Here is a 58,558-nt window from a genome sequence, read left to right as displayed (position 1 = left end):
CATTTTAATGTTTAAACAACAAATAAGTTTATTATTTGACCCACATAAACAGAGATATTATATTTATATAATTCTCGTGCTTTAATGCTTTATAAGTATAATAATTGAAAAGTGTATTCCATTATTATACTTATAGAGATAAGCATTAAAGATCTTTTATAATTCTAAGATCTTTTATAATTTACAGGTTTTCGGCGCAGTACATAATAATAGTACAAAACATAAAAAGCTTTGTTTCCTTTAACATAATGTAAAAATACAAACTTAATGTAAACTGGAATAGCTCGATAGATGGCGCTAGCTCGCAAGTGTATACAAGCGACATCTTACAGACTTTTCGGGAGTTATCACGCAAAGCATCATTGTCACAATCATCAAGGTAATTTCGAAAGACTCCTTTAGATGACGTTGTTAACTAAGTTCTTCTTTATATTAAACTACTTCACTCGCCTTTTTTTATTTTTTTTTGTTTTTCCTCAATTTTAAATTTACCTAACTGTTAAGCCGCGTTTTTTTAATCCCGCGGTAGTCATATATTTATCGGGTTAAGAATTTTCTATGTTCTTCAGCAGGATAAAGTATATCTCTCCTACATTTTAGCGAAAGTATTTTGGGCGTGAAATGTAACAGACACTTAGCGCGAACCGCGAAATCTAGCACCATAAATTTAATACCTCAACTAATATCATTTAATTTTTTTGTATCTTCTAAGCTACGAGTATATAACCCAATAAAATGTTTTAAGGACTAAGTCATCTACATAAGATTTTCATCAATATTATGACTTTTTTTGTAAGGAGTTATTTCCTTATATAATATACCCCATGCCCAATGGCGATTGAAAAGCAACTTATATTTTTAAACAAGCTCTTGCTATAAATGCGTTTATTATGCCTAATTCATATTCGTGGGAATGGCTCTGCAATTTTTTTTAAAACAACATTACACCAATATACTTGTAATACATATATTTACATACCTATGATGGATTAGTTTTCTTCCAGCTTGGTTTACGGATGCCATTTTTTTAGGCTAACATATTATTATTAATAAAATGTAGTCTATGTGAAGAACAAGCTTTTTTCAAATATATTGCAGTCAGTCAAGTTGCTTTAGAGTGAATCCATTATATACAAGCATACAAAAAGAAACAAATCGTTCTTCTTTAGGTACATTGGAGTTACGTTAACTAAAAGTTAGCCCCTGATCGCTATCTCACCAGGTGGTAAGTAACGATGCCCCCCGTGATGTTGGCCAATTTTGACTGACTTTTACCAGCCTCCCATTTACACCACAAGTCCGATGTAATTTACAGACATATTTACTAATAGTTATAAAACAGCGCAACACTGGAACACCTCATAGTTAAAACACAAAATAATGTGAATCCCATTCATCGGAATCTGGTTATGTATTTTTAAAACAATGTATTTATTAATTAAATATAATGACGAATAAAATACCGGCTCTAGTTTGTTAATATGTATGGATCCGATAACTCAATAGCTTAGTGAGTTATTAGACCCACGATTAACGTGATAATTGTTATTCTAAGTTATGTAATATGTGGCAATAACTTTGAATTATATGTAAATTTAAAAATTATTTATTAGCAAATTTTTTATTATTTATATACTATTTTTACACGAGATATAATCAAAGTATAGTCCAATCTGCAACAAATTTAATTACTTATAGCAGAAACCAAAATTGAAAAATGAAACCTGACTAACACTAATTCAGTTTTTTGTTTCGCCTCACGTTTTTATCCAAAATATTCATTATCATCATATCGACCCATAACCGGCCCACTAAAGAGCACGGGTCTCCCCCCCACAAACGGTTATGGAGAACTCGGCCATGCAGATGTCGAAGATATTTTTCTTCACAGGTTAATGTCTTAAAACGCACTTTAATTTTTTCAAAATGTTGCTAAGTTCTATTAAAGTTGTTAGATAGCGATAAAATTTAATATTATTATTCCTACTTATAATTGTTCACGGCATTATAAAGTGTAGGGGATAGACGGACAGAATGATGGGCGGACATAATATATAACGGTTGGGAAGACATAATGTAAGGATTCCTTGCTTTTTTAATGAAGTTAAAATAATTACGGTGTATAGTCAGTATATATATGTAAATTTAATTTATGTCCATAAAAATATTTAAGAATTTAAAAAGAAAATGCACTGTAACAATATAAATATTAGAAGCAAAAATAAACTCGTTGTGCAGTTTACTAGGCTACACAAAATTGCAAATTCATTCAAGGGCAATTGTATATTATTTTATAACAAATTACCAAATGAAATCTTTGAGTTGTCTCTCAATAAGTTCAAAGTTTATATAAAACGTAAGCTCACAGAAAAATCCTATTATAATATTAAGGATTATTTAAACGATAAAAATGCTTGGGTGTGAATTGCTCTAGCTTCATAGCTTAATATAAATTTACTGGAAGATGGTGATAACAAAAAAATAAATTTACCCGGCTAAGTTTATTGTGGGCTCTTCTTAGACCAGGTCGCGTTTGGAACCCTCGTAGCTTTAGATTTAAGTGGGCGAACGAAGTTATCACCATCCCGTTACAATTATGTAAACAAATAAGTATGAACGCTTCATATGTGCCTGTGATAGGCCTACATGAAAAAGGAATTTTGAATTAGATTTTGAATTTGAATTTGCTTACTACTACAATAACAGCATACCAATTTCTGATTCTGATGATTGTCAAAACTCATTCAGTGAATAATATAAATAAGTCTGCAGTTTTGTAATGAATAATAGAGACACAAACTCCTTCTTACGTAATATATTCATGCATTTATGCCTTAAAATACACGCCGTTAAATCAAAAATCTGAAACTATCAAAATTCTAAAATATATCATCATCGTGATCACTCATCACTTTAAAAATCCACGGTACTGGGTAACTTGTTTCCAGCAGCTCACAGCCACTTGTTTAAAAATATGAAGTCAGTCCAAAATATTGCCCGAATTTTTATCGAAATCAGTAAACTAGATTCCATGAAGATTCAGCTTGACTGAACGACATAACGATTGGGAATAAACGAATCTCGAAAATCAGCTCGTTTTTTGTCAAGTTTATTATTATTTACAAATTCACACTCGAAGTTACGATACAAATATTAATTGAATAAATAATAAATAAAATTCCTTATGCAATTAGAATAAATTGCAAAAGGAATTTTACGAAACCCACTAAATGCTCTATGCAAAAGTTCACATCCCCTGCCCCAATCTACATAAAAAAATTCACAAAGATATATTAACTATAATTTATCTAAAACTATTTTATTTATAAACAGAGTTTTCAATTTAATGTAAATAGCAATCGATAAAGAAATTTTCAGGACTATTCAGACTTCACTGTCGTGATACTTAAAAATTATTTTTCCAAATAAGGCTAATTCATATCCAATTCGGCCATGACATTGCTAGCGAAATGGTAATATGCATTAGTATTAATGATTTTCAAATAGCGCTTCATTTGTAATGTCACAAGATCCCTTTAATTAATTTGAAGCGATGTCAAGTGTTCCACTACTGCGCGAGCGCGTGCCCGACCAGTCCGAACTCGGGTGCTTGCTTACACACACTCTATAGCAATTGTTGTTCATATAATACAGTGATCATGGTTGATTTACTCGAAGTGCTTGTGTAAATCCCGAAAGTGACAAACACAACATCGCCATAGCCTGCGGTTCAAGGCTCGACTGAACTACGCGATCACATCAAGGTGCTAACACAAAGGGCCTCTATCACACGCACGAGGCAGCTGAGTCCTATGTTGTTATTTATCAGCACTATTTTCACTTCACCTTCAGTGAATATCTTATCGATTGCTAGCTGTCAAAAAATTGTTTGATATATACTTCCGATACCAGTGTTGCGAGTTATCGACTTCAACGAGCTGACTCCGTAATTGCGGTTAAACGAACGTAATGACATCCTAATGAATCATTAGTAAGAATGAAAACTAGGAGTGATAGAGACAAATTACATATTAATGGTAAAAGGCAAGATAAAAATGTGCTAAAAATAGAGAAAAATGGGATAAAACATGACAATCGAAGTGCAAAACCGCGTTCTCCAATATTGGGTTCCCGGATGAAACGTTCAGGCGTCGATGCTGTCAAAATGCATTTGGAAGCAACTGGTGGAAACGGCAGAACGTCTAGATCTGCAACTTCGGTAATATTTTTACATTTATATTTTTAATTCTACTTGTCCCTCCCAACCATATCTTGTTTGTTTACAAATTCACTGAAGGTTTCGCCCTAAGGTTTTAAATGTGTGATTACATGTACCCATATACACGTACATATATAACAAACTAATAAAATAAATATAGATGCCATAGCATTATTTTATACCAGAATCGGGTTTTTGTCTGATATGATATCAATATTTAAAATCTTCCAAAGACACATAATCTCACAGAGATATTTCTTTTAATTCAGAAACTCGCCTTTAAAGATTAACATTAAAAGTCCATTTAAAATACAAGTTTGGAATATTTCAACACTACAATTTAAGTACAGTTAATTATACATACAAAACAAAGTTTATCACAGACGCAATGCAACATACATTTACAAAGTACATTATTCAGTAACTACTGAGAAAATTATTTAAGAAAACGTAAACGTTATAATCTATAACACTGATTGCGAATGATTTGCTGCTATCCGTTGAGAAGCATTACCTTATCTCCGAAGGTCTTCGTTAGATCCTAATAAAATTTAAATTTGACCTAAATTAACTCTTAACCCTCAAAAATTAAAAAGAAAACATCCAATCCCGGTTTGATTTTAAGCCTGTAATTGAAGCGATGTGGTGAGGCAGCATATCCAAGAAAATATGTACGCATCGAATTCATTCCTCAAATATACAAATGACGTCTGCAGCACAAATCGACCGCATCATCATTCGCATCTCTGCACGTCCGAATTGCTCGACATGTGCTGACGTCATCATTCGCATTTCCAATACAAAAAAAATTCGTTGACTAGCGTGCGCTTTGCAGGTCCCTCGTCTGCAATTGACTTAATAATACGAATACATCGCAAATGCGACAATACCTACGCCGAGGCCGTGACGCAAAAACCATGTGATTCGTTTATCACATTGCTGCGATCGTGACAAATAAAGATTATCGACCGCTAAAGATGCATACTGCCTTGGGGATAACATTTTAAAATAAGAGAAATATAACCATAGTTAATATCTTATTCAAATCTCAGTGTCCCGCAAAACGTATTACAACAGATGTTTGCCCTGGCTATTGAAGTGATCACAAGACCGATTAGCGCTCTCACTATGAGTACATACATAGTCGTACCTACTTAGGGTTACAATTCAATGTTTGTTTTTTGTTTAGTATATTCTAAAACTATATATCTATATATCTATACTAGAAGTGGTACCCACGATTTCGTCAGTATAGGTTTGATGACCTTTTTGAGACTTAGAAACTTTTTGGCATTAGCCTTTCCCGTCTCTACTCAGTTTGAATAGTTCTTCGTTAATTCAGTTGATTGTGGTTGTGATACTTAAATAATAAATCAATACGTTTGTACATAAAAAGAAACATTTTCGCATTTTTATATTAGGGTGGATTTATGGTCTGTATAACGTGTATTTGCCAAATTACACGATGATTTGAAAATAATATGTTGGAACGTACAAATGGAGTCTGTTCAGATACCCCATTTCATTTTGAATACATATTTTAAAATTTAGATTTGATAGCATTAATCTTGACCTCTATATTTACGTTGGAATAGACGTAAAATGTCGCACTACAAGGATAAGTTTTATTTTTGGGTTTCGACGGATTTTGTACAAAATTTGAAATCTTTATATATACATTTCTTGTGCGTGTGTATGCCACTGAACTTCTCCTAAACGGCTGGGCCGATTTGAATGAATTTTTCGAATGCGTTTGGATGGCATCCAGGTTTTGATTTACGAATCAGCCCGACAGATAGCGCTGGGGTCCGCTAGTATTTTAATAAATATTATAAAGAAAGGAAAATCATAGGGTAGAATCAGTTGGTTACTGGTTGGCTCTAACTAGGTTTCACGCTTCTTTTAAGTTTAGCGTTTTTGTTCATAAAGACTAAAAACAGTGCGTTGTATTAACAGTAACGTACTTATTTGAGGAGGAGGTTCTCAATTTGAGCCGTATTTTTTATGACCCTAATAGGTAACTATTAACACCACTTACTATAAGTAAATACGAGTATGTATCCAACGCATCAAGACAATTAGTTTGTGTAATCTTAACACACAAAACACACTGTACAATTCATTAGAGCAATTAGGAAAAACGGGCAAATATTTAAGAGTAATGAAGAAATCAAATTTAAATTATGAGAAACATCAATAATGGAAAGCATAATAATAATGTGCCTGGCGTTCTATTGGCTTTTTCTTTTTCTCTGGTAGATTAAGTTTTAAGTTAAAGAATCTAGTTTACCATCGCCTCACCAAAACAAAAAAAAATATACGTCAGTATCCACTATACTGATCTTTTGATGTACTGACTTAATTTTATAAAATTAAAACTTTAGGATACGTTTACTATGGTTTTTTTAGTACCTAGTACCTTAGTACCTAGGTGTTAAGCCTCATTTTCCTGTAACTACACCGGCAATCACTGTTCCGACCGGATCACAGCATTGCAAAAATTGCTGATTAGCGGCAGAAATAAGTCTGGCGATCGTACTTCCCCGGACGAGCTGTGTCACAAAAAGCTTTTCTACTAGAACTATGTTTGATTAAATTAATAATTTTATTTATTTAATGTATTACATATGGAGCCGTTTCGGTTTTTATTTATACTCTATTTAAAAACGAGACATAAAAAAGAACAAACACATGAAGAATGAAGCAGGATACAAAAGGCGACCTTATCGCTAAGTAGCGATCTCTGACAGGCAGGTTTTGTTGCAAACCCCTTTTTTAACGCTATCAGAAATAATCTAAATCTATCAGAAATTTAATATTGTAGTAGACATAGCTTACCGAATTTCAGTAAAGTGGCAGTGGGTGTGATTACATAGGTAGGTACTCGTAGACGTTGGGATCCCAAATTGCTGGAATCGCAACCAGATTTGGTAGACTCCCAGCTGGTTGGATATTTACAGATGACATTAAATGAGCTGCAAGAGCCGTTGGAGGCAGGCGGAACAAGACCGTGGAATTTAGACAAAATATATTTTTCCAGCAGTGTATGTTCATCGGATTATATGATGAAGATCATGCCTTTCAAGTTTGCAAGCTTCCAACATAGACTATATCTTCACTTACCTAGATTGCAAACCAGCATTATCATATAATGCCTCAAAAGTGCCTTGAGATAGAAATAACATCATCAAACTCATTAATATTCTACTACCTCTTTTTAGTTTAAATATTTTTTACCTTAGACTGTAGGTGTTTGATAAATAGATAGATAAAGTAGTTGGGCTTAAGGAGCAACAGTTCTTGGGCATGTCTTAAAAATAGTTTAACGGGTACATACCACGATAATATTATGGAATTTGTCGATATTTCGACCCAGTTGCATAGATCGTGTTCACGACGGGACTTCGAAGGTGCGAGATGTCAAGTTGGATGTCCCGGACAGAATCTGAATACCCAAATAAACAGTTACCTATGATGAAATGTTGATCAACCACGAGAATCTTAGTTTAAAATCTTTAGCAACAGACATGTGTCCATTTTTGTGACACCACATTAAATTAAACCTTTGTGTCTAATGACCATGGACCAAGAGTCTTAAACACAAACGCAATATATATTTTAATGCCCATATTTTAGTCGTCTGACCATGTGTCACATTACCCGGGTGCCCTCAAAATTTGATTTTCCTCTACGACACACTGCATCAGGTGACTACAATAAAATAAACAAGATTATGTTTTCATTGGATAAAACTTACCCTTGACAATGTGACAGTGATACAAATCTTCGAAACCATTAAAGGAATACTCATAATATCTGCCTTCACAGCGATTTTCTGATCCTCGCAGGTGAACCTAAAAGTACTTTATAATTCTTTTTTAAATAAACTAATTAAGGATCATTGTGCCCTTAAAAAATAATCTTAGTTTAAAATGTTCTGCCATTTCTAAACTTTGGTCATAGGTGTGGTTACATAATATAAAATTCGTTTCAATCGAATTGTTTCTAATAGTGATGCACCAAGAAACGATAAATCTCGCCTAGTAGTATACTCACCTCTTTACAATATAATGTAGACCCATCTGTAAAAGTATGCTGAAGAAATTGCATTAATACTTACCAATAAAAGATACAGGAGTAAACTATAGCAAGGATTTTTTGTTGTCGTTGATTACTGAAATTCCTACGGACACGCTATCTGGAAGCGGTTCAATAGCAAAGACGGAACCTGTGTAGGCTCTCGAAACTCTCTCTCGAACGTGTGTAACGAACTGATCTCTCATCAGTAAGTACATTAAGAAATGGTACATATTGTATTCGAATTATTATTTGTGAACATTTGCAGGGTATATAATTTTATAAGGGTTTTTCCACACTCAATTTTGATGATGGGATGGTTGCGATATAAGATATTTATCTTTTTGTAATGATATAAAAAATGACAGATGTTATCGATTATTCTGTATCCTAGAAGAAATCAGTGAGTCTAGAATACGGATTTTAGTTTGATAAGATAAAATAAATCTTTTTATATGTCAATTCTATAAAATATGAGGCATCGTAAAAATATTGACACAAAAAGTCACTGCTAATTTAATCAAAAAAAAATAATATTTAATTAAAAAGTATTGGCTTATAATATTTTGGTTCCTATTTAAAATCTTACAAAGTTTAAAAGCTTATTAGTAAAAAATTAAAATAATACGGTAGGGTTATCCAAGCGAAATATTATTGTTATTAGAGATGTACATTAAAAAAATATTAATTAACACATATATACATTAGTTAATTTATCCTATGTATATATATATGTTATGTATGTTTGCCTAGAGATTTAAATAATTGAGTCCTACGTGGTTGTATATTGTAGTAAAGTTTCAGAGAGTAAAATTTTTTGCCATCGCACGGACTGAATTTTTCTTACAAAATGTTAACGATTCATGTACTGAATCATTTATGCGATTAACAGCCTACAAGCCTTTCTTATTCAAACGCTTCCATTTCACTTCTGAAATTCGCTTGACTGCAGCAATTTCTTCGTAATAGGGAACTGTTGTCACCCTGAGAGTATGGAACCCCGAAAATTTATAAAACGCTAAATCAATCACCTACAACAAAATTTAAGTTTTTAACATAAAATAAAAAAAATCCTTGGATTTCTCAGGCTGGTAGGGATTTAGATAATCCTGGAAACAATCCATAGTATAAATAAAGTGATGCCAAATTTGTGTCTTTGATAAGGTTAGTATAATCACAATGAGTTTGAAAATCACACATCACAATCTACGTAATTTAATCCATTTTCTTTAGAAACTATACCATATAAGGGCCACGGACATCGCGCAAGCTTATAACTATGTAAATGGGCAGTGTACTCAGAATATTTTCTATAACTTCCAAGCGCGCCAAGTCTCCATATTTTATGATTTACACGTGACTTGTATAAAAAGCAATGTTAATGTTTAAATTGTAACAGTTGAGATGAAACACTTCGAACTATTCCAGTGTACTCAAACCGTAACGTCTAGAACCGCAAAAACTAAACAAATCAAATTGTTTTCTAAACAAGACAATGACAATAACAATATACCAGTATGTGTCTATCTGAAATGGACTGTAATAAGGTTTAGTTATCATTAAACTTGAATTCAATGAAGGGAACAGACGTTTTCCTGAAAATATAAAGAAAAGTGCATAAAGTAATTATTGTAGAACCAGTATTGATTGAAGTAAACGCGCGAGCCTTTATGGGTTTTATCGACACGTCCTGTGTAGTTGTGACCGATCGTGCGCCGTCAGATTGAAGTGATCAGATATCACAGATTTTGGCATCGCGCACTCATCTCGCCTTTATCCCTGTATTATCTTAGACACCCACTTAAACCTCGTGACTTGACCACACTTAAAATCGTTTTCATACTTACTTTATCATCATATTACAGACGTTATCGATAACTTCGACCGAATAACACATATAGTGTTACACATACACATGCAGTGTACATTTGACTTAAATTATATTACTATAGTGGTGGTTGTTTTGTGAAATCTCGGAGACTTCCGATTCACCCGAATGTGAACATCAAAGGTGCGTATTTATTTTCTGTTTCTTGCTATATTTAATTTTATTAAGATGATGCTACACTATAATTTTTATATAAAAGTCTTTTTAAACGGTTTTTTTATGCATAGCCTTTAAGTATTGTTAAAGCAGAAACTAATAGGTACAATACCTAGGCAATAATTAGAAATAATTATTGCGTAGGTACAGTTTTTATTTGTACTTTTCGGCTAATTAAAGTTATTTTACTTTTAGATATAACATAAATATACAAAACTAACAAAACACCGTGGTATAAATAAACTTTATATGCATATATTTTGAATTTTTCGCCAAATATTTTCGGTACTAAAATCACCACAATCACATTCAACTCTATATAATAGAATAGAATATAATTCAAATTTATTAAACTACTTTCGAATCTACACATGAAAAAAAAATATGAATATGGTGTCCTTTGAATATACTGTCTACTGCCTCGTTCGTCTAGTAGTTACCATGTTCGACTACAGATGTCAATTCCTAAGCGTTCTATTTCCGGGTTGAACCTGTTAGGTATATTTTAATCAACCAATTATTAAGTAGTTCGTCTTCAAGCTATATATATATGATTATAGCGATAGCTAGATAGATAGATGAGAGAATAAAGTATTTAAATGATATGCTATTTTTTTATATTGATTTAGTATGAATTTCGAATTTGAGAGATATTAATCCTCAGCTTATACAATATCCCTCTCTCGTGGGAAAAAAATCTGGAATTCTACAGGGAATAAATACTTTAAGTCGCCTACTTTAATATTATCAATAATTTATGCTTCCGAACATCTTTTTAAAACGTTAACGTATCTTCTGCAAACTTACGCAATTTAGTGTTTATTTTTCTGCTGCACTGCACTTTGAAAAATATATTCTCTCTGGTCTGTTTGTTTCTTTGGCCGTGTCCAGTTACCAGCCTACCGACAAAGATGTGCCGCTAAAGAAGAGAAAATAAAATAAAATTTCAAAAACTTCTAGCAGCATAAAAGCTAAAAACAAGTTTAAAAAGTTTTAGACCCTGATATTATAAGAAAGATCTTTTATTTAAAAAAAGGCATAGTCGTGGTGACTTTAGTGGTGGCTCCTTTTTTTATTTACCTACAATCAACCTCACCTCAAGCAGTCTAAGTTAAGTACATGGCAGTTGCCTCCTGCGGACCTCCCAATTATAAAACATAGCGCTCACCAACAAAGACTTAGGGTTACGATATTTATAATATTAGTAACGATAAGTTATATCCTCTTACTAGGGATAATATTAACGTGGTCACCTGTCAAAGCACGGAAACAGGGAATAGACGCAGTATATAACTACACGTATACTATGCGGATATTATTACCACTAGTGCGCAGATAGTTGTTGCTGAGGAGTGTATCTACTCCTCAGCAACTTTTTATCCTTTCTCCGGGGGAAAAAGTGTCTCCTGCCCATGCTGCCGTGTTAGTGGGACTATGGTTAGTTACCCCACCGACAAAGACGTGTATGATAGCGCGTATAATATTATATATATAGGCTTAATATAAATGTACTTTACCTGCTGCCATCTTAGACTGTATCATCATTCGCCGCCAGGTTATATTGCAGTCGCAGGTAGCGGTGATAGCCCAGTAGGTCGGAAGTCCGACTTCACTTTCGGAGGGGGCAGAGTTCGAATCCCAGCACGCATTTTAAACTTTTCTAAGTTGTGTGCGTTTTAAATAATTAAAACATCACTTTTTTTAACGGTAATGAAAAACATCGTGAGGAAAGCTGCATGGGTGAGAGTTCTCCTTAGTGTTCTCGAAGGCTTTGAAGTCCGCCAATCCGGGGCTGGGTATTCTTGGAAAACTACGGCCTCAACCTCTATCATTATGAGAGGAGAACCGAGCCCTGCAGTGGGCCGGTAATGAGTTGATATGATGATGATGATGATTATATTGGAGTCAACGGCTAACTTGAAATGTAGTGGAATAAAAAAACAGTAAATACAGCGAGCTAGTTTGTTATAAAACCATATTGCATATCTGGATTGGATATGTAGGTAGTAGTGCTACTCGGTAAATATTTCTCAATCATCGCAACCTTCGAGCATTTATCGTCACGCAAAGAATATCATTCAAAACTACTGTAGAATGTCAATTGTCGAGGAAAACTGTCGCAATAATAAAAAAAATGTAACCGTTTTCCTGCGCATTCTTGTACATGAAGTGATGTACCTACCTATAACTTTTATAATCGTTACTTTGTTAAATAGGTCCGAATCATTACTTAATTTATCAAACCTATAGAGAAAATAATTCTTATTATAATTTGCTTTACACGCTTCTTCAAATTTTATCAAGTTGTTTTACTAAGTAAAGTCTCTCTTGAAGTAGGTTCCTAAATTTCAAATAAATATTTTAAATAAAATATGATTTTTTCCACCGGTGATAACATGATCAATAGGCGCCCGGTTGGCACAGTGGGCTGCGAGGGGTAGTCAAGGGTCTGTGAGGGTTCGATTCCCACGACTGGAAAATGTTTGAGTGATGACCATGTTTCTCAGTGTCTGGGTGTTTATTTGTATATTAAAAGTTTTTATGTATATTATTTATAAAAATATTCATCATTCATAGCATAAGCTACGCTTACTATGGGACTAGATAGCGATGTGTGTATTGTCGCAGTACATTATTTTACATACATGTTACTTGACTTTTCGAATGCCTTCAATTTTGGTATTCCATAGCAGTCCTAGTCGAGATATACCTCTTTTGACCATAAATTGTCATCCTCTAGTAAGATGCCGGCGTCCCTATAGGCGGTGTTCTTTCATCCATTTAATTGACCAAAGGATTTTTATTTTTTATTCATATTATTACTAGCGTATCCGGTTCATATATTTTTGTTAATTTAAATCCCCATCCCATTTCTGAAAACAAACCTCTCTCAGAGAAAATTTATAGTTGATAATTATCACAAGTTAGTTATAATAACCAGGAACGATAGAATAACGTGCTCTATGAGGCACACATAATACAAATGATAATAAGGATTACATAGTGTAAATACCATTGTAATACTTAGAAAATAACTTGCAAATCATTAAGTTACTTCATGACAAATAAAAAAATGTTATCATTAGAATTAATAATTTAAGATTTTTTTATCATATTTATTTCAAAAACCACTGTTAAATCGCGTAAATCAACTAAAATAATATTTGAAAAACGAATATTCATAGACATTAGACGTTCAACAGTCATAAATAAATAATTACTCAAGCTTTCTAAATAAAATAAACCTAGCCCCAAATAGGTTTAATTTCTAGAGACCCTAAAACTAGCGTATTTATGTAGGTCTCAATATTAAAGATTTTTTTTTAGGATAGTACGGAACTTTAGCTAAACGATGCGCGCGGTAGCGTTATGGGTAAATAGTTGATGGCGTATAAAGAAGAAAGTGTAGATACTTTATTGTACACGAAATTACAAATCATATCTAGTAATATAGAAACGACAAAGAGTACTATAGATGGGCAATTTAAAAGACGATTATAATTTATCTACCTCTATCCGAGGAAAAATATAAATGTTGTAAACTGTTAAAGGCAAAGATGGTTGGGCCATAAAATAGTTGAAATCCAAAGCACTGACAGTACTACTAACAAATATTTATTACGCCGCTAAGTTTGTCCTTAACAGTTTCAACACTTATATTTTCCTGGAATTAAATTTTCCGTAGCCTTTATCAAAAGTTTTCAGTCGGTGTCGCGTAGAGTAGCGCTAAGTGGGGCAATGGGGTGCAGAAGTGGGGTCTAAATATTAGACTTTCGGGAGATTCCATGATTTAATAATCACGTCACCTATTAAAAATTTGATTTGTCATTCTTTCATACCTTCACCGATTGAAAACGCACCCAAAAGTTAGGAAACCTATGAAGTTGGTCAAAAGATCCTTGAGTGTCTGACACACTTAGACCGAAATATTTCATATTTTTTCTACTTATTATTATATCTGAAGTGTGGATTTATTTTGTTATCATAACTTTATCTCTGAAACTCGTTTATATTCAAAGAAGTGTCAATTGGGATACAATTGGCAGCGACAAGGCGATCATAATAACATTGAGCATTTGTACATCGCGTTGTCACACAGTGAACTCGTCGTAGTACGGGATCGCTTGTATCCCGCTTTAGAATATTAAAAAAATATTCAAACAATTTGTTCGATCACAAAACTTGTGAAGTGCTACTCGGTGCTGATTCAATCAATATGGTACGTAGTGATTTTTTAGTGTTAATGCTGTGTTCTTTAGTACTGCAACATTGGTTAAGAGTTTGAATAAAGAATATAATTATATCGTTAATTGTAACGTGTAGAAAGTCATATCACGTAAAACAGCGCTGTCAGGGTTTATACACTCAGAGGCAGATGCGTCCTTTCTGTTTGTTTATATGTATATTATACTTAATTTAATTAATGCATATAATTGCGTGCTCATTCGTATGTCCTAGTAGAATTTACGCACAGCGTGGGTGGACTATCAGCGATATTTTACCTCAAACTACTATTATTATAACCTTATATCAAATGTTTACACGTAAAATATAATAAATAAGAAAGCTTTTGAAATTGACAAATCGTCAACATATATCGTTTGACATAGTCTATGAAACGTACTTATCAGTGTTTATCTAATTTATTAAGATCACTGCGTACACCCTAGGATGTAGATTATTACATAAAAGAGTACATAGAAGACGCTTTTAGAATACTATAGCTTTTGACCTTGTTCACGATAAGTTCGTTCAATTTTGATTTATAAAGTGAAATTTCATACAAAAATTTTGGTATGAATCTTCAACATCCTATCTTAAGAGGACGTTACCTATCTATATGCCAAATTTGACCAGATCAGACTAGACCAGGTACCAATTTTTAAAGTATGCATTGATAGATCAGTCAGTCGGTCAGTCACCTTTTCCTTTTATGTATAGCAATATATTAATACAGGCATATCCTAAAAAAGGTATAAGTGCGCTTGGTCCAGTTTAGTCGAATCACACCTAATATTAATATTTATAATCGAAGCGCATAACATACTAGGTCTGTAAAAGATAAACTAGCTGATGTCAAGAAATTATCGAAGAAATCAATTTAGTTTTCTTCAATATCGGAAATATTGAAGAAAAATTACATTTATGACGCATTTCTAGCTATATCAATTTTAATTTTTTTCTACCTCAATTAAAAAACTAAGTGGATGAAATAAAAAAGACTTGTAAGTTCATTAAATAAAGCCTGTATCCCGTGGGTCAATGCTCTATTCGTAGAAAGAAGGGTACAATAATATAAGTAATAAACAAGTAAGAAATAATGGTTTATTATTAATAGGCAAAATTAAATTAATATGATATTTATTTAAAGACCGATAAATCTTTTTTAGAAATGTGTGTTTTTATACAAATTACTGCACATGTGTGTTAGGTTAGGTTAGGGTTAGTATACCTAACGAAAAACACTTGGCAATATATTTACTTGTTAGCCACTTATATTGAATACTTGAATTACGATATATATTATATTTCCGTTAAACTCTGAAATACAAATAAACTAAAGAAAATGTATTTCATATCAGGCCTTGGTTTTCTTCTATGGGCCGTGAGCCTTTTATGTTCATTTTGGCCACAGGACAAATCCCGTCGCACGACTTCTCACGCGATGTCAATAGATGTATGGGTAGCCGAGTCGCCCGGTCGCCGCTGCCCCATGGCATGCATGTTTTCATACATTTGTTCCAGTCACTTGACGCTTCCCAGGTCGCGTAGCGTTCTCTCTGCCACCTTTGCTAGAACAATATTTTACTATTGTTTATCAATGACAATTGACCTTATAATGTCGCACTTCCGTAACATATTGCGGGCGCATCTCTTAAATTTACCCTCGCAAAGTAAGACCTACACAAACTTCGAAATGTCATAATTCTGCCCTTTGTTTACGAAACCCTAAAACATTTAATCAACCTTTCGTTTTACAATCAGTCGTCAGATGACAGGTAGCGATGATAACGACATAAAGAATCAAACACTACGTTTAAATTTATAATATTATAAATATTTTCTATAACATGTTTAAGTCGGTGCCAAGTTAAATGTAGAAAGTTACTATGTATAAAGAAAATAGCAAGGAAATGAATTATTAATCGCTATTGGTTTCCTTATAATATTTGAAGAGTTCCGTTTCTCAGTTTCTCCAGGATCCCATTTTCATCAGGTCAAGAGACCTGATAAAAATCCCGAAGTATACCGTCTCAAACAAAAAATATATTTACCAAATTGGTTTATAAATTACATGAGTTCTGAGCTAGGAAACAAAAAAAATGCAACAAATTGAGAACCTGCTCCTTTTTTGTAAGACGAATAACAGAGTTCTCAGTTTCCGAATCGAAAGATTCGCACAAATAAACCGATTGATAATTTTATTATTGTTACACAATTTAGACCCCAATTAGGAACTCTTAGATGGAACATTTTGTTAATAACGTGAAAATAAGATAACAATATACTTAGTACCTGTGTTAACCGTCCGGTCGTGATCACACGATAAACCTCAGTCCTACTAGTTACATTGCTAAACGGAGTATAAACATGGCGGTCATAAACTTCATTTACGATTTTTGTAGCGTCTGAAACAGATCAACCTCATGTACAATTTTCCTAAGCCATTGTCGTATCACGTGAACGTATGTATATAACATGCCTGAACTACTGTCTAGAGCGTGACATCGTCGGATACGATTTCAGTTTGCAAACTGAAACTCAACCTAATAAAATGCATCGTAGCTGCTCCGTACACTACTTATATTGCAATTTCTAGTTGCCGTAATGCAATTTCCAAAAAAATTACGAAAACATAAATAGTATTTTTGTATTAAATTCCAAAATCATGTAAAAGTTAGTTAGTAGGTACACAGGTAAAAAAAACCTCTTTCTGCACATTTGCGTGCACAGTGAATATCCATTTAGCCAAAAATAAGGTCAAGAAGAAGATATATTTCGTTCCTGTGAAAAACTTTTAACTTTGTGAAGATTTTATAACATGTTTTGGAATATTCAGCATCTTATTATACTAGTTTTGGCAAATGGCTTCTTAATATTTAAACTTAGTAATAGTTCTAATTATTAAATTAGAACTTTAACTGAGTATATTCCTTACAGTAAACTGTTTTAAGTGCACTTTTCGAGCATTACTCTATACAATCGTAATCGGGTGTTCACTCTAATATTGTTATTGGTGTTAAACAAAGTCTGATATCGATTTATCTCTCTCATTATCTTATACATGCGAATATACACAATATAACAAAAAACTTTTTGTGTGGAGAACTAAAACATCGAATAAGAAACTACATAAAAAGTACTTATTAATTTATTATAATTAGTTTTATCATCATTTATTAATAATATCCCACTACTGGGTTATTGGAGAGAAGGAGGGTTGTCTGATTTTATTAAACCTAATTTCAAATACTTGTGTTTGTTAAAATACGCTATCTTTTTTATTCTGTCAGAACTTCGGTACCAAAAGTACGAGAATATTTGCGTAACAATCACGACGTTGCGTCCAAGTGATATTTAGCGAAGAGATAATATTATGGACTGGAGAGTAGTATAGCCTCCTTTTGAAAAATGGGAGTAAGGGTAAAAAAAAACATCATTCTGTTAAATTAACAATACAGCTAAAACAGGCGATATTTAGATGTATATTTAATATTTTTATTTTAAATCATTGGAAAAATTAAAAAAAAAAAAATATTTTGTTAATTTAAATGTATCTTTAGTAAGTACCTTCTTTACGATATTGTTAACTTTTTTCATAGAACGTACTTAAAAATAAGCTTAAGCCTAATACATGAAATTCGAATAAAAATACTATGCTTAGAGATTTTTTATCTCTCATATTTTTGAGCTTATTTATCTTCGTTCTTTAATCACTGGACCATCACAGCTCGGGACGTGTTTATTAAAATCAAAGTTGTTCATATTCGTACGCTAGCTTGAACCGGTCAATGTTATTTGGTAATAATTGGATTGAGTCATGAGACGCGTCTGCATCAACTAACTAATAATAATTAAATTGTTAGTATTCGTTTCATCTTTCGTTTGCTTCTGTTCTGAATAGTAATTGCAAAGTTTTTTGAATTCGATAAAAAGGAATTTCAACGATTGTATTATAATTATTACAACTGTAAAGATGACTACTATTAATGGGTGATCACCATTTTGTGTTAGCCACATTGTGGCTTAGGCCCTATCTGATTTATTACACTCGTCTGTGAGATGGTGATAACAAAAAAAACTGGCTAAGTTTGGCTCTTCTTAGACCAGGGCGCGTTTCGAACCCTCCTAACTTTAGTTTTAAGTTAACGATTGCAGTTATCACCATCACTAACATTAGTGTTACATGTTAAATGTATGAACGCTTCATAAGTGCCTGTCATGAGGTCTACATGAATAAAAAATTTTTGAATTTTGAATATTATGATCTGTTTTGAAGATGTGTTTCGAGTAATCAATTTAAATGGTCATCTAGCCAAACTCCGTATAACAGTCTACTCTATCTGTAAAAGTGGCTCAAATGCACTGTATCTTACATACCTTTTAACTGTACCAAACGAATTTAACCTCCCTATCACGTTTTCCCTCCTAAAGTTCTCCGTCCTCTAGAGTTAAATGTTGATTTATGTTTGTGTGTAGTTCATATTGTAGATTTTTATCTAAATATATAGAAACTAACAAAATATAAGTTTAATATATATACAAATTATAATTCGTTAAATTATATAACTATTTAATAATATCAACAACACCGCATTAAATTGTTTCTAAGTTAAGTTTTCGAAAATTTTCTATAATCTATTTAAACTCTATGGTCCGCGCTTCACGGGCTTAAACGGCTTACCAAGATTTGTAAAGGAAGATTAAAAAAGGGCTTTGTTGACTCGCAGGGACACCATTAAAGGTTAAAACGAGTTACAGGTCAAATCTCAAATTCGGATGCGCAATGTTCCATATTCAAATCAGAAAAACGCCGAAGGGTGTATGAATTTGTCAACCATATTAAAACCCCGCTAAGTTTAGGATATAATGTCGTATTTTACCTTTCCATTAGAGGCATTGTCGAGAGACTGCAATTTTTTGATGCAGAAACATCGTTTAAACTTATATTAAAATTGAATAAAACTGATTTTGTAAATGTTAAAATATACTACTTAACTACTTTATTTATTTAATAGCAAGTGCATACAAAATAACGTACCTACGAAAGCCGCATTTCGTGTTAACGTCATAGGTTTTACATGAACCTAAAATTGTTACCTTAAATGTTTTTTCACTTCTTCGGCGTGTACAATTTACCAACTCAGAAGGACGTTCTCTTGATTTCGGTGACATCTTCTATGAACTACTAGAGTTTATTAGCCTCTTAAACGACTCGACGTTGTCCAATGTCCAAGTACCTAGCGCTGTAATTGCCAGTAGTGAAAAAAGCATAAACATTTTTGTAAACAAAATTATTCTACTTTTTAATTGCTGTTTTTCAAATTAATGATGGTATTTTTCGAGTGTATGTATTTATGTATTGGTATAACACGCTCAGTTCTCAAAGTTTGGTTGAAAGATATAGGTAGGTAGAGCAATATAATCTCGGAGTGAGCAGATAGATGCCTCCGATTTGTGAACACTGCCAACTGAGATTATTAAAACCAAAATAAAATACTCAAATTGAAATCTGGTTTCTATCTTTTCAGTTTTTCAATGAATTTAATAAAATTGGCAGATATCGACGAGGCCGTGTTCTCTTGTTTTTTATTAATTGTTTTTTCTTAACTGGTACATGTTCTTATTCATTTTTATTGACAAATTTGAGTACAATAGTAGACTTGCGTGCTTTGTTATCGACTAAACGTCTTGCGGAAATTTTGTATAGTTTGATGTGAGTTTGATAATTATATTCTCACAAGTTATTTCCACGTACTTGACATTGATTTGTTCAAGAACAATTATAAATAATCTTGAGAGCCTATACTTGACATAGGTGTGGAAAGCATTGTTGTTTGTTACATTTTATAGCTTAGGAGCTGGCGGAAGAAACATTTTTTTTTTTAATTCATTGTGTTTTTTACTATAAGGACCATTAATGTCGAGTAACTAATAAGATATCTTATTTCCTATCCCCCAAATTTGCGTCTGGTACTTTATCCACTAATTGTCCTAAGCAAGGTAGATTTTTAAAAGAAATTGTTTAACAATATCCCAGATATTTATGTGGGGTTTGTACCCCACATAAATATATGGGGTATATATAATATATATATGTTTGGCCTATAAAAAGAGATATATGGAATATGAAATTATATTTTTCTTTATTGAAAATATCCACGCCACCCCATCCATATATCCTATTGACAATGTTCAAAGTCTAATACCTTTCGCTTCCAGCGAACAACGAAAAATATAATAAAGAAAAACTTCCAACTGCTCCCTAACTAGAAAAATTCATTGTCAATGATTTTGTTTATTTTTTTTTTTATTTATCTTATTTATTTCAAGGGTTTTAGTGCGACTATATCACCCATATGGAAGCTAAATATTACAAAAAAGAAACTATATCACTAGTTTAATCGCTGCTTTAACGCTAATAGAACAAGTTTATAAATGTAGTATGTGATATTCCTATGCGTAGCACAACTTTCTCTAAGAATTTTTTTGTTTTCCTGGGTAGTTTTTTGTACAATAAATGCAATAAGGTTCTTTCCATTGGCTCACTATCTTCCCATAATTGTAAAAAAGAAATAAATAAGTGGCTCCTAGATTTAGATTATGATAAGACTGAAAATTTACTTTCTATACAAGAATAAAATACCTACCGTAAACATACACATACATACACACATTCACATACTCACAAAACTACTATTATTAGATAGACTAGATATTAATTATTACGTACTTTGAAATTTTGTGATTATAGGCACAAAGCCTATGTCTTATTGCAACTGTTAACTGGGGGAGAGCACTGATACTCGTAATTATCATACGAGTTTATACTCAGTTTAGTTATCAGGGCCTCTAGCTTATTTTAAAGTTAAGCTTTGGTTATCTGTATACATTGTTTTTTAGAAAAAATAAATGATTATTATTATTATTATTATTAAATATAAAGTTTTTTTGCCTTCTCGGATGCCGGGAAAGCAAGAACGCTGTTCCACAGTCCTATATTAATTACTCAGTACAAATTAATACGAATAATAATCTTGGCACTTTCCAGGTGGGTATTTTGAAATCAAGATGATTTAGGTATCCATATCCGTATCTCATAATTTATGGATAACTCACTATAATGGGTTGTTAGAGTCTTCTAAACAAAATTAAATAGGCATAAAGGATAATGGATAGAAGCAGGTGCTTACTTACTTTGCGGAATTCCATAAAATAATATAAAAATGAAACTTAATTTACTAAACTTGGCATACAGGAGTTTCAATCTAATGACTTATCTAATTAATTATTTATATACTAACTTTCTAATCACTATCAAATATATTGATCTCGTAAATCAGAATGCGACTTAACTTGTATTCTTGAATTAAAGTCTGTGCTTAAAAATGTGAACAGGATAATAAAACCCGAAGAAGGTGGACTAGAACCCCGCTAGTTTTTCAATATTTCCATACAAATTCAAATAGTGCCACTTTGACACAGATTTTAAAAGGATTTTCCTGTAATAAACTTATTATTTTCCCGTAAATAGCATCGATATATTATACAAATGAGATAATATTATACTAAACAGCTCATTATCTCGCTACAAAATGTACAAAACGAATAATAAGTGACTAGAGAGAGACATGTAATTATTGTAATTAAAACGTCTTAAAGTATTCATACAAGAAGTCATCAACAAAATAAAGTAACATTTTCTGAGGATAAAAGCGTGAAAAGTAGTCACTTATTATAAGATTAAAGCAGCATACCATATCTTGAAGCGGGTCGATATTAAGTCAAGACTCATTACCGACCTAATTGATAGTATGTACCAATTGACTTGTACGTACAAACTTGTTATAAATATCTCCAAAATATTTATAATTCTACCAAGGAACCAGATTTTTTTTACCATCAATTAAAATATACTATATAAGACTTTTTTACTTTATTATATTTTAGTATAATAGTCCTTTACCTAGTTGAGGCATAATCTAACATTAAATGGAGAATTTAATTAATTAAAGAAAAGAGGGGAAGCTCTAAATGTAGGGTTACCATAATCCTAATTCGTATTACGAGTACATTGCACTTTACCAAGTCAATATTTCATACGTTAAAATCCCAATACGGCATTCAAATTTTAAAAGATTCAGTCTAGTCAGTGTGATCTTGCCAAACCTAATGTATGTTTTCAAAAAACTTAGTTTAAAAAGACAAAGTACCTACCTATTTTTTATATTTTGATAATTCTTGCTAAAGATAGAAACGTATAGGAATCTAACTTCGACTCTTTTAATATTGGATCAAAATATGATCCGGGATTGTTTTATTAAAACAATACGCGATAAACAAGCTATCTAGGTAATATTAGTAAGAAAGTTAATCTAAGGAACAAAGGATGGTAGCCCTACACAGAGTGTATCGCGACAGTTCGGCGGCGTGGTGTACGCTACGTAAACTAACACAAGTGACGTACTCACTTGATTATTGGGAACTCGTGGCCGGCTCCTCGTGAGTGATCATGTGATTGTGATGAGACCACTTAGTCAAATAATGTGCTCGGCTGCTGCCCACAAACAAATAATGTCAACATTCGGTTTGTTTTTGCTTGTTGTGGCGATATAGTTTACGGTTTGCTCACCAACCTGCTTTAGGCTTAGGCCGTGGTCAATAACGCTGGCTAAATGCGGATTACTGGACAATAAGTGATGATACCATTTAACGAAATATAAAATTATGTTATTAATGATTCTTATTCTCAGTCGTTTTGCTCTCGAAGAGCAGTTGAAGTCGCCACTTCACTGTTGTAACTTTCTTAACCGTCCGTCTTTTCACCTCTCTTCGGCTGCCTACCTTGACCTTACTTGGCCTGTCAATCTCATGAGCTTTCTGCTACGTACACTGGTACCTTCTACTTCTCCTTGAACGACTAAGCATCTAAATACTGTTTATCTCCTTCTTATGCTGACCCAGTGCGTACTGTCCCACATGAACACTCCGTAAATGGAAATCCCAACACACTGAAAATCTCCCATAAAGCCCAGAAACTCAATTTATGGAATTTTTGATGATCTCAAGGTCTGATCAGAAAAAACACAGTAAGACTACGTAAATATATCGATTGATACCACAATGATTTGTATAATGGCAGAAACGCTTAATATTACTTAAGCTATAAGAAATACTCAGGCGCTCTAGCTTTACTGCGTAAGCAAAGGAAACTATTTACAAAAATCATTTTGGAAACAATAAGATTCAGAGAATACTTTCAAATATGTAATTTTGCCTCATTTCAGAGTAGCTACATATTTCGAACCTTCTCGTAGAAAGTATACCAAAAACCGTAATTGAGACCGACAGGGGATCTAACGATAGTAATCAATGGAATCTAAGGAATAAAAATCGGCTAAGCAAACGCCGCGCCGAGTGGTGTCGAACCAATAGGTGTATTTGTATGCATGGATATAGTGCATTAGTATGTAACAAGCGGTCGATTAACTTAAAGGCTTCGTGGCTGAAGCAGTGGAACTGAAACCAGATGCTTATTTCAGTAGTCAGATAGCTATTGTAAAACGCGCGCGCAACTGTCTAATACAAAAGACGCTTATCGATAAATATTTCTATGGTGTCAAATTAATCAAAATATCAATGTAATGTGGATTAGTTATATTTAAGGTGGGTTTATTCAGAATATTTTAAATTGTAATATATATATATATATATATATACTTTCTAACTTTAACAATATTAAATGATAAAATAATTAAATAATAATTATAACTTTTAATATTGATAAAATTATATTTGAATAAAATTCAATTTGACGGTAATACTAACTAATAACTACTAATAACTTTTAAAACTACAGAAATCATTTTAACTTCTTATCCAAGATACGACGATATAAGATAGGACGTGAAGAATTTTTATTTTATTTTATTACTAATCATTTCAGTCTAAATCAGTCTAAAATTATTATTTAAATAATCATCTAACAGGGTCAAATTCAGTGTAATCTTGTGTTCGGTTTTTCTACTCTTTATATCAATTTAACAACACTAAAGGAACAATAAGTTCAATGTTTATAACAAAAGGAGCTTTTCCATAAACCAAAAGCTCTGCATTCAGCGCATCGAACATTTTTTTCTAGTTTCTGCCCAAATCTGTGAGTGAAGACTTTAAAATTAATTTCATTGATAATTAAAAAATGTTAGAGTAGGAATAAAAAATAATGTTACGTATAATGTGTATGTGTTATTGCTGCGGGAACTTTGCAGCTTTTTGTCCATTTCTGCACCACAGGAAGCATGCTTAATCTCACGGGATATTACAAATTATTCTCGAACGAAGTACGCTAATATTTATGTACCTACTATAAATACAATATAGGTATATAAATATTAGCTGGAATTATTACGATAGATAAAATACGATGTAGAAGCGGACTACCCAACTAACCACGTCAATTAACTATTACTCTGAATTAGAACAAATCGCTCTAATTCAGGGAAATGGTTTTATAAACAGTATACTTTTCGTCCATTCCCACAATTTATTTTAATATGTTTATTTTATTTATTAAAAATCTGATTTAATTTTATTTATTTATTCATAAGACACACCAGCAATTAATTGTAACATCATTCATAAAAAAAAATTGTGTGTTGGAATAAGAAATTCAAAGAGTTTAATGTCACATCCATAATATGAATATCTCTTTTTCTACATAGTATAAAATTAATTCGCTTTCTGCGTCTCTCTGTTTAGCCGTCCTCTTTTTACTCACACAACGAATTTTATTCACCTCTTTCACCGACGCGACGGTTTAAATAAGTTTAAAATAAAGCTTAATTAAGTTTTTTAGTAAATAGAAAAGTAATATTTTGCAACCAACACTAAATAAATTTACATAGCTAACTTAGATGAATAAATTATACCAACTAAAAATATAAATATTATTCTAGATCTTAAAACTCTTCTAAAATATTGGAAACCTAGCAATTGCATTTCTCTATTTTATACAGTTGATTCACAGTAGCCATATTGTTCTTTAAAATTTAAACTTAAATTAGTGTTACTTGCGACGCTATTTACTCTTATTGAGCATCCTAATCCAATTATCGGGCATTAAATACAGTGAAAGCCCATGTGTAGGAGCTCGACTTCCCTTACGGGTTGCCCAGTTCGAATCCACGCACGCGCCTCTAATTTTTCTACGTTATGTTCGTTTTAATTAAATAAATTAACGCCTGGTCATTGTGGGAGGAGACCCGTGCTCTGTAGTGGGCCTTAAGGGCATTTTATATAAATTATAATTGTCCATCACAGTTTAAAATTTAATAAATACTGTAGAAGTTGATTATGAAAAATATTTAACAGACTCGAATCGGTCGGCCACTTATTAAGTTCGTACCTATTATGTAAAACGGCAGTCACATCAATCTTTTTTTCTAATTTATACCCGTTCAATGGTCACGAGTAACAACAAAAATAATTTAAATTACATGTGATATTAACTATTAAATATATATGTTATTTTAACTATTGTACATTTTCAGGTCCGAAAAACAAGCATCCGGATGACTGCGATAAAGGAGTACCCATTCGATCTCAGTGATTTAAAAAACCAGAACAACGAAACACGACACCCAACGATAGATCACGTCAATAGTAACCCACAAAACCATACAACCAACCGGTCCACCACTCCCGACGGGAAAAGAAAAGTTTCCATTATGGCTGACGAAAGTAGTAAGGATAGAGAAAACTTACCTTCTGAGAACTTACGGTAAGATTTTTATATTTATTATAGCAAATTCTCGTAAATACTGAATCCTGTGATACTTACATATGTTGTATCCGCTGCGCGTATAAGCATCCTAACTAGTATTACACAATGATTGTTTACAAGACTTCCAGTCGTCATGCGTAAACCAAGGATAGCGAATTGTACTATACTACTCTTTAGTCATATGGAACTATTTCGAATTTTAGTAGATGCGACGCGCAATTGTTTATCTCGGGCCTAAAAAGACAACCCGCAAGCGTCTCTTCGGGTCTATATCGCAGTATATGGCTTGGTTTTCCAGTCAATCCTTTGCTGTAATGAGAACAAACTAAACCTAAACATCTGATTAAGCATTCAAGAACTTTACTCCAATAAAATTTAAGGTTTATGGAATTTAGGCAGTAAATTTCTGTACTTCCATATCAAAAATAGCTATTTATTTTATCAACCTAAACTAAATTGAAAGGTTATCCGGTTCATACAAAGGTAGCGAAGCTAAATATCGCGTAGTAGGGTCATTTCGCCTGTTTGCGTCCACTTAGTGGAGTTTTTAGGTTTGAACGTGAAAAAAAAAATGTCCGTGCGGTAGTTTTTAATCAAATATGGTTGTAATGTAGTCCCTATATAGTCTTGTCAAGTTTAATGCACAGTTTTGGACAACGCATCTGATGTTTTATTCTACACAGGTACAAATAGCTGAAACAGGCGATTTTCCCATTTTGCGTCCACAAAATCCAGATTGCGTCCGCCTGTGGACCAATTAGCGTCCACCTGTTTAGAAATAATTAGGAAGGGAAATAGGAAATAAAAAGGGAAGCTTGTGATTTTAATCAAAACATTTATTTAATACCTAATTGCTGATATCATAAAAGTTAACATAAATTGCACTTCAGGATATTTTTTTTCTCCTCCAACTAACTCCATTAATAGATTCACTATTATTTCGAATATCATGTCGATGGCTTTATACGATTCTATTTTACCATTTCGGTACAAAGCCTTTAAAATTGGCCAAGTGCGAATCGGACTCGCGCGTTCCGTGTTTTATTTTATTTTTTAATATTTATTGTTATAGCGGCAATAGAAATACATCATCCATGAAAATTTCAACTGTCTTACTATCACGATTAATGAGCTACAGCCTGGTGACAGACGAACAGCGAAGTCTTAGTACTGGGTTCCTGTTTTTACCCTTTGAGTAAGGAACCCTAAAAATGGAACAAAATTCAAATATTGGCAAATACATAAAATAATTTTCGTATAATAATTGTATATTTTTAGGAAAACTGTGCGTCCAAGTCAGATTTTTGACATTCATTATCTTTTTTTATATTTCTAATAATATGGACGCAAATCGGCCATCATATTATGCATGTTAATGTTGTTAAAATTGATAGGAAGTTTATATTGTTTTTCCCATGTTATCGTATTTAATTAAACATCTTACTGAGAAATAGTTAGAGTAATCTGCGTCCACAGCGGACGCAAAGTGGTTTTTTTATAAATTTTATGTACCAGTTCGCGTCCACCTTATATAAAACTGTCAGTAGAAAAATATAAGCACAAACATCGTTATTCCTATAGGGATATATAAGGTCTAGGGATAACAAAGTATTCTAAATTTCACATAAACACCTTAAATACAACACATTCGCGCGTCAGCACTTGTTGGTTGCACACGCAAGATTAGTTTATTTTTCATTAAATTTGGGTTGCACGCACAGATCTTTTTTTTGTGTGTGAGTACCTGTCATAGGTCCGAACATCAATAGAAGCGCTCTTGTTTAGATTGGTGTGTCGATATTGTTATTTTTCACTGTTGTAAAACAGTGTACCGTCGTTTGGACGCGAATTGGGCGTCGGACGCGAAAAGGCGAAAAGACCCTACGTCGGTAAAGTATCATAAAAATTAGTCATCAATTAGTACAATAAAAATTGAGTCTTTATACATCTGGTTAAAGATTAGTTGTTTAATAATACTTTCCATAAATAATTAGGTTATTACTCACTTTTGTCACATAACTACCGTTGAAATCTTTTACTAGAACAAGTTGGTATATACTTCTACACTTATTATTTTAAAGTAATTAATGAATTTTAAATTCATTGCTATACATTAAATCTTTAGTGTCTCCTGATTTATTTCTTATCCACATTACATACACACACATCACACACATTACATATACTTACATAGCAGCTTAGAAATGTTATAAAGGAAATTCACACAGTTCATTAAGTGAGTCTAAAATATATGTATTCATTTAGGCCTATAGATAGCCTTTTAGATGCGTACCTATATTACACAAAAAATGTGAACATAGAACTTTTAGAAATTATAGCGATAACTACATTCGTAAACTTAATATTAATACAATGAGGTTATCAAAACGCGCCCCTGTCTTTCTAAAAGAAAATTCAAAACATAAGAGGTCAGAACTAATCTCTCAGCATTGCATAAACCTACATATACGGATGTAGTTAAACTGAAATAGTTACTGCCTAGAATATATTATTTCTGTACACAAACATAGTTTTAAATAGTAAACAGTATGATAATATTATGTTGTCTCTTCATCAGTCACCGTAAAACATCTGCGTAAATATAGCCGTTTCTACGTCCAACCATTGCTTGTTAAATTTTAAAGTTTTCAAACGTTAAAATTTGGCCCTGTAAAGGCGACAGAATACTATAATAGATTATTTTAATTTGACATGGATGTTAACAGTAATAGCGTTTTGATATCTGTAAACTAGCAAATTGCCGTGGGGTGATGGCCAGTGGCGTGCACTTCATACACGCACAAAAGCACTGCCTACCCTAAAATTTGTGTATATCTCTTAAAGGAGAAGATTTTTTTCCATTTCATGCTATCTTACTTCTATATGCATACCCTGACCCTATGCACGCCACTGGTGACGGCAGATCGGAATACCACCCCGCCTCTTTCGGCGGGTGTCGTGTTCTCTGTGCTTGTACTCTATATCTACTGCGATCACCAAACCGTCTGCCCAGCCTGGTGATTACAGGCATACCCTCCCGTAAGTGGACTGTTATAGGCTATTGATGCAATGAGCAAATACCTACTTTTACATGTAAGAAGTTTTTGCTACGGAAAATTTTACGGAAAATTCCACTTATTACAGATTAATCAAACGATTGCAGACCACCTCGTAAGCAGTTAAATCAATCTTTAACTTTTTATTGACTTCAGTTACAGGTGTGGGACTGTTTTGTTATTACTAACTTATTATGTGATAGTACGAAGCTGTACATTAGGTAGCCCAAGATAGTAAGGCTGTACGAATTATGTTTCCCAGAAACACGAAATGCCTAGTCCGTAGTATAGTTAAAACATATGTTTTTATTTTTATATGTTTGCTCAAATATGTCTTCCTTTTATTAATGGATGACATCAAGCGAGTCGCAGGGAGCCGCTTGACCCAAGCGTCACAAGATAGCTGTGTTTGGAACTCCCTATAAAAGACCATACTATCCAACTATCCAGAAGTGGACGTCAATTGGTTGATATAATGATGACGATGAAAGGTAGTCATACAGAGGTCTGATCAAGACTTCCAGTCAAAGTAAGCGACGCAACGGGGCTGTATTAGTAGTAAAATACCCTTACTACTAAACTTAGTAGTCAGGGTCCTTGCTAGAAATGTGCCGACTTCATTTTTGGCTTACATAGTTTAAACTTATTGGTTGTTTTAGTTATTAATTTAAGCTAGAATGTACCTATGCCTACATGCAATTTATTATCAAGCATCGTGTTATTTTAATGTAAGGAATACTACTTATGTATCGTCCAGTTATAAAGAGCATATACGAGTAGTTTCAGTGACAGAATTTGAATGCAGAACTAGTTTATTGGTTGGTTTTGTTAAGGAAATAATATCATCCATCCCCGTGCCACAGAGACCGAGTACTTTACAATTTAAAGCCCACCAAACTATATTGGAGCATTGCTATGAAAAATGTATCTCTCACTTAACACACAACTTAATAAGCTATTCACATAACGTGCGTTCTAAAAATATCCGCTTGCATCGAGCTTTCTCAATATAGCCTGCCAATGCCTAGAACAATATTAATGATCCACAACAAGCAGTCCTATAAGCACGTGACTTTGTATTCATACATTACGAGAGTCTTGTTGGGTGAGTCATGACGTGTATTGTACCCACAAAACGGAATGACGTGGAGCGTCCATAATATAATGAGACCTTCTCTTCCTCTCTATGATCTATCGAACGTATGTATTTGAATGTAAGTTTATAAAAATTATACCTACACCACTTATTTGTTCTCGCTCTTGTTGTCCTAATGCTAAGGCCGCCTGGCAGAGATCACTTTTAAGCGATAAGGCCGCCTTTTGCATCTACTTCAGTTTTTGTGTTTCTTTCTATTCGTCGTTTATTGTCCCAACTGTGTAGTGATGTAAAAATAAAGAGTCAAGGATTATAAGGTATTGTCTGTTTTAGTGGTTCATTCTAACCCCTAGTGCAATTAAGATATATGAAATGAGTAGGTAATGCATTTTTGTTTAAATTTTTGAAATTATTGTAATGTTAAATTATACATATGTTTTTAAACCTGCTTACTATAATATTTGTATTGCAATTATATATCAGTCAAAAATAGACTTCATAATACACGCCTCATCGTATTTAATAGCATAGTTTCGTTGTTGTGTTATTGTTATAATTTTTAATTGTAGACTTACAATAATCTTCTCTTCTATCTATATATATAAAAATCAATGCCACTTTATTTTAATTTTATATTGTATTTTAATTGTAATTTTATAACTCAAGAACGGACTCACCTATCCAAACAAAATGTTTAGGCTTTGTTCGGACCAATAAAAAGATGGTTTATGTGCAGTTTGCACAAAATCGGTTGAGCGGTTCTTCATTTATCACATTTTTTGTAAGTAATAAATTCAATAAATGGCGGATCATTTTGTGAATGGGGACAAATTGTCAAATTTCAGATGGGGATTGTGCTGTCAAATTTGAACTTTTTTCAGTGTTGACCGTACCAGCATGTTGTTATGTCATGCGGTCATTTAATTTTGGACATGCTTCGATTAAACCAAATTGTTTTTAATATTTAAATAGCAAAATTATGGTAAATACACATCAACATAGCTTAACCTGTGGAATTCGACTGGGAGATGGTGCTAACAAAAAAACCTGGCTAAGTTTGTTGTGGGATCTTCTTAGACCAGGGCGCGTTTGGAATCCTGCTAACTTTAGTTCTATGTTTTCGAATGCAGTTTTCATCAATCACCTAACATTAGTGTCAACATGTTAAATGTATGAACGCATGAATTAATAAAACATTTTTGAATTGAAATTTACTCCTGACCAAAGGGTACCTATGTGATAAGTTATTCTTGATTTTTTTAAGTACTAAGTACTATTTTGCCTTTTTTCACTAACGATAAACGAGACATCCTTAAGTAACAAAGTTAGTAACGCCTTATCATAGAAGATTCCTAGGCATACAATTATCTTTCACCGATCGATTTTCACTAGCAAGTCATACAACTAAACTTGTCTATGATTCTTGCCACAAGGTGTGGTATTATGTGTTTGTATTATCATATTTTTTATTTCTAGTGTGGATTTAAGGTTATTAAAAAAATTAGTTAAATTTTTTTTCATCTGTAAGGGGCACTCAAAACTGAGCTACACAAAGTACTAATGCATATTAGTAGGCTTCATCGTGTTCTGTATAAACTTCGCGAAATTGAAGTCGCTGAATTCCCGAGAGGAAGTGCGTAATGATGCTCACAACCACAACAACTGTTGCCATGGGCCCTGTACTAATCGTCATTTTTTTTTATTATATAGACTAGTGCAATCACACCTGATGGTAGGTGATGATGCAGCCTAAGTGCCTGCTTGTACCCAGATTAGGTATAGGTGTCAGGGAAGACGGAAGATGGGAGGGTATTATTTATAAATAAAAATATAGTGGTTACCCTATGACTTCAGCACTGAAGTCTCTCACCGAACCAGAACAGAAAAAAATAAGATATTATAAATTCCCAAATTGCTCCTGCTGGGGATCGGGGACGTAGATCTTTAATAGGGAGCCCAAATTTCCACGGTTTTGTGCGGTTTGTGTTCCTTGCTACTTGTTTGATGACATCTTATTACCAGGACCACAGCATCTGTAAATGGTGGCATTGCCATTTCAGCATCATGGGACCATTGGTATTCTTAGCTCGCATAATATAAATGTCACCAATTTTCAACCCATTGCCACTTCAACTTTGTGACTCGATAAGCTTTGTCAGTAACTCTGGTTCTTCTACGAATCTCCTCATCCATAATTTAATCACGTTGTCATACTCTGAGCAAAGCTCTCTCCATCGCCTGCTGACAAACTTGCGCTTAGTATATGTATTAGTATATGGATATCCAATTGTTGTTATCCCACTAAACTCAAAGATCGCAGGTACCAGATCATACACTCAAGCCCAGGTAAATAGTCATTGATTAGTCGAAAGTATTACTCCGCAAAGAACTACTTTGCCCTAGCACTGTCATTTATACCGACCTCAACAAATAGGGCTACTCGTATGTTCGTTGCTTTGCTTAGCAAAACCATAGTCATAGTTCAAGTTAAAGTACGACTTTCCTTTTATTTTACGGATGCTTTCACAACATAAATACTTTACTTTTAAGTAACTAAAATAAACAGTAATCAATTTTTTTCGTCCTTAGATTTTACTATAAATAATTTATGTTTAATTTTTATCGACACCGCCGGAGTTGTGGCATAAATAAACAAACATTCTATTCTATTAAAGTGAAAACAGTTTTTTTAAAGTTACCAACTGCCAATAATATGGGTAATCTATGCTAAGAACTTGCTAAGTCCACAAAACTCTGTACTATGGCTCAGTTAAGCATTGGATTAATATTAGGACTTGACTTTACATGAAAGTATCAGCATCTAATTTCGTTCTAGTCAACCTATTGGTACTGTATATTTATGGGTATGTAATGCTTAGAACAGATGTTAAGCACTTACTTGGCTTAAGACATCGCTTAGCAACAACTATTTATCTGGGCCTGAGTATACTCTAGTGACTACCGTAAGTTAAGACAGGCCTATTTTTATCGATAACTTGTTTGCGCTTAACCACGGTCACATCCAAGTGTAAGTGTAATGATATGATAAATGATACTAATCTAGAAGAGATATATAGTTGTTTTTTTTTAAGTAGGTACAGATTGACACGGCTAACTGGTTTTTACAAGTTAACTTGTAATCGAATTATAAGTAGCTTCGCCTGTAAGATAGTAGCTAGTAGATACCTGCTTAAAATATTAAATTCAAGATCACTGAATTAGATCGTTCTTACACTAGAAAATAAAGAAACGCAGCTATTTCCCTTCTTCCAAAAAACTACGCAAACTAGTGTATCTACGTTATTGTTTTTACTTCGCAGTCTTGCAGCTAAGCTTCCTTTAGTGAACTTTTCTGAAAGACCGAAAGAAACAAAATACGTCCGTGTATATGTTTCAAAGCATGAAATTAATCTCACAAAAATAACATTTATATTATTATTACATGATGTGCCCTGCGGCTTCGTCCGCGAATATTATACTGGTTCTGGGTCTTGGAGAACCCTATAACAAATAATTGCGAATAATGTGCGGTATAACAGCAGCACTACATATTAGTCGATAGCGCTGGGTAAGCAACGTTGACCAAGGTCAGTAAATGGATGGGTGACCGTCTTTGGAAATTTGAAAGATAATTTGATATCAATCAGTCATAGCTCCTATCACCAACAAAGAACTCTAATTGTTAAAGGAAGTATCGAAATCACATTGTTACTTATTACGTGTGCTAAAGATTAACCAAGACAATTTCTAACATTTTTTATTCAGTCCTAGCACTAAAGTCCTCATAAATGTGTAACTATTTTATGCATTCAGTATCATTAAACCTTATGTGAGCGGTTTGCTGCTGTCCGCTTGAGTTCAGTCATCTATCTCCAATTATATCCATCAGATCTAGACAAAATTAGGGCAAATCTCAACTAGTAGTATAAACTAGCCAATACAAAACTATTATTTAAATCGGTTAACATTTGACAGAGTTATGACGATAGACTGTCAAACACTTCATCTTCCATCTTCCTTCCTTCTTCATCCCCTTTCCTAAAAGAACTGAGTTGAATTTCGGAAGTAAAAAAAACATTGGATACTTTTTATTACCTACCTCGTAAAATGAACTCAAATCGTGCAAATCTTTATTTGAATTCAGACAATAGTTTCAGCGTGATGCGCGGCCCTGATAGAGACAGACAGACAAACACGAATGTAAAAATTACAGTTTTGGGTTCAGTATCGGTTTTAGAGTACCCTCCAAAAAAAATTAAAAATGTCTACAAGGTTCAGAATTCCATAAGTTACAGTTTTATTATAAGTATAGATTAGACCAAATCATACTAAAAGTAGACTAATACTATACTTTTTTTTTCTTTTACTGGGTTTTTACTCTATACTCTTTTTTATTGAATTTTATTGTAATTAAACGATATAATGAGAATAAATATTTATACTATTATTGATAATAGAATTTCAAAAATATAAATTTGCATTTCTCCCAATGTTTAAAACGGTTTAAAAGTTTTCAAAGGACTATTTTTAAAAACGGGATTCACACACGACGCTAAAATGTTATTCTCCATACATAATCTTACTATGTAAGTTTATCGTTTTTTACTTTTATTGTTCTTATTAATTTATTTATTTTTGCTATAATACTACCCCCCTGCCTAACTCTAAGAATTAGAGGGTTACAGTTATTGCTCGGATGTATTTACAAGGGCAAAGTTCACGTTAGGAATCATCTATTTCACATACAGTTTGAGACCAATTTTGCTGACCAATTACTTCTTATTTTATAAAATAAAAAACTTTCACTAAAAAGTTTGTATTTAACGGAAAACGGATTTACCAAATTAGGTTGGCACACTTAGTAAATTCAAGCATCTTGTTAATATGAATAAATCGTGAAATGCGATTACAAATATAGGTATATAATTCAGCTTATATATACCTATGTGAAGCCTTTGTTTTGGTTCTTTTGTCAGGGCCATTTGTTCGTTATTCACCTAGGTACATACTCGTACATTCACGGTTGGATACGATTCTTTTGATCTGTTACGTCCACAGTATAATTTTATTACACCTAATATTTCTACAGTCGAACCAGAAACGTCTCATTGAACCTTACGTTCTCAGCTCATTTACTCTTGTGTTACTGTGCAAGTGTGCTGTAAAATGCGTAGCGACGTATTTCAAGAATTAATAAACGGAAAATTAAAAATGGTTTCAGCGAGTTCGCTAAACGTGTGCGCGTAAGTTGATAAGCGCGGGGAGCGCGGGCGGAGCGGGTGGTGTCACCCGAGCTGTGTTTGAGATGTTTGAAGAGGAATTTTAAACAGTCAGCTTCGTCGATGCGCACTCATTCAGCCTGTACTCAGTAGTCAGTTGCTCGCCGTTTCAGCCTCGATACGGGCGCCTTCCGGGCGTTGGTTACACAGAGTTTCCTGCGTTTGAGGGCTTGCATTTGTGGTTAAAGCATTTTTTGCACGGCCAATGACCGAGCAGCCGGCCGGCGAAACTGAGCTCTGTGAAGCAGTCACGTGTCCGGGGTGAGGCGCGGCGGGCGGCTTAACTCGCAGCCGAACCTTCTCTTATAAGATGCACACTCGCCGCGGCATAGGTGTGGAGCCTGCTGACTCGGACGGCATGCCCCAGTGCAAACATCTCGCAACACACGCACCATAAGAGTTTCGACCCCGTCTCTAGTAAACAAGTCTCACCGAATGCCATGTAGGATGTCTCACAGCAGCCTTAGTTGTCACTACGACAGCTACCTTCCGTCCGATTCGTCCCTTGAGACAGATGCACTTACTAACCGACATTGGTGAGTTCAAATTAAACCTTCATCATTTCTTTAATGACACTTTTTCTTTACATTACATTTATTGTTGGAATGTTAAATTGATTGTCTGTTATAAATTAATCCATGATACGTAATTATGATTGGCAGATTTTGTTTAAGTTTTGCTTTTTAATGAGTGAAGAGAAATCGTCCTCTCCTGAGGTGAAAACTATTACAATCAATCGAAATATTTTTATTAATGCTTTAATAAGTTACATCCCTACCTAAATATATGATTTATGTATAAATGTTGATATGCTTTTAATAAGTGTAATGTGACACAGCAGGTATATAATTTCATTAAGCACCACGTTTTCACTATTCAATTTAAAAGGTGCGATTAACATAACATATGCTTATCGCAGTACCTACCGTGAAAAAGTAAATAATACATTCAACATGTGAAATTCCATTGATATAAAATTTTTGAGCCATCGCAACCGTGACATTTACAAACACTTCCATATCGGTAGCACGTTTCACCGGCTCTGTATTTACGGGTATTCAATGCTTATTTCTGCCACCATGCTTATTTTTGCCGCAAAGCAGCACCACTGTCGCCAAGCAGCGTTACAGCAATGCTGCCTATTCCACTCTAAAAGTGGTTGCCTCTGTAGTTACAGGCACATGTGGCCAAATCCCTACGCCTCAGATTAATGGACCAAGGGCGGCACTTTGCAGGACGTGACCCTCGCATAATCTGCGAACTGTTCTTTTTATAGGCTAGGTTTCCACTTACTTAGTTGGGATGTCTGCTTGGCCCGTCAATTATTACTATATAAGAATAATACAGGAACGCATAAATCCAATGTGACCCACATAATATGATAATCCACATCTCGACAGCATGGTGACACGACATATCGAAAACTACTCGACCGCCATACCATAATGTGTTATTCATAAATTGTATACCGCAATTATTATCAACATTGACCCAGACATATGCGCATACGTAGATTGCTAGATTTTTAATCGATAAATATTTTAGTCACACATACCGTACCGATATAGTCAACCGTACAACAGTAATAAATAACAACGAAACAATACTCAATAACTCAACAGTTTACGGGGTGGATTAAAATCTGAAAGATCTTTGATTGATATTGCGTAGGCATTTGAATCTGGATGCGATACTTCAACAACCAGTAGTCGTACCTACTAGCTTTACGCTGGGTTGGAGGGGTAACGGGAATATAGTTACACAACGCCATCATCATCGTTATGCTAAACCTATTAATAACGTACTACGTCGTATTGTTCATCTCTATCATATGGGAGGTGCTTTTAACGGTGATTGCCTAGTGGGCTCGGCTTCCCTTTCGGGCGTCAGTATTTGATCCCAGAGAAGCAACTCTAACTTTTTAGAGTTATGCGCGTTTCTATTTAGGGAAAACAATTGCACTTGCTTTAGCGACGAAGGAAAACCCCGTGATGAAAAGGTAATGTTCTCAAGGGGGTGAGAAGTCCATCTGCAAGTGACCAGCGCAGTGGACTACGGCCCCGTGCCCTGTAATGGGCCGTAAATTAGGTGAAGACGATGATGATGATAAAGAACATTAAAAACGTCGTAAAAATATAAACATCTTTCTATTATCCAATTAAAATTTTCTTTCATAACAAAAGGTAATCTCATTAATACGAATTGCCAAACTGCCATGTAGGTACCTACTCAATATTAAAGCCTTACAAGTTTAATTCGATTATATTAAAGGTATTTTAAGTGACCTCTTGACATAGCAATGTTCACTGTTCAGTCATCATAATAGGCAAGAGGGTAGCATCACCTATGCGTGTTCCGAAACTCGGTTGTATGTGGTTTCATATTCATTTATTCTGTTAAAAGATCGTTCGTCGTTTTTGTGCTTGCTTCCGGAATATCAGTAAAGTCAAATTCTACTCAGTGTAACTTGTTCAAAACCAAGTTGTGTTATGCAAAGACGATAACTTCTTCCGAACAAAAGAGTTACAGCTTTACTCTCGAGATGACAAAAAAAATTTGAAAAGCATTTAATTTAATTCCGTAAATAATACTTACATTCAAATAATATATTTCAAAATAATATATTTTAATTTGAAAATTCAAATATATTAAGAAACATAATATCTAATACCTAATTAAATAATCTTTACAGTTATTGTTCTACAGATCTCATTACTTTCAGTGCACTTAAAATCTTCACTCGTACAATAATATAAATATAAAAAGGCACTTTGTTATAATTAAATCTTGTTTACCTATAGAAGGTCAAGAAATACATGTAGTTTTATTAGATTAAACCTTGGCGATCACATGCTACTTGCTTTTATGGGTAAACAGTTCGACCTTATACGAGTGCATGGCTGAGAACTTGATACTGAATAGAAAATATTTGCTACCCTTGAACACACAATCGCCTTACCTTATCAATAAGTTACGTCGGTGCAATAAACGGATCATGAAAATGCACAGTATTTTGCCGGTAGAATTCCAGGTACTCTTGTTATATTAATATGCTAGCTTTGTCCTGCAGCCTGAATTTATAGTTCATCACAAACAAAAATAGCCTCTAAATTTCTAATGCAAAAATATTTTACAAGTGGCTCATGAGATGAGCGCGTTAAAACTTTAATAATTTAGCATAGTAGGTTTTGAGGTTGATTGAAGTTAGCGTGTACGCCTAAGACTCTTTGGGTTATGTTTATTGAGGAATTTTGTAGAATCACGAAGCGCACTAATCCATTTCACCAATATTTTTTTCTTTTAAATCGCAAGGATTATTTTTAACGGTACCTAGTTTCACATTAGTATAATCCTATATACATCACCAGGAGTGCAAATTGCAAACTACAGTTAGATTGGTTTAACAATTGAACAATAACCTATGCTTAATAGACAAGATAGAAGTTGCGATGTTCTTCATCATATCAACCGATAGACGTCCACTACTGGACATAGGTCTTTTGTAGGGAGTTCCAAATTCCACGGTTCTGTGCCGCTTGGATCCAGCGGCTACCTGCGACACGCTTAATTTCTTCCGTCCACCTCGTTGGGAGTCGACCAACGCTGCGCTTACCAGTTCGGGGCTCCCATTCCAGCATCGCTTTTGACACTTATTCAAACAAAGTGTAATGTGACAAACGCTTTTGATACATTATTAATTTCAAAAATTTTCGAATATCCTTTTTAAAGTGTTATATTTCATTATTATAAATGAGGACCTAGATTATGCTCTTGCTTAGCAAAATTATTTGTTTAAATGTATAATTACTTTATGGACTACCATACTTTTGAACCACTTTTTTATACTTCATATACTTATACCACGTGAGATAAACTCATGCACTTGCTAATATATTTATTATAACAGAGTCAAATTGCAAAAGAGGTTTGGTTTACCTAATACTAAATGTAATTACCTTATCAGGCTTAAAGTGTAACCTTAAAGTTTAGGTACATAAATTAAGTGCCATGGCTAATTTTTTACTAGCAATTAGAATTGAGCACAGAAGATAATTTTCTCAACATGGTTTAATATTTTTTAAAGGCAGGTAGATTTACGCGTACATAAAACATCACATGTTGAAATCTCAATTTCCATCGATAGTTTTCAATCTCATATTATATTCACGACACAAAAATTATTGGCACCTGTCGCACAAGCAAGACGTCATTTTGCATTTCCATCGCCAGCCACTTTTGAATGCTGCTGTGGTTTATAAAATTTGCATCTTACAGGGATCGTATATAACGATACAAAGTTGTTCTTTTTTGAAAAAAAAGTTACCATAATCAATAAAAATTACAACGGTTATAAAATGTTTATTAAATAGTAATAAAAAAGATAAGATAAACTACCTAGAGATAATTTTTACAGGAATGGCCGAGTATCAGCTCAGGCGGAAGGGCCCTCTCGCCGGAAAAGTAACTTACACAATGCAATGGCAGCTGAAATGGATACATCCTGGGGTAAGTTTTATAAAAATAATCTTTGATCTTGCCTCGTTCATCCTTTCGTATACAACGTGTTCATTAAAAAGTTTACTGCGTGAACGGGGATGAACATATGACAATATGTTGCATTTAATAGCTATTGGAAATCTTAAGTCTTAGAGGGCAGCCTTAAGTTACCGGATGTGAAAAAAAGGGTTGCAACTGAAGCAACTTTTTGTCGCTCTTATACTTACAATTACAATACAATACAATTTCATACCTACTTGCTAAAAAATCATAATTATAAATCTAAAAGTAAAAGCGTTCGTAGGGACCAACGCGTTGCAGTCTCACGAAGCAAGAGGATAAATCTAAACTATGGAATTAGGCCCTAGTCCACCACAGTGCGGATATATTTTCAAGAGTGTAAAAACTTAATTATAAACAACATTATGTAGGTACATTATTCTGATTTCGGATATCAATAACTTACTTTAATGTTATAAAAATATTATTTTAGTTAATAGTTTAAAATAACAAGACAACTTTTTGTTGCTCTTATACTTACAATAACAATACAATAGAATTACATACCTACTTAAATAAAATAAAAATCATAATTATGAATCTAAAATAAAAGTAAAAGATCTACTAGAAATATTTTAGATCGATCGAGATCGATTTGAATTTTCAAAATTTTTCGTAAAACATAAATATTAATAGGTAGTCATGATAATTAAAAACCAAACAACTTTTTCCTGACATTACTTTTAGATAAATAACTGTACAATATGACCGTCAATAGCCTTTAAGAGCCCGCTGTTGGACTAAAGGCCTCTCTCTATGGGAGGGTTTGCCGATACTCACCACAATAATAACCGTACAGTTTACATAAATTAAACCCAATTACAACCATAACGTTAGCTAAGATTACATTAAAGTTCAAATGGGTCACTTTATTACTATTTCAACCAAATAAAGTTCCTACATTATGTTTCAAGAAAAATTTACTATTTTAAGAATAACAAACACTCCCAAGCATAACTAAACGTAGATATATGTCAAATGTTCAAAATTAGTTAGAGTTGACCATTTTTTTTATATTTTATACTTATACCGACTCACATATAAAAAAAATGAAATAGCCGTTGAAATTATATGATTTCTTTGAATTGAGTATTAGTGATACACAGTACAGGTTTGTCCGATTGTGATTACATATCATCTACTTCTACAGTGTAACATCTACTTATATTAAATATTATATATGCATGCCAATTGCATAACATTTGGCATCTTTTATTATTAAAAATTAACAAGAAAATTATGAAGAAAAATACAATATGCAAATATAAAACAGCAATAATCATCGTTGCCGGTGAGAAAACAACATACGGTACGAGACATATGTCATTTCTCACAAATATTTTCATTGATCGGCACTATTAGATTCCCAGTCGTCGATAGTAACGCTTGATTCTCTGATTTTTAGATCGACCTACGCACATTGAAGGCAGATATAAGAAATACTCAACCACTTCTTCCATCTATTCCAAAAAAGCTTTATCACATCATAGCGATCACGTCGAAAGGTAAGAAACTTCGTTATTTATATAAATGACGTTACGAATATTTATTCGTTTTAGCAACTCATGGGTGTTTCGAGTTGTATTGATTGACATTGTATAATATAAGGAGATTTACAGGGTGTTCTTACTTGCTTTAATAAAACTGAGATCCAAGAAGTCCTTTTCTTTGGTGTCCTACTTGTTGTGTTGTGTGGTTGTTTAATATTTAATGGTCACAAACCAAGAGTCATCAAATAATTACACCCACTGCATGTCCACAGCTTGCAATTTCTCTTCAACAGCGACTTCCAGTATCTATGGCCTTTTACCTCTTGTCTAGCACAAAGAGTATAAATTTATTAATATAAATAATAAACAATTTCATTACATTTTATGTGAATTCAGCACCACTATCTAAGTAAGAGCAGATCTCTTTCGTACTAGAGTTGATCATACGGAAAAAGTTATCAGTTATTTCTATTCTTCATATTTGATTTGAAAAATTTCCGATGACATACATTCTTAAACAACTTAACCTCTTTCAACTATTTTTAACACAGATCTTGGTGGTACGCCTGTTGCCAAAGGTGCCACACGGACGATTCCAGCATTCCTTCGTGGGAGCCTCCCCACTGGCAGAAGATTTGCCCGTATCCACTATGTCCCTCATACAGACGTTTCGCTCAAAATTTAGCCGTACTTTTAATTGGTAAGTCTTTAATCGGTTATCTTTTAACAAAAAAGGCAAATATATTACTGGATATGCAACCTTAGCTTCAAAAACCCATATAATTTGCTCAATAATCATAATATTGTCATATTCTGCGAAATACTACTATCAATAATAGCTAGAACAAAATAATGAATGCATTTAAAACCCTTAAATCTTACCATTCTATCACACAAGATTTAAAATAACAATCAAGTTTAAAGTTATTTAAATATTCATTTTTTTTTTTAAATTATTTTGATGATCTGCACCGATATCCACTGACAAGAACTTAAAGCGTTGTATTACTTCGTTTCTAATACCTACGTAAAGTTCTGAAATATCCTTCAGGCTTCTGTTTTCGCCACATAGTAATATGAATACCTGTAAATCTATGAGTACAAATAGTTGCTCTTCTAGACAAACGCTAATCTACAAAAAGTCGCCCTGAACTACGAGATTACGTTTTATTACCAAGTTATTGAAGGCTGACAGGAAAATATTAACGCAGTCTGTAGTTTCGATCGTATAATCGTTTACTTTAAAAAAAATTTACAACGCGACGGTCAAAAAAGTGTCACTTTGTAAGCATTGATAAATAATTTATCTTATTGGTTAAACCAGTGAATTGCGACAAAGGTCAACTGTATTATTATTTTCATATGATACCAAGGGCCCTAATTTCTATGACATTGAAAAGTATTTTATGACGTCTGAAATCTCTTCATATAAACTGACTACTATAGTTTAATACCATAGTAAAATGTTTAATGCAATTACTTAATAAGTATATTTTTGCTTTATAATGTTGTAAGATAATCCAATCAGGAGCACCAAAAGTAAGTGTTTTACGTTCCTGTGCCTGTTCTACACCTATGATACCCACTATTAACAAAGTATACGAAATATTAAAGATATATTTTGGACAACACAGTAGTTCATCAAGCTAAATAAATTTTAAGAATTAGATACCGCAATACCATCTGATATACATTAACAGCCAACTGGTTCCATACGTACACAAAGCTTAATACCTCGGTATGATATTGGGTGTGGTGGAAAACTTATATTAAAAAGAAAATTGAGCACCTGGGCCTGGTCTTGATTCCGTGTTATCTGTACACAACAACATTTTGTGAAATAAGAAAATCCTGATACCAGTTTGGGTACATGAAACACAGCTATGGGAATGTAATGAACAAGGTATTATAAAATAATGAGGGTTATCATGAAGGTACATAATAAATCCATATAGACATATACCAAAGCTATCTAGCAAAGACAGGAACAATATAAAAATTTCTTAATTACGAGAAAGCTTAAAATGAAGAAGTGCAGTGACGATCAGTACAGAGAGAAAACTGATGTTTGATATAAGTTCACGTAAGCAAAGTAGAATGTATACAATGCATTTGGCGCGTCCGATAAGACTAATTCTCCCTGCTGCCAAAAGTTCAAAGGTCACATTATTAGTAAGTTCAGGTTGCAACCCATGAAACCATAATCGTTGGTCGAGACAATCTACGCTCAACTAGTCTTAAAAAAACATATTTCTAAATAGTATTACTAAGTATTTCGGCGTAGTATTTGCTACGGTTTAATATAACTTAAAAACTGCCGAGTGCCAATCAAACTCACGCGCAGAGGGTTCTGTAGGTACTTTAAAAAGAGACTTACAATATTTTACTCCACGTCGACAACACTTTCGACTAAAATTTACGAATTACAATTAAGTTTTCAAAATGTCTAAGCCAGTAGTATTAAACAACAAGATGACAATCGCGTGGGAGACTTCTAGCAACAGTTTATTTTACACGATATTAAGCTCACAATTCAATGCTTTAATCTGAGTCGAGTCGGTGTTGATTCCATACGGTGCAGTATATGAAGGCCGTTATAGTTTGTCTACTATTTTTGTAACAGACCCCCAAAAATCGGCATTATTAGTCCAGAACATTTTTTATCGGTAGATATTGCGCGTAATACTGGCTAATCAAATAAATACCATGAACTAAAATAAGTAAAAACAAAAACAGGTGAAACGCACTTGAACGACGATAATATTATAACAATCGTTGCAGTTTTTATTTTCGCGCTTAAAATCTTAAATAGTAAGGCATTTATTTATATGCAGCAATATATTAATAAATTTAATCCTGATAGCACATTATAATATGTTATTTTAATACAAATGATATGGCCAAAGATAAGATGAGTTTACTATGAAAAAATTGATTTTATTGGCTTAAAAGGCTATCTAATGACTAACCAATTGGCTGAGCAAATATTTAATATTATAATAGATTTATTAACTTGACTATCTTGTAATAGTGACTAATTATTCTGCCATATAAGTTTATTTCTACTTACACCAGTTAGAAACCTAAGACGGAAATAATGTATTCGTAATATTTATAAAACTCAATCTTTTTCTTATTGCTACGCCCTGACAGGTCCCCACGACTAAGTTGCACTAACTTATGCATGGGTGGCAATGTGTGCAAGTAAAATAAATGAATAACAAAGGCTAGCCGTCTTCTTTTGTTATAAAATTTAGGTCAAATAAGCTCTGCATCCCTTGGAGCTATAAAAGTATCAAACTTCTAAGCCAACACAAGCAAAGGACATTGCCACGCATATTTTTACACTCTCAACAAAATCTAAGCGTAGAGTAGTTCCTGTTGATCATGTTTATTCCTAGAATAGAATCAAGAAATTTGACAAGCATAAAAATGGTTTGTATAAAAATCTATCCCCTATACGAACTATCAAGTTGGACGATAACCCCCGTTACATTTGTAATCTGATTAAGTGTTAGTTTATACTTAACATCACGCTTGTACTTTAAATGATAAACGATGTTAGTCTTATTTTTAAAATGATACTACAGTGTTCTCTCATTTATTTTAAAATTCGATTTACATGTTAGCCCTTTTCCTGGTTGTAAGTGATAATCCCGTCTAAGTTAGCCCACTACCAAGTGGGCTAACATGTAACACGTATAGCAGTGATATTAAACCCATACTCCTAATAGGTATATACGCGGCATCGTACTGAAACGCTAAATCGCTTAGTTGCACGTCGTTGTCGGTAGGGCTAGAGCCTATCACCAGACCATTAGAAAGACCAGAGACCAGATCACAAAGAGAATTAAGAAATTATAAATTGCTAAATTTTCCCCGCCGCGATCGACCCCAGTACCTCCCACTTATAAGACCGCAGCGCTCACCACTGCGCAAGGGAGGTCGTCATATTCTTTATGTAATGCTATAAATAAGTAGATAAACACAAACCATTAAATTCCTAACTTATAACTGTTTAATAACTGAATATAATAATTATATTTCAGGTATAATGTCGTGGGTAATCGTATGGATAGTACTAGGTGACACCGCTGCTCCAGGCGGACAGCTATTCATGTTTGCTGTCCTCACGATAGCCGCATACTTCGGTGGATGGCTAATGGTAAAAGTCACTACCCTACCTGCACTAATAGGAATGCTAATAGTGGGAATAATCATGAAAAACATAGGATTTGTCGACTTCGATCCGCATTATCAAAAAGTCGCGTCTTATATAAGGTAAGCAAAATTTGTAAAAAAAAACACAAAGCCGATTCAATTTTGTTATAATTACTTATCAATATAATTTTTATGCCTATAACAGTCCACCGCTGGACTAAGAGTCTTTCCTAACGGGATTGTCTGGCCAAAACCACGGCTCTGGGTAGTCAGTTTTTGATCGCAGTAGGTGGTAGTAGTAGCACTGAAGACGCTGCTGCCCGTTCTCCATAATATTGCCTTAGTCGCCCCGTACGATATTGACGGCAATAGGAAGGGTGGTAAAATCTTGAATTCTAATATGCCGTCACTACACGGTAATAACAACTAGTATTAGCTAGACGTTAACAAAAGATTGCCAACCAAATTATGTTCACTCAATACAAAGTCATACGTCAACATCGAACATACCTTAGCCGCAGCCTTTTCAGCATTCAGCATACACACATATGATTGCAGGTCTTATGGTGACGATTTTTTTGTTTAATATTTTTAACTGTATATTAGTTTATGGACAAATTTTAATAACGAAAAACATATAGATTTTATGAAGTTTAAGATTTGGTGGATACTCAATTTCGTCAACAACGTCGAACTTGACAAAATATTTTAACGATTTATTGTACAGTCTTTTAATCAACTATTAAATTTCAAATATCACTTGCTTTAACGGTAAAGAAAAACATCGTGAGGAAACCGGCACGCCTTGGAGTTCCCCATAAAGGTCCAAAGGTGGGTGAAATCTACCAATCCGCACTTGACCAGCTTGGCTAAGGCCTACACCCTACTCTTTCTGTGAGGATACCTGGGCCCGTGTAATGGATTGATAATGATAGATGTTTTTGAGCACAGATGTTTTTAATAACATAAACGAATGAATAAAAGGTTTTGGCAAGCGAACTTACTACCTTTCTTTTTTATTTCAGAAAAATAGCCCTCACAATCATTTTAACGCGAGCTGGTCTCGACCTGGATCCGATGGCGATGAAGAAAATCTTCTGGACTGTAATCAAGCTTGCACTTATACCATGGTCTTTTGAATACGTTTTATCCGCTGTAATGTGTCATTACCTTCTTGGACTGCCATGGGACTGGGGTAAGAAAAAGTGTTTTTAAATACTTGCATAATGTAAGACACCGTTAAACATTGTATTAACATACAATCAATATCAAATCAACCTGTGCAGATGTAGACACTGGTAACTGATGGAATCCAGTTACTTTTACTCGTCACACACGGATTGACAATCATTTTGATTTTCATTCAATCATTTTGTCGTGACACTGACAAGAAGGTAGCGCCAAACCTTTAGTGTCCAGCTTTTAAAAGTTTCTAGTAGCGTCCTGCGAAGCTGTCCAGTTTCTGTACCTGACTCAGCAACTGCAATTTCTTGAGATAGTCTCCCGAAGCCGTTACTAAAGTGCCGTTTAAGCGCGCCTAAATATGGTTCATGTCTAATAAAAAGATTTTTCAGCTTTCCTTCTGGGTTCAATATTTGCTGCAGTATCGCCTGCTGTCGTAGTTCCCTGCCTATTCCGCCTCCGTGAAAAAGGTTATGGTGTGTCAAAAGGGATCCCAACTCTAGTATTGGCCGTGTCGGGTATCGATGATGCGGCCAGTGTTGCCGTGTTCGGAATTGTATCATCAATCATGTTCTCAAACTCGTCGTTAACCACAAACATTATTCAGGTGCGTATAAAATAAAAATTGTAAAAAAATCTAAATTCATCCACATTGGGGGATATATATCCCACTGTTAAGCACAGACTCTAGATCTCTAAATAACTCTTTCCCAGAAGAAAGAAGTTCCAATAGGAAAGACGGAGCTAGAAAGAGATGATAGGTGCATGACTATGAAGTTCGAAATCGGCTTTTACAATTCCACCTTGTCTCAGAGAGCACGTTTAGGTACTCTTCTGGTTCTGGTATCTCTAACACTTATTAATAATCCTTAACTGCAGAGTGCACAAATTTGCAGAGTGTATAAATAAATCCATGCTATCAGCGAGGATACAAGTGATACAACCAGTAATAGAATGCTGTTGATGGTTTTTTAGAACGGTGTTGACCTTTTTTAGATTGTAATTGATAAAATGGCTATGCTAATCTTCAATTTTCCTTCTTCATTTCAGGGTCCACTTAGTATTATTGGAGGCGTAGCTTTTGGTTACTTCTGTGGATATTTAGTTAAATACATTCCAGAACGAAACGATTCCTTTTTGGTGCCTATACGAGTACTCCTGTTACTAGTTGGTGGTCTTATGTCGGTCCTCGGATCGGAGGAAATTGGCTGGGGTGGCGCTGGTAAGCAATACTTAGACATTTTACCTATTTAACCTATTTGCTTCTACTTGGTTCAAAACATTTCCCATGCACTTGGTGGAATAAGACCTAAACCTTTATAAATCTAAGAGGCAGGTAGGTAATGGAATGATAATGAAAAAATCTTGATATGATATTTTAACCTAAATATGCATTAGATAAATCTGCAAAAAAACATATGAAATAGGCGAATCTATTTCTGAAATTGAAATATTATTCGAATTCATAATATAATAGATACATTTTAGATTTTTCTCCAACCACCTATTTTAATAAAATTACATCTTAAGGGTTTTCTTCAAATAGGTACTATTACATTCCCTTTTACTGCATAATCGCTAAAATAATATCGAGCCTTTATCCGACGGATTCATTGATTGTTTGGAAAGTAAGCCGATGTCTTTCACGCAAACAATACAATGTTATGCGTATCTGGAGATATTATGCATTAAAACAGCGTGGAAACAAAGAAAATTGTGTTCCTATTAAAACATGTGTATATGTATTTACCTTTAACTATCATTTGTCTGCGTGTAATAAATTAATTAAAATTAGTAAGTAAGCATTAATAAAATAACACGAACAATAGTGACGTTTCGCATATTGAGTAAAAAACGAATCGCTCTATTCTGTTTGGGAGTTCGCCATTGTTCTTTCATGGTATAAAAAGTCTCAATGCTATAAATATTTACCATCAGAAAAAGAGCGATACGGTGCCAAAAGAATTAATTTTATTTAATCACAAATTGGGGCCATTGTCGAATAGAACACGAGCCGCAAGGAAACAGCTAATTAAATAACTCGAGCGTGCGTGCATTACGAAAATCTTCTTTAAAAAGTAAAGTATAATAGAGAATTACTGCAGGTACGAGTCATGGTATCCTAGTTACAAAAAATAAACATCGTTGTAAAACAATATAACATTTAATGCATTATATTGCCTGCATGCTGTACGTTGTTTTTTCAGTGATGTTTATGGTTTTAAAATATCAAAAGACATTGTAGGTTTAATATAACATCCACGACCTTAGCAGGTTAGTCCACTACCTGCATCATTGGCTCAGCACTAACTATTAAATGAGATAGCATTCGAGCGCTGACATGTAGTGGTAAACGAAAAGTTAAAAAAATACAAAAACTCTATGGTCTAGAACTGTATGTATCTAGCGGATCCCTGTAAGTTACGTAATAATTATTAGTGTTAGTAAATAGTGTTTGTCTTCCGTTGCGAGTTTTGCATTCCAGTAGGGTTAGATAGCAATGGTAGCTCAGAGTGTAAGTCTTGAGCCTACCTTTCGTGGAGACGAGCTCGAACGAAGGATGATAATGATGATCTAGATACTGAACCTTATAATTACAGTCATATAGATTACATAATGAATATATTCTCAAAAGTCCAAAATCCAAAATGTCCATCCATACATTTGAAATGGAACCCTTTGAGGGCGCTGTAACCAGATTAAGAGGCGGACTTATTATTGTCATTATTAAATATTCTCATTTAGAAAGTCGTTTATTTTATAATAAGCTTTCTCAAGCAAGTAATGTTTTAAAGATTATTAAACAATCCATTTCGTTCATTATTTTTTTTAGTACTCCTTGGTTTTAAAACTGTTATATATTTATGTGTAGTAGTATTGGGAGTAGGTATGGGCATATGCGTTCATTTTGTCAAATATTTTATTTCAAGTTATTAACTCTAAAATGATGCTGCTTCAGGGCCATTGGCGGTGATTGCATTCGCTTACGTCGCCTGCAAGGAGTGGGTGGAACAAGGTTGGGATCTTGAAGATAACCCTGCTGCCACGGCGTTCGAAATCTTCTGGATGTTCTTTGAGCCTATGCTTTTTGCCGTTACTGGTGCACAAGTTGTCGTAAGTATTTTTTTATTCAAATAAAACAACAATCATTTATTTCGACCGACTTGTATAATAAATTGTTAGTTCAATACAAAAATAACAAGTAATGTTAGCTAACTTAGCTTAGAGATATGGTTTGGCCGATTGGCAAGTGCTTTCAGGAAGATACTGGAACTAGCCCAAACACTGCGCAATAGGGAAGTACACCGTTTCCGCATGTTGTTGTAGAAAATAAAAAAAATATAAGCGCTTTGACAAACATCCCTGACGCACTGCAAGACCTAGTCCCATCAGCATCCTGAACGCATTATTATACTGAACGCGAAAGGCACTGTACTGTTTATTTGTGTTATTAATTCACAGGCTATTCGTGTAAAAGGAAGTACAGTATACTGTGACAACGAGAATACCTACTTTAGATTAAGCAACACTAAACATATAGAGCAGTTTTTATAAAGTATGTGTTTAATATCTTGTTGCAGATTGCAGATTTAGCCCCACACTTGGTTTTAGTAGGATGTGGTATAACTGTAACATGCATTGTTCTCCGCGCTGTACTCACAAGTTGTTGTGCTGTACGCAGTAATCTAAATATGAGGGAAAAGATCTTCGTCGGCTTGGCTTGGATGGCTAAAGCAACTGTTCAGGTGAGGTTACCTTTATTCATACGCTGTATTTATATATATTAGTTGTCTCAGCATCACTCGTTTTAAATATTTTTCTCAGACCGTTGGAATCAATTTTTACTGATTTAAAGAACAACAACTCAAACTTAGACTAACTAAGGTACCTAAACTAACTAATTATATATATTATTCAATGGTATGTCTTTCTACTACCCGAATGGCAATGGTTTTTTTTACAATTGCTTTTGATTATTGTGATATTATTATGAGTAATGTAATATGAAATGAAAATAAATTGAAAATTAAAGTAAGATGATGTTGATGTTGGAAAAGAGCAACTACTGAGTTTCTTGCCGGCTCTTCTCGGTAGAATCTGCTTTCCGAACCGGTGGTAGAGTCACACAAACATGCATACTTGACGTTTTAAAAGTGCTTATAAAGTAGGCCTACTTGAAATAAATGAATTTGAATTTGAACTTGAATTTAAGCTTTACCAGTATTCGCGTATCACTTTTATGAATTGAGCAATTTCATTATTATTCTTACAGGCCGCTTTAGCACCAGTAGCGCTGGATGAAATCAGCAAGATGACTGGCGATGATGAATACTTAGCCGAGCTAAGAAACTATGCAGATATTCTTATAACTATATGCATCTTGTCTATAGTCATCACTGCGCCTCTTGGCGCCATTGTCATCACAATCACGGGACCAAGGCTTCTTTCAAAGACTTCTAAACCACCTGTACTAGAAGGTAAGACTAATTATAAATACATCATCCATCACAGCCTATATACTAAAGTAACGCAGACAGACTCTTTGGTTATAATTATTATGATAAGTTTTTTTCATTGATGGACCAAGCAGATGGTTCATCTGATGGTAAGTGGAAAACCATCGACAATAAACAGAGCAACACTTCAAAGGGCATGCAAGGAGCACTTCCTACAACATGCTTAAATCAATTTGAGGCGTAAATGCATCATGTGCCTCTAATTACACCGGCAAATACGCTCTCCAGACCGGAACACAGCAGTGCAACAATGTTGCTTAGCGGCAGAAATAAGCACGACGATAGTATTTCTCCCTACGAGCTCACAAAAAGTCGCAAAAACTAGTAAAAGTTTATATTAAAGTTGAAATAGCCGGGGCTGACGAAGGCCTAATGTATTCGCCGTTTGATGGAGTATAAATCGAAATTTTGGCATTTAGAGTCGGTTCCTTCGTTAGGTACTTGGGTTAGTACATATATTTTACGATTAACGAAAATGGATACAATCCTGAATCTTAAACTGTATGACTTATTTAAGAGCAACGTTAAATTTGATCCCAGATACGAAAATCAACACTGACATAAAGATAGACAGACAGACGTACATATACCTACATATAATTACGAGCTTATTAAAACAGATCTTTATTTATTTGTATAAATTACATAGATTAGGTAAAATAAAACAACAATCTTTGCATTATCAGACAAATATACTCGTAGAATTATAGATAGTTAATCAGTAATTAGAACATTTCTGTAATTTTTACATATATATCGCTCACAATTTTTATGTTGTTATGTTTCCACAGATTTAATTATTAACAAACTACGTGCGTCAAGATTAAAACACTTGTTATTATTATACGAATAATTATCGGTGTTCGATAACTACATATGTTACTGGGAATATCAAAAGTTTGGAGAGGGATTATTACGAGGATCATACCTAGTGTCCCTATTACCTGGGGCAAAAAAAAAGTGTTCTGGCTCTTTATTGTACTGATTATTTTGATTTGGTCCATTTGGATAATACTGTGAATATGGATTGGGTGAGGGATTAGGCGAGTATGGTCGTTGTGTGGGATAGCTGTTAGGATAGTTTCCTGGATTATTCTGACGCAAATAGTTAGAAGATCGTCTATCGGTGGGTATATATGCTGGATAATTATTGCCCGTAGGATTGTACGGAGGTTGTGTAATTGAAGAACTTGACCACTGATTCGAATGATTGAAATTATTCTGTGAGTGCGTAGTATTATAAGGTGGATAACCTTGGTAAGGTGGATTTAACGGATTGGGTGAACCATTTAAGACGGTACGAGGTGTTGAATAATTGAAATTCGAGAAGGAATGAGAATTATTATTGGAATATGGATTTTGCGGATATTGCCCATTCGGCGTTAATCTTCCCGAAGGATTGTAACGCGTATTATTATTTTTGTACCATAGCGCCCATTGATTTGCAGGGGTCGGAGTGAATTTGTGTTGATTTAAATTATTACTGTTTTGCGAAAAACCTTGAAATGTTGGATTTGAATTATTTACTGCAGGAGAATTATTATAATAGTGGTTGGGTTGTTCTAGACTCGAATTATAGCGTTGGTTCGAATTTGAATTATATGGTGGATATGCTATATTATTGGAATGTAAACCGTTTGAGTAGGATTGATTATTGCGAATGGTACCTTGATTGTAATATCCTGGATAACTATAGCTAGCATTTCTTTGAAACTGGTTTTGTGCTTGGAGAGAATAGGGTGGTCTAAAGCTGACAGGATTTGAAACTGTGCCATTGCGGTAGGGTGATGAATATGCAGAGTTATAACTATTTTGATTACTGGTATAGTTATTTGGTAAATATCCATTATGAAGCCCTGCCGTTGGTCTGTAAGGAGCTGGGTACACTGGTACATGTGGATTTTGAGGTGATAACGTGGGATAAATATTTGAATATCCACTATTTACTTGACGTACGGTCCTTTTTATGTATCCTGTATTTACATCTTCTTCATTTTTTATCTCTTTTGTAACTTTATCTTCATCAGCGAATAATATATTTTCATTTCCATTATTCTGATCATTTTTAATATCATCATCAAGTTCTGCTATGGTCAAATCAATCTTTTTATTTTCAAAAATATTAGGTTCAAAAATATCGCTCTCCCAATCCTCGCTGCCTTTTTGCACCAACTTTGTAATGAATTTCACATTATCTGATGGGTTAGGGGAACACTTTCCACAAAAGAAAACCAAGAAAATCGTTATGGAAACAAAATACACTGACTTATTCATGATCATTATGAAGACTAAACTAAAGTAAAATACAATTCCTGATCATAATTGCTTATTTAAATTTGTCTGAAGATAGTAGAATGCTCTCTGACCTTCTTATCTAATAATGTTTAAACTTGATAAGTTCCCTCTTTGGTTTGAAAATATCAGGTCTTTACTTATGCAGCCGTATTGTATAGAGTAGATAGTGATTTAAAGAACTGAGTGGAAGAAGTAGACATCTTGTGCCATGTTGTGCCACTTTTATTGCATCAATTTTTAAATTATAATTTTTCTGGTTTAATTCTTTTATAAACCCAGTGTTTATAAATCATAAATAAGATTTTTTTTTCTGGCCTGCTGTTTATGCAAAATGTCATACATAATAATTTCGCTCATTCTCGAAACTTCTTTCCAGGATGGCGCCGCTCACATAGACCTTCAATCCGTGACATCTCAATCATCGACGAAGAAGAAATGGCTGAAAGGGATGCAGAGGCTGAGACAGAAAGCACCTCTCAAACGCAAACTCCAAGCACTCCACAAGTCTCTCCTATACTTCCTGTAATACCGAACGCTAACAGTACACCAAATCCTATCACTGTGCAACCGAATCCCCGGACGTAGAAACCATTCCATTTTATTTATTGCATAAATTTACTTTCAAATATCTCCATCACATTTGCTTAAGATTCACTTAGCTATATAAAAACATGTATAAACTTAATGGTACCGCATAAACTTTAAAGCCTCATTCATTGCCTTTAATAAAGTCACGTTTGATTTTGGATAAGAAAATGTCTTTCCATCAGATTCTTCAGAGCTGCAAGTCTAACTTATTAAGTGTAAGTAAGTCTATCATAGTTGTAAGGAGGGGCCAATTTTTACGATTCGCTCTTCGTTTAAATTACAGATATCGTGGATGTTACGTTTTTTTGCGACAAAAAAAAGCTTACACAAAGGTTACAGAAGTGCCAGATTTGGTAGCAATTATTCTGTTGTACATAAATCTTTAAATTAAATTTATGTTTAAACTAAACTAAATTTGCAGGTCTTAGAGTATGCTATCCTTTTTCACGGGAAACATTGTGAAAAGTACACTACTTTTAGACATGTTAATTCAGTTTAGTTAACAGATTTGAGTACAACAGAAATGGCAGAATTGAGTGAAAAGAAAACCATGTGAGAGACCATAATAAAACAAAATAATAATGAACACTGAATGGCGTGATAGTGACTGCAAAATGTAAAATATTCTTGAATGTTTTATGACAATTAAGAACATTTTGATTTGAGTTCGCCTTGATATTTTAATAGATTAATCTAATTAACTGTAATCTGAAACGGTTAATAGATAATACTTTTACAATATTTTTGTGGAAACCTCCCTATAATGTCAAAGAATGAAAGCTTTATGTTTAAACTAACCCGTCCATAAGCTTAAATAAATTTCCTTCATAATATTTTTATATAGCTACATATTATAGATATAAGTAACTTGTTAGTTAAAAGTATTGCTCGTCAACTTCTGTAAATTAAAGGACCGTGGTGAGTCCTGACCTGTTAGAAAGGAAACCTGTGCCTAGCAATTTGATTTTTAATGACTTAAATGGTGATCATGTAGTATTGCAATAAGTTTATTTTATTAAAGTTGTTTACAATAAGTAATAGCGCTCACAATAATTAGTTTACTATGGCGACACATGTTCGTAAATAAGAGTTCGTTCTCATATAGGTACGTAGTCAGATTACGAACCTTACAAATAAAGTCTTATTTCACACTATGATATTTAAAAGGTGCTTTCAGTTCAAATGTGTCAAAACAATTCATAACTATTCCGATGCTATGCCGCGTTTATTAGGCATTTAAAGATTAGTTTACAAATACTTAATTACTGATTGAATTATATTTTTTTATTGTTCTTAATGTTTTTGGTTTGTGATAAATTTCAGAACTAAAACTGAAAACTATATATATGCTTTAACAATCAGGCAGCAGCGATAATATTTAATTCAACATAGTAATCGCACGAAATTCGCACTTCGCACGAATTTTTCTTCTGACACCAATTCCCCTGTCATTTGGATTATGACTATAACCAGAACTGATAAACTTTCCAAATGATTAACGACCACATATTGTATACACAATCTAATCGATTTATGTTGCACGTATTTTAAGTGGTTTTGATATTTTTCAAATGGATTTGAAGTCAGGTAAAACTTGTTACATCAAAATTTCGATTAATCAAATTCATAAAACAGTTATAGGACAAATTTATAAAAAAATATTTTTAAAAATTATGAGGTAAATAGAAACTGCAGTATGTAAATTTAATCTTGGTTAGATAAAAAGTTAACATTTAGTTACGAATACAGATATACACAAAGTCTAAAACACTACTAAGTGATATATATAGAAATACCTACATGATATTGTATAATTTTTCATTATCGCCGCATCGATGCAGCGTCGTTATCAACATTTTCAAAATATTTCAAATGATATGCAACATTAAAGCGCTGTGTAGACGTCACGTTTCAGTTTTTTTTAGGAATTTGACTTTTATCATATTGTGCTCGGAGCTGCGCTTGCATTTTTATTCAAATCAGTATAAAACTATATTATTACAATGCCAAAATAGAATGCAACCTTTTTAGGGTTCCGTAACCGAAAGGGATGCCAATGACATCCAATTACTAAGCCTCCGCTGTCTGCCTGTCCATCTTTCAATCCGTCCGTCCATCCGTCCATCTGCCTGTCAGCGGGCTGTCTTTCATGAACAGTTTAAGTAGAAAGTTGAAATGAATATCAAAGAAGGTGCGGTTGTATTAACGCTATAAAAGGAAATAATAGGACCTAAGGGAGGGCTCCCATAAATTAAACGTGATGTTTTTTGCTCGATCTTTATCGCAGGTCAATATTGTGGAGTGTTTCATATTATCAATTGCTCCATGTTACGGAACCCACTTATGCCAGTCTAACTCTCACTTAGTGACTTAGTTATATATTATGATTCCAATATATACCGTAGTTTCACATATTTATTAAAAAATCGAAAATAAGCTAGTAAAATTTTTACATTCCATGCACGTATCCATTTAATAATATTTTAATCAATGATACCTTAATTATACGGAAACATTTATCATAAGTATTTATTGAATGTTTTTTTTTTTGTATAGACATTAATGTAGGTTTTAATTCCGAAATCAGATTGTTTTGGTCTATCAACCGAGACTCTCAGTTGTTTCGGCGTTTATATAATTTTTGGTAAATAAAATGTTCCGTAAAATCGTAGGCTAACGAAGTAGTGGTGTTGTTAAAAAGTTAAAAAGTACCATGGTTTTCGTTACCCAAGCGTAATTTTTAAGACGCTCATAAATAGGTATAGGTTTATATGTTTTGGAGATATATCGATATTAAAAATCAAAGACGAGCCTACGAGTTGTATTTAAAAGCAGTAGTAGAAAATTCAAATATTTGCTAAGGAATTATTAATATTAATATTTAAGCGTTAATATTAATGGAAATCAGTATTGTGATATTTAATATGCTATTTAAACTTAGTAGATATTAATATTAGTCTGTCAGAGGTGCCAGTTCTATTGTATAGACATTTCTTAACTAAATTAAATTGATAGGGCTAAAAATAGAGCTATCCTTATTCACTGGCAATGTTTTTAGATCTGTCTTTAGATTGGTTTAGAGATTTATGTAAAACAGAATTAGTACCATTTTAATGGTAGGTACAAAGTAAAGGAATATTTAATTAGATTTATCTAGGGGTATTTTAAAAATACCCATTGTAATAAATGTAAAATTATTTTGCAAATATAAAAATAGTTATTTTTATACAGTACAATTGTAAGTGTATTAACAAAATTGCCATTTAAAAAAAGTAGGTAAGTATTAGGATTTCTATAAGTACTAAAATTTTAGACAAATCAACCAAATTTATGTTTTTATCGCTTATTTTGATTATAAATGAAATTAGATATATATTCCTATTTTTGATATTTCATGCTGTAAAATAAAACATACTTATTCATTTATTTATGGTGTGACATAAAATTTTTATTCAACTAATTTATTCCTAGTTTACGGTATGCACAAAATACTTTATTTCAATAAAGAGATATATGTTATAGTATATTGGTTCGAAAACCTAACGGCATATTTTTTAATATCGTAGTAATGAGAATGACCTGAATAACAATTGTAAATTCGCTAAAAATAGTACCATTACTTAATGAAACCCATTATAAAATGCTTTATTAATTGGTGCTCTAAAGGGCCCAATAAGTGTCAGAATGGCAATAAAAAATTATGATCTAATTTGAGCGTTGTTTTATTACTTTGTTGAATCCTCTAATTAATTATATTTTAGCAAAAACAAAATTAAGATATAACTTCTATAATTAAAATCTTTATAAAGAAAAATAACCTAGGTATATATCAAAACAAAACCAAATTAAATCTAAAACCTCTTGTTTACCACCGCATTGACGCATAGTATGCAAGATGCTCGGAGTTTTGTCCCTTCAAATGGCCAAAATAATTCTTTGACCGAGGTGACAGTTATTTTAAAAATAACAAAGTTATGCTAAATTTTCTTAAACA

The 58,558-nt window shown here is 33.5% G+C and overlaps 1 protein-coding gene across 3 annotated transcripts; it reads left to right on the top strand.

Moving 5' to 3' along the window:
* Positions 1 to 3,997: 3,997 nt before the first annotated feature.
* On the top strand, positions 3,998 to 58,275 carry LOC120635670 (sodium/hydrogen exchanger 9B2-like). Of its 3 annotated transcripts, none has more exons than XM_039906760.1 (13): positions 3,998 to 4,219; positions 26,111 to 26,340; positions 40,189 to 40,280; positions 41,737 to 41,836; positions 42,373 to 42,521; positions 45,871 to 46,102; positions 47,008 to 47,177; positions 47,557 to 47,771; positions 48,215 to 48,386; positions 50,124 to 50,278; positions 50,746 to 50,910; positions 51,438 to 51,642; positions 54,353 to 58,275. In XM_039906760.1, exons 1-13 carry the CDS (start codon positions 3,998 to 4,000, stop codon positions 54,559 to 54,561), a joined length of 2,316 nt encoding a protein of 771 aa, XP_039762694.1. In that variant the 3' UTR covers positions 54,562 to 58,275. The 3 variants fall into 3 exon arrangements, with proteins under 3 accessions (XP_039762694.1, XP_039762705.1, XP_039762712.1); XM_039906771.1 differs by lacking the exon at positions 3,998 to 4,219 and adding an exon at positions 14,542 to 14,559; XM_039906778.1 differs by lacking the exons at positions 3,998 to 4,219; positions 26,111 to 26,340 and adding an exon at positions 35,820 to 36,310.
* Positions 58,276 to 58,558: the final 283 nt, after the last annotated feature.

This window comes from Pararge aegeria, chromosome 3 (genome assembly GCF_905163445.1).
Source record: "Pararge aegeria chromosome 3, ilParAegt1.1, whole genome shotgun sequence".
In the NCBI taxonomy this organism is placed as follows: Eukaryota; Metazoa; Arthropoda; class Insecta; order Lepidoptera; family Nymphalidae; genus Pararge; species Pararge aegeria.
The sequence above is the reverse complement of the archived record's forward strand: the minus strand, read 5'-3'. Positions and strand labels throughout refer to the sequence as shown.

What these genes read in the sequence shown, in the direction of transcription:
- LOC120635670 (XM_039906760.1), top strand. Translation starts at nt 3,998, where the DNA reads ATGAAAACTAGGAGTGATAGAGACAAATTACATATTAATGGTAAAAGG. An exon ending in TTTAGCCGTACTTTTAATTG is followed by an intron (nt 42,522 to 45,870) that starts GTAAGTCTTTAA and finishes ATTATATTTCAG; the next exon opens with GTATAATGTCGTGGGTAATC. An exon ending in TAAACCACCTGTACTAGAAG is followed by an intron (nt 51,643 to 54,352) that starts GTAAGACTAATT and finishes ACTTCTTTCCAG; the next exon opens with GATGGCGCCGCTCACATAGA.